This window comes from Bubalus bubalis, chromosome 14 (genome assembly GCF_019923935.1).
Source record: "Bubalus bubalis isolate 160015118507 breed Murrah chromosome 14, NDDB_SH_1, whole genome shotgun sequence".
NCBI classification, from domain to species: Eukaryota; Metazoa; Chordata; class Mammalia; order Artiodactyla; family Bovidae; genus Bubalus; species Bubalus bubalis.
This window is the reverse complement of record NC_059170.1, coordinates 9,135,754-9,206,872: the sequence shown is the minus strand read 5'-3', so window position 1 is coordinate 9,206,872 and position 71,119 is coordinate 9,135,754. Positions and strand designations below refer to the sequence as shown.

The 71,119-nt window shown below is 46.6% G+C and overlaps 2 protein-coding genes across 4 annotated transcripts; both read left to right on the top strand.

The window, feature by feature from the left end:
* Window positions 1-21,352: 21,352 nt before the first annotated feature.
* Window positions 21,353-54,825, top strand: LOC102392022 (pancreatic trypsin inhibitor-like). Of its 3 annotated transcripts, XM_025264728.3 has the most exons (4): window positions 21,353-21,524; window positions 32,978-33,169; window positions 43,332-43,478; window positions 54,431-54,825. In XM_025264728.3, exons 1-3 carry the CDS (start codon window positions 21,368-21,370, stop codon window positions 43,466-43,468), a joined length of 486 nt encoding a protein of 161 aa, XP_025120513.3. In that variant the 5' UTR covers window positions 21,353-21,367; the 3' UTR covers window positions 43,469-43,478; window positions 54,431-54,825. The 3 variants fall into 3 exon arrangements, with proteins under 3 accessions (XP_025120513.3, XP_044783525.2, XP_044783526.2); XM_044927590.2 differs by lacking the exon at window positions 43,332-43,478; XM_044927591.2 differs by lacking the exons at window positions 43,332-43,478; window positions 54,431-54,825 and adding an exon at window positions 33,605-33,946.
* A 2,000-nt stretch (window positions 54,826-56,825) lies between these two features.
* On the top strand, window positions 56,826-64,030 carry WFDC2 (WAP four-disulfide core domain 2). Its single transcript, XM_006043352.4, has 4 exons — window positions 56,826-57,025; window positions 57,635-57,778; window positions 60,704-60,856; window positions 63,880-64,030. Exons 1-3 carry the CDS (start codon window positions 56,950-56,952, stop codon window positions 60,853-60,855), a joined length of 372 nt encoding a protein of 123 aa, XP_006043414.2. The 5' UTR covers window positions 56,826-56,949; the 3' UTR covers window position 60,856; window positions 63,880-64,030.
* The last annotated feature ends 7,089 nt before the right edge of the window (window positions 64,031-71,119 follow it).

The window sequence follows — 71,119 nt, the reverse complement described above, 5'->3', positions numbered from 1 at the left end:
CAGGGGCCTGGTGACAAGTTGCTGGAGGGGTCCAGGTGAGCCTTGTTGTTCCCTGGGTGGATCCCAGGTCTCTTGAATAACATGAATGTCTTGCTCTGATGGGGTTCCTATGGTGGCTTCATTACTGAGTCATGATGCATTAAATCATTGGCCATTGGCAGTTGTTCAACCAACAGCTCTACTTTCCTCCCTGAGGTTGAGGGGGAGGGAAGGTGGATGGACGGCCATGGGGGAGGATAGGAATGAAAGATCCAACCCTCCTGTCAGACAGTGGTTTCCCCTGGCAACCAGAGCCCATTCTGGGGTTACTAAGGCCCTTCCAAAACCCCCTACTTCACACACCAGGAGGAGAAAGGAAGGGACATGATGTTCAACCGTCCACTTTTCTGGAGAGTCCCCTCCCCTGGGGTCACGTCCGGGGAGGGGGCTTCTTCTGTTAAAGAAAGGCCACCAGCCTTTGAGTGAACGCTGGCCATGTGCCAGGTTCTGTGTTAGCATTTTGCCTGCATGATTTTATTTAATCATCCTGTGAATCCTTTGAGGGAGGAATGGGAGCCTGGCAATGTCACTTAGCTGGAGGACTAGTTTCCTGGGGCTGTGATGGGACCCGAGGTGGAGAGGCTGGTTGTCACCTAAAGTGGTCAAGGCCAGCCTCCCAGAAGAGGTGATGTCTGAACTGAATTTGGAAGCATGAGTTGCATGCCATCAGTAGACAGAAGGGGGTGAACAGGAGCTTTGGTGCAAGACAAAGAGGTGGAGAGGAGAACAGAGATCCTACCTCCATCCATTTCCCAGGTTGGAGTCTATATTTCTTTCCAAGTAGTCTTTGAGCATCATGAGGAGATCTCAACTTGTTCCTCAAAGTCCACCCAACCCTGAATACAATGAACCTGGAAGTCCCCTCTGGACAGAGTAAGGGAGAGGGGATACTTGGGGCAACTATCTTATCTACATGAGAGCTCTGACACTAAAGCTTGACATTCCTGCCTCCTCCTGCTAGTCCCTGCTCCTGAGAGGAAGGCAGCCGCCTTTAGCATCTCTGAAAGAGACTCCTCGGGCCTGAGTGACATAGGTGAGTGGGTGTTTGGACAGAGGAGAAATTTCGTGTTGGAAAATAAATTGGAGAAAGCTACTGAATACCACTTCCCTGGTAGCTCAGAGGCAAAGAATCCATCTGCCAATGCAGGAAATGCAGATTCATTCCCTGGGTCAGGAAGATCCCCTGGAGAAGGAAACAGCAACCCACTCCAGTAGTTTTGCCTGGGAAACCTAATGGACAGAGGAGCCTGGCGGACTACAGCCCATGGGGTCTTAAAAAATCGGACAAGACTAAGGGACTGAACAATAACAAACTGAATAATCACTAAAATTTCATAGAAGACAGTCACTCAGCCTGTTTTTATACCTCCCCTCACAGGGACCTCATTTTCCCTCGGGCATCAGGTGCCAGCTCAGGCATTCATCGGTAAAACACTTGTACCATTTAACCGTAGCTGTTCCCTCCCCTAGGCTTTGGCTTTCCACGTTGTGGTCCATCTGCTCCCAAGAAACCTACCAACCAATTCTACGTCTTTGTCCTAAGAGATCCTACAGACAGTGGGAGATGGCAAGCAAGAAGTACGCCCCTCCCCTACAAAGTGTAACTCCGTATGCAAAATTTTGCTAAGTCCCCTCCACCAGCTTTCAGAATCTCAAGACTCAACTTGAGGGAACCCATCTATTTCACTACCCACAATTTATACTGTGGGGAGGCTTCATGAGGTGCTCGCTCACTGGGTTAAAGGAGACAGGATAGTGTAAGAAGGAGAGGGTGGTCAATAGGGTTGGAGCACCCAAGTCACCCTCCCACCTTCCCTCCCCAAGTTGGGCAAGAGCTGTGGCAGCAGGATGTGTGGAAATGTGAATAACGGACAGAGGATGGCTGAGAGGCAGGACAGGATGTACGTGGTGGTTGGGGGTCCAGGACTAGTGTAGCTATGTCCCAGGATGCACCATATTTCACTTTCATATTAGACCTTCCCAGCTGCAAGGCCTTGTGATAAATGCCTTGTTCAGAAGCTAGGGAGGCCCCAGGGGAGGTGCTGGTTCTCCCAAGTAGAGCCACTTTGACAAGGTTTCACGGTCCTGCCTCTGGGAAGATGTGGGATGAAGGGATCTTTGGAGGACAGAGTCTAACTACCTTATTACACATGAGGGAATTGAGGCAGAGGGAACTCAAAAATCATTGCAGTTAAATGAACGAGGACACAGATGGTGCTTCTTCTGTTACTCACTAGCTCATCATCCTGGACACATTTCTCAGCGTCTGAGTTTTGCTTTCTTTCATTATAAAATAAGGATAATGCTTATCTGCCGATGTTTACAGCCACAGACCTCTAGAAACACTCCCATTGCTAGTTGAATGAGTTGGGTTTATGACTCACTTCAGCAAGAACCAAGTCACCACCCTTACGAACCGCACGATGTCTCATTAAGAGGACGTTAAAAAGGACTTGTAGGACTGCCCTGGTGGTGCAGTGGATAAGAATCTGCCTGCCAATGCAGAAGACGCGGGTTCGATCCCTGGCCGGGAAGATTCCACGTGCTGCAGAGCAACTAAATCCATGTGCCAGAACTACTGAGCCTGCCCTCTAGAGCCCGGGAACCGCAACTACTGAAGCCTGCACACCGAGAGCCTGTGCTCTGCAATGAGAGAAGTCACCGCAAGGAGGAGCCGACGCACCGCATCCCCGCAACTGGAAAAGCCCTGTGCAAAGCAACAAAGACCCGATGCAGCCAAAAATCAATCAAACAATTAAAAAGAGTTTTAAAAGGACTGCTAGCATGCGGGCTTGTGTTAGGTGATTTGGGGGTGGGTGCAGCAAGTTGGCTGTGCTCTGGATGGATGGTGATAGGAAGTGGGCTGTTCTCTGGATATCTCAACGTTAACTCTGAAAAGGGAAGACTAGATAGAGGTTAGAACTGTATTTGGTAAAGAAGTAGCAGTCACTTAAGATAGAGGTATGCGAGGTCATTTTGGTGGTTTGTGTAATTTAGCTCATTTTGTCTGTGTCCAAACCTGGTTACAGAGTGTTCTATTTTTGTTTGGGTCCCTCCTAGACACAGAAGGGCTTTGTCTGCTGTTTAACGGCTTTCGAAATATTTATGTTCAACAAAGAACAAAAGGCCAACTGTGGTACCAGGTCAGCTCCTAAAAGTCAGAGGTTGCTTTCTCTTTCTTCATCATTCTCTTAGCATTATGGTAAAAATTTAAAAGACGTGATATTTGTAAAATACTTTGCTCAAGTGTTGGCAGAGTACCCCTCAATGAATGACAGTTCTGATAACAGTAATAATAATACTATTTGTGATAAGTCATTTAATTATTATTGATAATTATTCACTTATAACTGTTTAATGGGAAAGAACTTAGTGCTAATTTGAAGAGATTGGCTGTAGCAGCTCTGGATGATGCTGGTTGATCTTTGGAAAGTCCTTTCACTTCTCTGAGCCAAAGATTCTTTCTTTGCAATATAAGAAAGAAAATTTCTTCTGCCTTAAGAAACTCACGGGTTTGTTTATTTTTGAGGACTACATTGATTAGTGCTGAAGTGCTTAGCTGAAGTGCTTGAAGTGAAGTGAAGTCACTCAGTCGTGTCCAACTCGTAGCAACCCCATGGACTGCAGCCTACCAAGCTCCTCTGTCCATGGGATTTTCCAGGCAAGAGTACCGGAGTGGGTTGCCATTTCCTTCTCCAGGGGATCGAACCCGGGTCTCCCGCATTTTTACCGGGTCTTACTGGGGTTTTTTCTTTCTTTCTTTCTTTCTTTCTTTTTTTTTGCTGCTCCCTGAGGCTTGCAGGAACTTAGCTCCCCAAGCAGAGATCAAACCCACTCCTCTAGTGAAAGCAAGGAGTCAAGTCCTAACCACTGGACCACCAGGGAAATCTTGAGTTGGCACTGTCTTGATGCTTTGCCAAAAAATTTGTCTCCTAATCCATGTTGATTTTATGAGTTTATGAGGCTAAAAGTATTATGTCATATTATTAATGAAGAAACTGAAGATTAGAAGGATTACATAGTGTTGCCAAGGTCTTCCAGCTAGGAAATGGTGGGATTTGAACTCAAGACTCTCTGACTTCAAAGATTGCCCTCTAAAAGAGGTTTGAAAGCAATGTCATCAGAGACTCTGTAGATTCACAAGATGGGACTCAAGTTACATCACATATGGATGCTCCTTTTCATAGTTTTTTGGACTGAGATAATGTAGAAAAAAAATTTTTTTCTATGGCAAATTTGCTCGCATTTATAAGCCATGGAGGACCTTAACTATGAGCTAGAAGAGGATGAGGGCTGAGAAAAGACCATTGGATCTGTAAATGGGGAACTGGGTGATAACCCTCGTAAAGGCATAGAACCTCCCTTGTAGTGAGCAACAGAAGCTGAGTCTGGCTATTGAAAGCACAGAAGGAATTGTTGAGAATGGGGTGGGGATATAGTGGGTGGGCATCCATTCTCTCTTCCTGACTGTACCGTTAAGTGAAATCCTGTTGGAGTCTTTTGCTTGCGAGCAATACTGCTAACTGATCTAGTTTATCTTTTGGAACTGAAGAAGTTGAAGTGAAGTCGCTCAGTCATGTCCGACTCTTTGGAACTGAAGGGAATGTTAAAAAGGACCCAGCTTGGAAAGGAAGGAAGACAAGCCAGCACCAAGGCCTTTATAGGCCACCTCCAAATGAGCTCCATGCATCTGTGGGTTTTGTCATTCATTGGTCAAGATGAAAATTCTTGGTTTGGGGGTAGAGCAGGAACTCTGATTGACAAGTCCCTCAACCCCACCTGTCTTGGGTAGAGGAAGAGTCATTCCTCAAATCAGAGGTAGATTATTGTTATCAGTAAAAGGACAAATGGATGCAGAATAGTCAATACACTCAGAGAGATAGAGGTTTCTGAGGGAGAGGGGAGTTTGAATGGGTCCAAATTCCAAGTGAACAAAGCCCGGCTACTGCTAAGTCGCTTCGGTCGTGTCCGACTCTGTGTGATCCCATAGATGGCAGTCCACCAGGCTCCATCGTCCCTGGGATTCTCCAGGCAAGAACACTGGAGTGGGTTGCCATTTCCTTCTCCAATGCATGAAAGTGAAAAGTGAAAGTGAAAAGCTCAGTCATGTCCAGCTCTTAGCGACCCCATGGACTGAAGCCCACCAGGCTCCTCCATCCATGGGATTTTCCAGGCAAGAATACTGGAGCGGGGTGCCATTTGGTAAAAGACACTTTGATGTTCCTGATGTTTTCAAATCCTCAGTGTTCCCTTGATTACAGTCATCTTAGAGTGAGCTTGTCTGCAGCTGACTCATGTCACCTCCACTAAACAAAACGTTCTTTTCTATTTCCTTTCCTCCTTTTCTTCATGATAAATATGACTTTATACTTAAGTCACCTTCAAATTTTTGATACGTCATCTGAGAAGACTCTGGAACAGCAAAGAGATCAAACCAGTCAATCCTAAAGGAAATCAACCCTGAATATTCATTGGAAAGACTGAAGCTGAAGCTCCAAACTTTGGTCACCTGATGCGAAGAGCTGACTCATTGGAAAAGACCCTGATGCTGTGAAAGATTAAAAGCAAAAGGATAAGATGGTGGCAGAGGAGGAGATGGTTAGTCAGAATCACCAACTCGGTGGACATGAATCTGAGCAAACTCTGGGAGATAGTGAAGGACAGAGAAGCCTGGCATGCTGCAGTCCATGGGGTCTTAAAGAGTTGGATATGACTTAGTGACTGAACAACAGCTACACTAACCTCAGATTTGTGTGTGTGTGTGTGTGTGTGTGTGTGTGTGCATAATGTTGAAATAACTGGGAGCCTGTGACTTGCTTTGTCAAGGCCTTATTCTGATTTTTCTGCTGTGTTTCCTCGAGCAAGTCACTTTGCCTAGCTGAACTTCCTCAGTTTCTTCATCTGTAAAATGGGAAAAATAATTCCTGGTGTGTGTGTATGTGTGCTCATGTACGCGCTCAATCATGGCCAATTCTTTGCAGCCCCATAAACTGTAGCCTTCCAGGTTTCTCTGTCCATGGACTTTTCCAGGCAAGAATACTGGAATGGGTTGCTGTTTCATTCTGGGGATCTTCTCGACCCAGGGATCAAACCCCTCTCTTAGGTCTCCTGCATTGGCAGGCAGGTTCTTCACCTCTAGCACCACCTGGGGAGCCCAACACCTAAGGCCTAATGTTAAATAATGACAAGTTATCTTTTCACTGAACACTTACTCTGAGCCCACCCTGCAGGTCACCATTTTAAATGCCCTCCAAGTCAGGTGAGTAATGGGAATGGAAGTATTTGGAGTGGGGGTGGACAGTAAGGAATGGCAGGGATTATGGAAACTGGAGAGAACACTCCCCTCCCAAGAAGAGAGCAGCTCTCCTTAGCTTAGTTCATGGCTTTCAAAGTGTGGTCCCTTGAACAGCACCATCAACATCCCTGGAAACCCTTAGATGTGGATTCTCAGGTCTCTCCACTGTCCTACTGAATCAAAACTCTGGGGGCGGGATTCTTAAAATCTATGTTTTAATATGCCCTCTAAGTGATTTGATGCTGGCTGAGGTTTGAAACCCACTTCTCTAATGGACTCCGCCATAGGAGTTTGCATGACTGTGTTGCCAAACTGTTTGCTTTTTCCAACAGATGCTAGAAATTTACTTTTATATGAAATTTCCCAATCTTAAATATTGGCAACTATTTCAAATTTTTTTAATGTCCTATGTGGGCTAGTAGTACATTTTAGGCTGATTTCCAACGTTTGGTTTATGCTTTTCCATTTAATCCTTAAAATAAGGCCACAAAAGTTATTACGGTACCACTTTTAAGGAATAAAATGTGGGTTCAAAAAGTGAGGTGCCTCTCCATATCACATAGACAGGAAGTAGCCAATTCCTGATTTGGATCTGAGTGTATTTGGTTTTAAAGCTTCCGTCTTTTTATGCAGAAGCAAAAATATATGACTATATCTAGCACAGGGGCTTCCCAGATGGCTCAGAATCTGCTTGCCAGTACCGGAAATGCAGGAGATGTGGGTTCTATCCCTGGATCAAAAAGATCCCCTGAAGGAGGGCATGGCAACCCACTCCAGTATTCTTGCCTGAGAAATTCTATGGACAGAGGAGCCTGGTGGGCTACAGTCCACGGGGTCGCAAAGTCGGGCACGACTGAGCAACTGAGCATGTACATCTAACACAGAGCCTAAGGGCACAAAAAGCTAACTGGATTTTCCTACCTTTGACCATCTAATAAACTTTCTTCTCCAACCTTCTGCCCCACCCTATCCTCTTAACTAATCTACATTCCTATCAGAGAGAGTCAGTCCCCAGGAGAGCCCAAGAGGGCTGGAGAGGGGTGAGGCCGGGCAGTTTCCTGGCGTGGGCAAGCTGACGAGGTGCCAGAAGAAAGCTGTGGGCAGCAGTGCCCGAGGCTGAATGTCCAGCACGCAGCTGGATTCACAGGCTAAGACCAGTTGCCCGTCAACGTGTCTTCTGCGTGTCCGAGACTGGGTTCCAGGAGCCGCCCTGGGCTGAGCCCCTACCTGGCTCCAGCCTCATGGCTGCTAACTGTTCTGTGCTCAGAGTAAACAGCCCGGGCCCTTCCCAGCGAGGACCTGTCTCCAGTCCCCAGGCTGGACATGGGAAGTGGGGGAGGTATTCGCAGCCTCTTTTCCCCCGGCCATCTGTGGGGACAGTGGCTGGACATACTTCTGTCGTCAAGTCCTGCTCCTCTGTCATCCCCATGGCCACTGCTCTCCACCCCTTCCACCCTCTGGCAGCAAAGACCTCCTGGGGTTTACTGACCTCAGATTTGGATCAGGAGGGATGTTTGAAGGTACTTCTTGCTGGGTAACCGTGCTTTGGCATTTACCAGCCTGCATGTTAAACCTCGATGTCTACTCATCAGTCTCCTTACTAACAGCAGACATCATTTCCGGAGTACTCACAGCCACTGAGCCACAACCAGCCAGAGCCGAGGTACTTGTGTCAGTGTGTACCAAGCCCTGAAGGACACAGCTGTTCCACCCAGGGAACACCATTCGTGTTCTCATGGACTTCTTGTATTACCATCATCTTCCACAGATGACAAAAAGGCAGCACAGAAACGGAAAGTAATTCCTTCAAGTTCGCTCAGCTGGGAGGTGGAGGAGGTGGGGGTCACCCCAAGGCCAGTGTTGAGGGCCCCTTTAAATACTTTCTCTACACCAGCTGTGTGCCCTAGATGTGTCATGAAGAACGTACATTTATGATGGAAGGAGAAAGCAGGGGCTTGGAGGGACGGAGACCTGAGATCAAACCTTGTCTCTGCAACTTCGCTTGGGACTTGGGGAGCTGGGAGGGCCTCCTGCACTGTTCACCTGGCACACACTACTGGTGATGATAATACCCCTCTGTTCACACGTGTCTGGGACCACCCGTGGCATCATGAGACACTGAGCACAGTCAGAGTGAGTGAGCCTGCGTGTCTGAGCAGGGAAGAGAGGGAGGGAGACACACGTCCTGACGGCTCCAGACCTTAGCAGGTGTTCCACCTTCTCTGGCCTCGGTGTCTCGTGTCCAGTGGGTTCATGTGTAAATACGCTTTCCTGTGGCTCCTTCTGTGTGCTGTGTATCACTACACAACACGCCCACCACAAATCCCTAAAGCAAGATCCGGACTCTGACCTGCTGACCCAGAGTCCAGCCACCTCGTCTACAGTCTCCCCCAGTGGGTCCTGCCCTCCTCTCTCCTACCACAGTGGGCATCACAGGGAGACCCCTGGGTCTCGGAATGGGATCCCGGGAGTCCTAGATCTATCCCTTGGCCTCCTGCTGCCCTGCCCCCAGGGCCCAGGGGGAGGTGGGGAGAGGGGAGGGGACAAGGGTCCCAGTGCAGCAGGTTCAGCTGCCCCAAGCCTGGAAGCCGCTTAGATTCCTGGTTCCCTCTGGGGCCAGAGTGCCACCTGATCCCAGGGATTGTGAAATGACAGGAGGTGGCAGCAGCAGGCCCGGGTGCCTATTGAGCCCTCTACCTGAGCTGGCTCAGCCCCGCCCACACCCAGCCTCCAGTTCAGTTGCGACCCCACAGACTGCAGCACGCCAGGCCTCCCTGTCCATCACCAACTCCCGGAGTTCACTCAAACTCATGTCCATTGAGTCGGTGATGCCATCCAACCATCTCATCCTCTGTTGTTCCCTTCTCCTCCCACCTTCAATCTTTTCCAGCATCAGGGTCTTTTCAAATGAGCCAGTTTTTCACATCAGGTGGCCAAAGTATTGGAGTCCAGCCTCCAGGCACACATTAACCCTTCCCATCCAGAGGCACCTCAGTCCTGCACCCTAGGAGCGCTGTGCCTGCCTGCCGCTGCCCCCGAGTGCTGCTGCCAACCTCCCCCTCCTCTGGTCCCAGCTGAGTGGGGCCGGGAGAGGACTGTTGCCCAGAAGGGGTGGAACCAGGGGTGCCGTGCTGAAGACTCCTAGCCTGTCTGTCTTCAGAGAAGTGGAGATTCCTGGGGTGGAAATGGGGCGATCCATGCAGACAAAAATATGGAGATTCCCAGTGCTTAAAGGTGGTGCCCCTTAGGTTCAGGGTGTAGGATCTAATGTGCTAGAGTTGGGGAGACCACAGAAGACTGGCATTTGAGGGGAGCTCTGTGCAGAGGATGGAGACAGCGGCAGGACGGGAACTCTGGGCAACATGGGAAGTTCAACTATGCGGGGGCTGGGGAGGGGGTCCCTAGGCACTGGGGGCTCTGAAGCCAGGGTCTGGTCATTCCAGCCCTCCCGATGTTGAGGACCCTAGAGATGAGACCCTCTGAAGGCTGTAGAGGGCGCCAGTGTGTTAGACACTCCATTGTGTCCAGCTCTTTGCAACCCCATGGACTGTAGCCCACCAGGCTCCTCTGTGCAAGGGATTATGGAGGCAAGAATTCTGGAGAGGGTTGCCATTCCCTTCTCCAGGGGATCTTCCCTATCCAGAGATCGAACCTAAGTCTTCTGCATTGCAGGCAGATTCTTTACTGTCTGAGCCACCAGGGAAGCTCAGAGTCAGAGACTAAGATAACTTTGGAATTCAGATTTATGCCCCTAGTGATCTCGGAGAGGCAGCAGTGAGCAGTGGTGTGAATCGAGATCTTAATTTCCTGCCCAGGAATTGAACCTGGGTAGTCTAGATAAAAACCAGGAATCCTAGCCACCAGCAAGGGCTAGAGGCTAGAAACTATTTTTCCCTGGATCTTGGCCCCCAGTGAAAAATGCATTTATCAAGGAGGCAAAAACTGCAAATGCAGATACAAAATTTATTACTAGAGACACAGCACAATAACAAGTGGGAGAGCACACAGAGAAACAGTTTGTTGAGTTAAGATAGAAGCAAGGCAGAGATGCATACCCAGAGAGAAAGGGTGTGGGCGACCCCCCAGTGAGGAGGAGCGCAGTAAAGAGATGGTTAGGCCATTTATATAGGTCGGTTCTTCCGAGTCTTTGTTTATCTTTAGCCAATCATCTGGGGTTTTTTTTTTCCACACCTGACCTACCCTGGGACCCTCCCCTAGGTGCACACGCACCCCTCAGCCAAGATGGATCATAAAGTGAAGGCTTCTGGGAGGAGCAAGACTCATTATGGCCTGGTGCTATCCCCTGACTTCTGACCTCCAAGGAGTCTTTCTGCACGTGTAGAGTCTCCCTTGTCCCAAAAGAGCAGGGGGGGCAGTGGGTGAAGATCCCTTAATCTCTTACTCAAACATGGTTTTGCCTGTCTTTGTCCTTGTCGTAACTATTACCTTAAGGCGTTTACAAGAAGCAAAGACTGGCTGTTTATCCTGTTTCTGCTGTCACTTCCATTTCAGAGGGCAAACAGAAGGCTGATTGTAAATGCCTTACCTGGAGCCCAGCTATCTGTTGTCTCAAGAAAGGCTAACTGTTGTAAGTATCCGGCCTGAAGCCGACTTCTTCGTGCCCCATGAAATATAAACAGGAGGCCAGGTATAAATGTCTAACCTGGACCCCATCTTTTCCCTCCCTCTCTAGGACATCAGGCAGACATGCTCTGACTCTAGGACTCTGGTCCCCCACTGCCCGTCCACCTCCCAGGCAAAGGAGCAGAGAAATCAGGCATGCGCCCCACACTAGAGGGGGACCTAAACTCCACGCAGAAGTGCCTTTCCTATGGGAATGTGCCCACCACCTCAAGTGCAGCCCAGACTGCATGGTCTGCCAGGTGCCCCGTGGTAACCCCGGGGAAACTGCCTGGGAGGAGGTTGGGGCAGGGGCTGGGAAGTGGCTGGAGCTCCTGGTTGAAGAATGAAGGCTCTCCTGACCCAGGAACCCCTGGCCAGGTCAGGTCAGATGGAACCAGATCGGCTCTTCCTCCCACAGCCTGGAAGACAGAGGCATCTCTGAAGTGTAGCAGGGGAGAGAGCTTCAGTGTTCTGGAGCAAGATGCACTTCCAGGACACACCCTATGGGACGTCGTTCCCAGAGGTCAGGGGACCTCCCCGGCTAGCAGGAGCCGCAGACAGTCTCAGCGAGAGAGCTGGATCCCCAAGCCTGGGGTGAGCGTCCTTATCAGTGCCTTCCCCTTGGGGCCTCCCCCAGCCCTGGGGGTTACACTTGGGGGCACCTGGCCCGGCAAGATGCCCAGATTCCTCTGTCCAGATGGAAACAGACTTTACAGATTGAAGAGAGTGCCCAGCCCATCTTAAAGATGTGGAGTGAGCATCTGAGAGAGACAGATGTCCAAGGTCACACCGCCATTCCTGGCTGCATAGGAGTCCAAGCAAGGAGGTTCAGCTTTTGTCTGAGTGGTTTGAAGAAATCAAGACCTCTCCCCAAGCACCTCTCCCACTTCTGCCTCTTGAAAACGCTTCTCTTCCGCTCTCAGGAGTGAGTGAGAGAAAGTATGTGAAGCTCGGGTGTCATAAAAAGCACCTGCTCCACAGAGAAGCAGACTTAGAAAACAAACATGAACATGGCAGGTGGGGAGGAGAGGAAGGTGTGATGAATTGGGAGTCGCACAGACACATGTACACCTGCATGTCTAAATTCATAGCTAGCGGGAATCTGCTGTCTAGCACAGATAGCTCAGTTCAGTGCCCTGTGATGACCTAGAGGGGCGGGATCGGGGGTGGGGGTGGGGAGGGGAAACGTTCCAGAGGGGAGTGATATATGTATGCATATGGCTGAATCACTTGGCTGTACAGCAGAAACTAACCCAACATTGTAACGCACTATACTCCAATTTAAAACAAACAAACGAGTACCTGCTCAAGAGCTCAAGACTGTCCAGCAGGTCATGGGGGCTCCCATCAGAGCAGGAGGAGCCTTAAACAGTGTGGAATCCAAGCTCCTCACTATTCAGAGGGAAAAACTGAGGACTAGAAACTGGCATATGACTTGGGGTCCTAAGGTGTTATGATCACTGGTCTTTATCCAAATCCCGCCCCTGTGATTTTCCTTCTTTGTGATTTCTCTGAAAATGCCCACAGGGGCTGTGAAGGTGTGTAATCAGAGACCTCAGTCACTCATGAGCAGGGAGCGGGGAGGTGGAGAATGACCAGCCCATCAGGGGGCTTCTGGTCAGTGTAGGGGGGAGAGGAGGGCTCTAACTTGGGCCAGAGTGAGGAGGACCAGGAGAGGAGGACATAGGGAGAGAAAGATGGACAGACGAGAGAGGACGGGGGAGAAAGGAGGAGTCTCTATTGTTAGGAAGAGGCTCTGCTGCTCCTGGTCTCCGATGGCTAGACTAGGGCAGGAGGAGGGGCAGAGCCAGAGGGCTCCTGAACTGAAATCCTAGTTGTCTGATTTGCTGGTTGTGGGGTCTGAGCAAGTCACTTTACCTCTATGAGCCCGTACTTTCTCCTTAACACAATGGGATGAGAACCTAGCTTCTGTAGGACTGACTTGAAGCTAAATGAAATCATGCATGTGGAATGTCTCAGGAGAGAGCAGATCCTTCACTCACAGTGGCTTGTTGGTGAGTTACCTGTTCTCGAAGCCCTTCTGTCCTGGGGCAGCTCTGTATTGAGAGCTCCTGCCCTTCTCCAGGGAAAGGGTGTCTGTGCTGGAAGGCAGCCCCCCATGTCCTCTCAGCTCATCACCCAGCTCTGAGCCTGCTTGACGTTTGGCTGGACTTGCTCCTGGGGCTTCTGGGCACTGAGCCCAGCTCCCTCCTCCTTGAGCCTGAAGTGGAGCACAGGGTGTATCTCTGTGCTGTGTGTGCGTGAGTGGAAAATGCTTGTCTGTGCACAGATGAGTTAGAGGGGGGCTGGTGTTACATGACTGTAACTGGGAGTGAACATGTAGGAGTGACTGAAGGGATTGTGGGTGTGTCACCCCTCACACTTCCCCAATTGTTAACAGCCACCAATGCAGCAGAGTGCATATGCACGGATGCTGAAGCCAGATTCCTGGGTTCAAATCCTATCTCTACCTTGTATGACCTTTAACAAATTACTTACCCTTTTAATTCCTCAGTTTCCTCATCTGTTACGTGAGGAAATAATAACAGCTCCTCACCACCTATTTGGGACTATTGTGAGGATTCGATGAGTTAATACACATCAAGTACGTAAGATAAAGCCTGGTACATAGAAGGAGATAAGTGCTAACTACTGTCATTCTGTCGTTCAGTTCAGTTCGGTTCAGTCGCTCAGTCGTGTCCGACTCTTTGTGACCCCATGGACTGCAGCACGTTAGGCCTCCCTGTCCATCACCAACTCCAGGAGTTTACTCAAACTCATGTCCATTGAGTCAGTGATGCCATCCAAGCATCTCATCCTCTGTCATCCCCTTCTCCTCCCGCCTTCAATTTTTCCTAGCATCAGGGTCTTTTCTAATGAGTCAGTTCTTCGCATCAGGTGGCCAAAGTACTAGAGTTTCAGCTTCAGCATCAGTTCTTCCAATTAATATTCAAGACTTATTTCCTTTAGGATGGACTGGTTGGATCTCCTTGCAGTCCAAGGGACTCTCAAGAGTCTTCTCCAACACCACAGTTCAAAGCATCAATTCTTCGGCGCTCAGCTTTCTTTATAGTCCAACGCTCACATCCATACATTACCACTGGAAAAACCATAGCTTTGACTAGATGGACCTTTGTTGGCAAAGCAATGTCTCTGCTTTTTAATATGCTGTCTAGGTTGGTCATAACTTTCCTTCCAAGGAGTAAGTGTCTTTTTACTTCAAGGCTGCAGTCCCCATCTGCAGTGATTTTGGAGCCCCAAAAAATAGCCTGTCACTGTTTCCACTGTTTCCCCATCTACTTGCCATGAAGTGATGGGACTAGATGCCATGATCTTCATGATTCTGTTTTTACTTATTATTATTATTGCAAAGGACTTTGACTTCTCAGGGAGAAGGAATGTATGCCTGCTGCCTCCAATGCTTCCACAACAACCCTGATGTGGTCAGCGCTGATCTCATCTGACACCTGAAGATGTGGGGGCCCTGGGAGATTTCTGGCCCCAGGTCACAAAGTTAGGAAAAGTCATAACTGGTACCCAAACTGAGGTCCAATAATCTCAAAGCTGGAGAGACCAGAGGAGAGAAGTTTGTGGGTGATCTTCTTGCTCCCCTAAAATCCACTCAAATAGGCAGTTCTTCTGTTTGTGAATCCAGGTGAGGGGCAGTGGGAGATCATGCTGCGAAGTTCATCTCCCTGCTTCACCTCTGCCCGGATCCCTTACTCTTTTTTTCTGCCCAGAAATGCAAGGTTCTTGTTCCAAGTTGGATGTCACCTGCCCCCAGCTCAGCCTCTGCCTGGGTCAGTGCCAGATAAACAGCGTGGGTCTGGCCAGCTGAGAAGTTGCCATAGTGGTTGCAGGAAGGTGTCCTGTGTCACACCTGTCTTCTGAGGTAGGTGACATTGGGGTGGCGAGGTAGGGGCATTGATGTTCTGCAGACACCTGCAGGAGGCTGAAAAGGAAGACCTGAGCTAACACACTGCTTGCTGATCACCTACCTGTCCATTGATTTCCTTTCATCTGCTCAGCAGATATTCACTGAGTGTCTATCACATGCCATGCACTGTCCTGGGTGTTAGGATGCTCTGGGAGGGAGCATTTCAGACAAAAAAATTTCTCTCTGTGGAGTTTATATGCTCCTGGACAATAAACAGAGTAAAGCAAGTATATTCTGTAGATGTTAGAGGGAGATCGAGTTCTGAAGAAGAAAACAAAACAGAAAGGGTATAAGGAGTACTGGGGTGGAGACAGGGGCATGGAGCAGTCTTATAATTTCTACCTAGGACCATCAGTGAGAGCAACTCTGGGAAGGCAGCTTATGAACAAAGACTTGTGCAAATCCTGCAGGGAGCCATGAGGCCATCAGGGGAGAGAGTTACAGCCAGGGGAGACAGATGGTACAAAACTGGAGTGTTTCTGATGAGTTTCAGGAAAAACCAGAAGGCTGAGTTTCTTTTCTTTTTTAACTTTAAACTTTTTATTTTGTATTGGGTGTAGCTGATTAACAATGTTGTGGTAGTTTCAGGTGAACAGTGAAGGGACTCAGCCATATATTTATATGTATCCATTCTCCCCTAAAACCACCCTCCCATCCAGGCTGCCACATAATATTAAGCAGTTCCCTGTGAAAAGGCTGAATTTCTTTTCCCAGAACAACTGTGTATATGTCCACTGAATTCTGTCATGGAGTGTCGATGAAGTGGCCTAAATATTTTTCTCCCTTGGAGGTTACTTTTTTGTACTTGAATGACTAAAAACCTTTTTGCTTATCCTTAAGCTTCAGTAACTTAACAAGGCTATTTTGGTATCATTCTGCATCATTTTTTGTACTAGAACATGGAATGATTTTTCAGTCTATAGATTTTCAGGGTGGAGAGGTGGATTTTCTTGTATTACATCGTGAAATAAATTTTTTGTTCCTGGGAATTTCCCAGTGGTCCAGTGGTTAGAACTCTGAGCATTCATTGCCAAGGATGCGGGTTCAATCCCTGGTCAAGGAACTAAGATCCCACAAGCCACATGACATAGCAGAAAAAAAAAATCTGTTCCCATTGTCTTTTTTTCTATTCGAGACATCACTTATGTTAAATTATCTTCATTTGTGCTCCAGTAGTTGTTAAAAGTATGTCTTATGCCCTCAAGACAACACCTTCCTGTCCTGGGCTCATTCCTATGCCCTGCATTTCACAATCAACATAATTGCTGGGTCTCGGAGCACTCCCTTCCTCATCATTGAAGATTTCCCATGGTGAGTTTCTCCACTTCAAGGAAAGGACTTTCTTCAACTCTGAGGACACCTTCACCAACAACAATCAATGTGACTCCTCTTCTTGATCTGATGACATCTAACAATCCTAAGGTGGACTGATGTAACTATGGACATAATGTAACTTTTAATTTTGATTATGTTTTAATTTGGTTTAATGACTGTTTTGCCTTACATCTGTAACTGTAAAATGGGGTTTATTTCTGTCTGAAAGCTTTTAAGTTAAAAGTGGTTATCCAAGCTCCTAAGAGAGCCACAACCGCCTCCAACTATTACTTGGGGCCCCTGGATCAGAGACCCTCAATATGAGGGTTAGGAGAATATGATGCCTCAACAATCTAGGGACCATGCCCCTCAACAGCAGGAAGTAGTTATGGAATGAAAATGATGCCCCTTTCCCTTGGCAACATAATTCTCCTAAAAGAAAAAGGGGGAATGAGAGAGCCAATTCCTAGGCAGGTTGATAAGAAGTCTGGGGTCCCCAAGGAGGAGAAAGGGGTCTGGGGCTCTCAGAGCAGAGATAGGAATATGGAATTCTTGAGAAGGAGGAAAGGACAGACATCTTTTTTTTTCTCTACATTCCTTAGTCTTAGTCACATAAAACATTTTTTCTTTAAGCCTGAAACTGATGATTACACAACAAACAACTCAGTTTAAACTCTGTACTAAGGATTATATAACAACAATGTATCCGGCTTGAGGACAGTTTCTCCTTCCTGAAAACCTGGCTAATCCTGTTATCTTAAAATGTAAATTGTGGGAGTGGATCTAGTAAGATCTCTACAACCTTGAGACATTCTTTTGATTTATTGTAATAACCAATTTAAAAAGTATATAACTCCCTTGCTAACACTTGCAAGGGGGGCATTCTCCATCCACCTTCTGATGTCTAGTCAGAAGCTTTCTCTGTCTCTTTTCACTTGAATAAAACTCTGCTATACAAAAAAAAAAAAGTATGTCTTATGGAGTCAGAAAAATTTAATTTCCAGCTTTGCTAGTCACTATCTGTGTGAGCTCAGGCAAATTTTTGAACTTCTGTGGATACAGTTTCTCTTTGGGGGTAACAGTGGGAAAGTCAAAGTGTTAATTTCTCAGCCGTGTCCTACTCTTTGCGACCCCATGGACTGTAGCCCGCCAGGCTCCTCTGTCCATAGAATTCTCCAGGCAAGAATACTGGAGTGGGTTGCCATTTCCTTCTCCAGGGGGATCTTCCTGACCCAGAGATCGAACCCAGATCTCCTGCATTGCAGGTAGATTCTTTGCCGTCAGAGCCACCAGGGAAGCCCCAATAATGGTAACTACTTGTGTTTGGAATCCCCAGGACCATTCAGGTTTAGTTCATAAAAGGACTCACAGAACACTAACATGTTGTATTGATACTCAAGTTTCAAGTATCAATACTTGATATTGATCAATTATTGATCAAGTGGATCAAGCGTCCAGTCAACAAAGGGGGAAATGCAGACGGTGAAACTGGAGAAACGCAGCACAAGTTTCCAAATGTCTCCTCCCTGTCCGGATATCCAAGTAGCTCAAACGGTAAAGAATCTGCATGCAATCTGGGAGACCTGGGTTTGATCCCTGGATTAGGAAGATCCCCCGGAGAAAGGCATGACAATCCACTCTAGTATTCTTGCCTGGAGAATTCCATGGACAGAAGAACCCAGTGGACAACAGTTCATGGACTCGAACAGTCGGACACGACTGAGCAACTTTCACTTTCACTTTCCTCCTAGTCCAGTCACACAGAATCTGCTTGATTCCCTCAGCCCAACTCATCCAAGCTGTTGCCAACCAGGGAAGCTTACTCCTGTCTGAGAGTTTTGGGTTTTTTACTGTGGTCAGTCACATAGGCATATACCACGTACACGGCTGACCTCAGTCAGGGAAGCCCCAGACCCCTAGAGGGAAAGAGGCAATTCCCTTGTTTAAAACCATTAAAGGACTTCCCTGGTGGTCCAGTGGTTAAGAATCCATCTGCCAATGCAGGGGACATGGGTTCGATCCCTGCTCTGGGAAGATTCCACTTGCCAATGAGCAACTAAGCCGGTGTGCCTCAGCTACTGAGCCTGAGTGCTGCACTCACTGAAGTCCGTGCACCTAGAGCCTGTGCTCCACAACCAGAGAGACCACTCCACTGAGAAGCCCACACACCGCAAGAGCAGAAGGCCCTCATACAGCAACGAAGAACCAGTGCGGCCAAAAATAAATAAATAGAGCAAAATAAAATACCTCATTTTAAAAAATGATTGATGAACATAGAAACTCTATTGAACACTTCATAAAGTGGGTGGTCTCCATCCCGAAGGGTCCAGAGAACCTCAGAGGATTTACAGGACCAGAGTTAAGTTTTGGTTTGCTGACATGGCACCCCAGGCTGGCATGCTCATCTTTTTTTTTTTTTTTGTAAGATTTATTTATTTGGCTTCATTGGGTCTTAGTTGCTCCATGGCATGTAGGAGCTTGATGCTTTTGAACTGTGGTGTTGGAGAAGACTCTTGAGAGTCCCTTGGACAGCAAGGAGATCCAACCAGTCCATTCTGAAGGAGATCAGCCCTGGGATTTCTTTGGAAGGAATGATGCTAAAGCTGAAACTCCAGTACTTTGGCCACCTCATGCGAAGAGTTGACTCATTGGAAAAGACTCTGATGCTGGGAGGGATTGGGGGCAGGAGGAGAAGGGGACGACAGAGGATGAGATGGCTGGATGGCATCACTGACTCGATGGATGTGAGTCTGAGTGAACTCCAGGAGTTGGTGATGGACAGGGAGGCCTGGCGTGCTGCGATTCATGGGGTTGCAAAGAGTCGGACACAACTGAGCGACTGAACTGAACTGAGGGATCAAACTTACATCCCCAGCACTATAAGGTGGATTCTTAACCACTGGACCACCAGGGAAGTCCCTGGAGTGACTCATCTTGAGTCTAGATGTTTATCTCAACACAGGCCTGAGATCAGACCCAGACATTCTTACTGGGAGCTGGGTGTCCCATTGATGATCATAAGAGGAGGCCTGAATCTTTGATCATCTACCTCTTGGAGGCACAGAGCTAAACATTCTGTGTTCATTTGTCTCAAATGCATTCACAGCATCCCAAAGACATGGGCTGATTTGATAAATAATCACATTTTACAGATGAAAGCACTGAGGCCCAGGAACAACGGGTAATTCGCCAAACCTGGGTCCTCCTACTATTGTAGGGGAGGAAACCTTTCCCTGTTTCTCTTCTAGATTCCTTGGCTGGTGTGGTAATTTAATTGACATAAGACAGATGAACAGGAGAAAAACAAATTTCATACATACATCATCCCCAAAGACATGGGACCCAGAGATGGTCGGGCAATTGAGGCTTATATGCCACTCAGAGTGAAGGAGAAGGGAGTGAGGATTGGGGCTCAAAGGGGAGGAAGATAAATTCCAGGAAGATGAGAAAAGCGGATATTTGGTTAACAAATGATTACCATGCCATGCAGATAGATAAATGTTTCTGATACTAAAAGTTATCTTTGGGGTTAGTTCCCTTCCAGATAAAGGCCCTCTAACTAAATCTTTTAGGCAGTTAAGGGAGTAGTAATCAGCTTTTCCTGAGTCTTTTGGGTCTCAAATATCTTCAGTTCAAAATAACCCACACACCATGTGGCCTGTTTGCAGGGGAGTGCATAACCTGTTTCATCTCACTGTGAAACATGCAGTCATCACACCCTGGGATCCAACATCTCAGCTGAGTTTATCTCCAGCATAAAATAAGCATTGAGGTCTAAATGGAATATTGGTGGTGGTGGTTTAGTCTCTAAGTTGTGTCCGACTATTTCGACCCCATGGACTGTAGCCCGCCAAGCTCCTCTGTCCATGGGATTCTCCAGGCAGGAATACTGGAGTGGGTTGCTATTCCTTTTTCCAGGGTATCTTCCTGACCCAGGGATTGAACCCATGTCTCCTGCATTGCAGGCAGATTCTTTACTGAGTAAGCCACCAGGGAAGCACCAATGGAATATTACTCAGCCCTTAAAAAAAGAATGAAATAATGCCATTTGCAGCAACATGGATGGGCCTAAAAAGTGTCATAATGAGTAAAGAAAGTCAGAGAAGGAAAAATACTGTATGACATCCCCTATATGTGGACTCTAAAATGAAAGGATACAAACGAACTTACTTACAAAACAGAAACAGACGCACAGACTTGGAGCACAAGCTTACGGTTGTATGGGAAGGATGGGCGGAAGGACAGTTAGGGAGTTTGCGATGGACATGTACACACCACTATATTTAAGACGGATAACTAGCAAGGACCTACTGTATATTACATGGAACTCTGCTCAATATTGTGTAGCAGCCTGGATGGGAGGGGAGTTTGTGGGGAGAATGGATGCATATGTATATACAGCTGAAACTCTACACTGTCCACCTGAAACTATCACAACATTGTTTGTTGTACCCCAATCTAAAATAAAAAGTTAAAACAAAAACGAATTGATGTTTTCATCTTCCAAGGGTGTTTGCCACTGCTTTGAAGGTCCTGGCAATTCACTCGAATCTAGACCCAAGGGTCTCAATAGTAACTGGGTGGGGGGACATAGTCTTGTAGATACACACTTGTGCATGCTGCATGGTGTGGTGCCAGCACATGGAAATCTAATGGATCACTTCATCCTCAGGGAGTGGGGAGGGACTCGTGTTTATTTTTTGCAACAGAAGACAAATGCTTCCAGTGTGCAGGTTAAGGGGAGAGAATGTGGGCTTTTCTGAGAGTCAGCCCTTCCTGATCTTGGCTCCTCTTTCACATTCTCAAGATTCAGCTTTTCTCTGCCTGCTACGGCTCCTGCAGGCTGGCTTTCAAAGTGCGGTTCTGAGGACCATTTAATAGGAGAGGAAATGACCTGGGGACAGACCTGTAACAGGGAGCCTGTTAGGAATGCTGCTTCTCAGGCCTCACCTAGACCTGGGGAATCAGAATATGTATTTATTTCCACAAGACCCGCTGGGGGAGTGAAGTCTGAGAAGTGCTGTTACTGGGCATTGGGCCCCAGCAGGCAGATGCGGGAATAAGCCTGGTTAGGTGGGAAGCTCAAGCATGAAGAGGACTGACCCCAGCCCCTCCCCTTTCCCCACTTCCCTCCTCATCGCCTGATCCCACCCCTCAGCATGGGTGTGAAAAGCCCAGTCTGCCCCCAGCATCCTCAGGAGCCCTCCTGCAAGGCCACGAAGATGAGCCGTCTCTGCCTCTCTGCAGCCCTTCTGGTCCTCCTGGGCACCCTGGTGGCCGGTACCCCAGAGGGTGACGACAGCAACAAGGATGATGGTAAGTCCCAGCTCCTGTCTCCTCTTCAGACCGGGTGGGAGGGAAAAGGGGAGTCCTTGGAAGGGGCTGCAGAACAGGCATGGGGTGAGTGTTATCAACCCTCTCTGGATTTCTCCTGGGAAACTGGGCAGTTTTCACTCTAGGGACATTTCATGACTCTCAAAAAGAAAAGCATTATGTCTTCAGCTTAAAAAATTATCCTGCATAACTCTACCAGATCAGGTGCCCCATCTCTGAGACTCTCTATTCCTGGTCACTGCCTGTCACGCAACAAAAAGATCACTATTTGATCCTTGTCTGGGTTTATGGTCCAGGTCTCCTAAAACCCTTGGAATTTGCTGCCTTTTGTATGTTAAGGAAAGTGAAGTTGTTCAGTCATGTCTGACTCTTTGTGACCCCATGGACTGTAGCTTAACAGGCTGCTCCATCCATGGGATTTTCCAGGCAAGAATACTGGAGTGGGTTGCCATTTCCTTCTCCAGGAGATCTTCCCAATCCAAGGATCGAACCCAGGTCTCCCGTATTGTAGACAGACGCTTTACCCTCTGAGCCCTCAATAGCTTATGGGTGGGACTGGTCTCCAGGACATTCCATCAGGTGATCTGAGGATTAGAATTTTCTGCCCCCAGCTCCTCCGTGGGGAGGGGAGGGTACTGGGTTAGAAGTCAAGTCACCAGCAGCTAATGAGTCAATTCATTTGCCAACCCAGTAAATAAAAACCCCTAAACATGGGAATTGCAGAGCTTCCTGGATGGGAAACATTCAAGAGGGCTTTTCTCTAATAGCAGAGATCAGGCTTCTCACTGCGGTGGTTTCTCTTGTTGCAGAGCACAGGCTAGGGCACTCGGGCTTCAGAAGTTAGGGCACTTGGGCTCAGTAGCTGTGGCTCCTGGGCTCTAGAACGCAGGCTCAGTAGCCGTGCCGCATGGGCTTAGCTGCCTCGTGGCACGTGGAATCTTCCCAGGTAAGGGATCAAACCCTTGTCTCCTGCATTGGCAGGAGGGTTCTTTTACCACTCATCCACCAGGGAAGCTCCTGAGTTTTATCCTTTATTTTATCCTTTATCCAGTAAATAAAAGACTTTCCTGAGTTGTGTGAGTCGTTCTAGTCAATTATTGAAACTTGAGAGTGGAAGCCTCACAGCCCCTGAATTTCTAGCCAGTGGCTGAGAGGTCTGTGGGACCCCAGGGACATGTAGCTGGCATCTGAAGTGGGGCCGTCTTGTGAGGTTGAGCCCTCACCCTGTGGAGTCAGGGCTAACTCTGCAGATTTAGAGTCTGAAGTGAGTTGACTTAGGGGACACCGCATTGGTCTGGAGAATTGGTTGGTGTTGGAAGAGATACCCCATGTTTGATGTACAGAAGAAACCCAGACTCGTATATCCCTGGGCTTTGATGGCTGGAAGGAGGCTCAAGTACAGGTGAGTAAAAGTGGAGGGCAGTGTTCCCAGAAACTCTTACCAGTTACCTAGATTGTAACAATTCCCTGCTGACGGCAGGTGCTTTTACATGGGTGCTTTCATGTGGGTTGTAACAGGACTGTACATTGACCCGACCTTACCACTCACCTGCTCTGTGACCTGAGGTCATCACTTTGCTGCAGTTTCCTTACCTGTACAAGGGAAAACTACCAAACAAGTTCTTGCAATGAATTATCAATCATGAATATAGAGGTTTTTTTTTCACACTTCACACCTGATAATGTCCATTTTCCACCAACATGTCTTAGTCTGAAGAATTTTTGTCTACTTACCCCCAAGAAAAAAATATGTAGGGGTCAAATAATGATATTATTGGGCTTCCCAGTGGCTCAGCTGTAAATAATCCACCTGGAATATAGGAGACATGGAAATGTGGGTTTGATCCCTGGGTCAGGAAGATCCCCTAGAGGAGGAAATGGCAACCCACTCCAGTATTCTTGCCCAGAAAATTCCATGAACAGAAGAGCCTGGCAGGCTACAGTCCATGGGATGGCAAAGACTCGGATACGATTGAGTGTTTCAACAACAGTGATATTATTTCTCCATTATTATTGCAAAAATGCAACACTTCCATGACTTTGCTCATGGGGACAAGGTTATACTTCTCTCAGGCTGTTAGAAATTTGTGATGACTCAAGGCCCTTCCCTTTATTCCCATGTCTATTATTTTATCATCATCTCAGGATACGGAATGTTGGAGTAGATTCATAGTTTTCTAGATGTGCTGCTACCGAAGGTAAGTCCATGTGCCTGACTCACAGTGAGGCTAAGCAAACCGAGAAGTCTGAGTTTGGGGCCGAGAAAGGTTTATTGCAGGGCTATGCAAGGAGACTAGAGCGGCTCAGGCCTTAAAAACCCCTAACTCCCCCAGAGAGAAGCTTTTACATGCAAGATTCGGGGTGAAAGCTGTAGATGTGTGATTGTGTGACTTTCTTCTGCATGGTTGGTGTTCCAAGAACTTTGTGCTCAGCCAGAAGTTCCCTTCCTCCACCGGGGTGGGGAATTTAGTTGTCGCAAAGGAACTCAAAGATACTGATAAGTATATTCCTTCTAGAGGAGCCTGGACCCGACCGCGCCCTGCCCCATTGTGCACTATCGTTCATTGACTGCTTCTCCTTTGTTTCTGGTTCCCGTCCCTTCCTTGATTAGCAACTGCTTGAATCTTTGGTATTCCTTTAGTATTCCAGAAAGTCTAGGAGGCTGAAGCCTTTTTCCTGCAAATAAGAAACAAACTGGGGACATGGAAAGTCTTTCGTGCCCGGAAGCCCAGAACTCCATAAGCTCCTGCCCAGCTTCAGACATTTCACTAACAGGAATTTAATTCTATTCATTCTACTCAATGACTGCAGCCAGCAGAAGCATGAGGTGGGAGATTCATTCACTTGACAAATATTTATCAAGGCCCGGCAAACCATTGTTGTTGGTGTGAGGACACACCTATGAACAAAATGTAGCACAAGAACCAGTAGCAGTCTAGAAGAGAGACAGACAATTGAGTAGGTGAAATACTATGGCAGTTCATGACAAGTGTTTTGATTGTAGAGATTGATGGGGGAAAGGAATCCATGCTCTTTCTGCAGACCAGTTAACAAAACCCTCAGTGATAAGGAGGTGTTTGATAGGCAGCCAGGACCAGGGTGGCTGGAGCTGAGTTGGTGGAGCAGAGGGGAGAGGAAGGGGATAAGGCAGAGAGGCCATGGGGGAAGGTCGTGAGGTGCTTCCTAAGGTTTTACAAGAATCAGAATTTGACTCTGAGAGAGCTGGGGAGTCACTGAGATTCGGAGTGGTCACAGGAGCCACGGGTAGGACTCAAGTTAAGACTGCATCCCTGCGGCTGCAGTGCAGAGAGTGGCCTCTAGGGGGCGAAGGGCAGAGACCGGCCCAGTGAGAGCTGCTGCAGTGGTCGGTCCAGTGAGCCAGGACGGAGTGTGTAGCCCAGTTATTTCTTGGGTTGACTCCAGTTCCCTTGAATAACATGAATGGCTTGCCCATTTGAGGATAATTCTGTTCCTTAATTAAACAATTAAGCATCTTTGCTGTTTTCTGATACACAAATGCATTAGTATATGTTCCTTATACTAGAAAAACGGTCATTATAATAGTTTTATACATAAAACTTAGAAAATAAAAATATCAAGGGACTTCCCTGGTGGTCCAGTGGCTAAGGCTTCAACAGGGGGCATGAGTTCAACCTCTGGTCAAGGAACTAGATCCCATATGCTGCAAGTAGAGATCTTGAGTGCCTCAACAAAGACCTGGCACAGCCAAATAAATACAGTAGCGAGAAAAAGACAAATAAAATAAAAAGAAAAAAAAAGAAAAATAAATACAGTAGCGACGACATGGAAGCATCTTAGATGTCCATCAGCAGAGGAATGGATAAGGAAGTTGTGGTACATATACACAATGGAATATTACTCAGCTGTAAAAAGGAACAGGTACAAGTCAGTTCTAATGAAGTAGATGAACCTAGAGCCTTTATACAGAGTGAAGTCAGAAAGAGAAAGACAAATATCATATGTTAACACATATATGTGGAATCTAGAAAGACAGTGCTGATGATCCTATTTGTGGGGCAGCAAGGGTGACACAAACATAAAGAACAGACTTTTGGACACAGTGGGAGAAGGAGAGGGTGGGATGATGTGAGAGAAGAGTATTGAAACATACACATTACCGTATGTAAGCTAGATAGCCAGCGGGAGTATGACGTAAGATGCAGGGAACCCCAAGCCAGTAACAATCTAGAGGGGTGGGATGGGGAAGGAGGTGGGAAGGGGGTTCAAGAGGGAGGGGATATATGTATACCTATGGCCAAGTCATGTTGATATCTGGCAAAAATCACCACAATAGTATTAAGTAATTATCCTTTAATTAAAAAAAAATGTTAAGGGTAAATCAAGATTTCAAATCTTGCAACCCAAAGATTAGGGATAAATCCTTCTACTTTGAGATCTTAATGTACATGAACTCACAACCTTGTTCATCCAGAGATGAGGCGGGAACAATGCAGCATAAGGCAGAGCTTGGGGCTTGCCCAGTAGCTCAGTGGTAAAGACTCCACCTGCCAGTGCAGGAGATGTAAGAGACTCGGATTCAATCCCTGGGTTGGGAAGATCCCCTGGAGAAGGAAATGGATACCCACTCCAGTACTTTTGCCTGGAGAATCCCATGGACAGAGAGGAGACTGGCAGGCTATGGTCCATAGGATCGCAAAGAGTCAAACACAACTGAAGCGACTTAGCATCTCGCATCATCTAGGCAGAGCTACCCCACAGGTAGGGCTGCCCTCCGGAAGCACAGCCTTCCCTTTCCTCAACTCCTCAGCCTCCAGAGAGGACAGACTCCACCTCTGCCACAGGGCTGTGATTTGGGTGAGGTGAGTGAGGCACTCACTCAGCCCAGGATTGATAGATCATGCTATGCTATGCTATGCTAAGTCACTTCAGTCGTGTCCAACTCTGTGTGACCCCATAGACGGCAGCCTACCAGGCTCCCCTGTCCCTGGGATTCTCCAGGCAAGAACACTGGAGTGGGTTGCCATTTCCTTCTCCAATGCATGAAAGTGAAAAGTGAAAGTGAAGTCGCTCAGTCATGTCCGACTCTTAGCGACCCCATGGACTGCAGCCTACCAGGCTCCTCCGTCCCATGGGATTTTCCAGGCAAGAGTACTGGAGTGGGGTGCCATTGCCTTCTCCTGATAGATCATAATTGATTGCAATGTTGCTCTTGAGTCGATCAGTCTTGTCCAACTCTTTGTGACTCCATGGACTGTAGCCTACCAGGTTTCTCTGTTCATGGGGTTTTTTTCCCAGGCAAGAATACTCAAGTGGGTTGCCATTTCCTTCACCAAGGGATCTTCCCAACCCAGGAATCGAACCCTAGTCTCCTGCATTGCAGGCATATTTTTTACCACTGACCCAATATGAAAGTTTTAAATGAAAAGGAGGTGACCCTTCACTTGCTTGACCTGCCTCTTTTCTTCACCCCAACCCTGGTCCTGCTCAGCTGGGACCAAGAGTTTTACACTGAGACTTGAATACACCTCATTCCCAATTTCAAGTGAAATTGTTATCTTCTACCAGATATAACTTGCTATTTCAAAGAGGAAACTCTTCTTTTAAATAGAGAATTGCCATTCTTTAGGCTTTAAGAAAGCAACTTTCTAATTGATGCAAAGGTTTTCTCATAAATGAGAGCTTTCTCTCTTCTCTCTGGGCATTTATGTGATCCTTTTTAGTCTGAGTTTCACAGGCTTTTCTTTTTAGTGTTTATTGGATGGTTTATTTAAGGGATCAAGAAGTCTGTGGATGTATAAACATATTGAATAACTCAGAGACTTTTGAGTTCCCATCTTAAATGTCCATCAAGATAGTTTACATTTTGACAACTTATGTCTAAACTATATATTAATTTTCCTATTTCTGAACCAATACATATTTTAAAACATTGCGTAGAATAAGTATGAGTTCTTGATATGCTTGGGTGTTAAAATGAAGGTATTTACTTAATCTGAGGCTCCAAAAAAGAAGCATCATGTTTCCTAGTGTTGGGAAAACTGGCTGTGTTGGTGTCCAGGGTGGTCCCTGGGGACTTCTCTATTGTGTATCAATGCTGCTGCTGCTACTGCTAAGTCACTTCAGTCGTGTCTGACTCTGTGCGACCCAATGGATGGCAGCCCACCAGGCTCCCACCTCCCTCAGATTCTCCAGGCAAGAACACTGGAGTGGGTTGCCATTTCCTTCTCCAATGCATGAAAGTGAAAAGTGAAAATGAAGTCGCTCAGTCGTATCTGACTCTTCGAGACACCATGGACTGCAGCCTACCAGGCTCCTCCATCCATGGGATTTTCCAGGCAAGAGTACTGGAGTGGGGTGCCATTGCCTTAGGAGAAGTTTAAAGGGCTTTAATGGGCAATTGTGTCCACGAGTGATTTTTAGGTTGGATGCTGCCCTGGAAAATTAAATTAAATTTAATGAGCACATCTAACAATTACTGTAATAACTAGTGTTTATTGAGTATTGATTGATTACCAGTTACTTGACAGACATCATCGCTAATTCTCTCAACAAGTCCCTGAGGTTGGGGTTATTATGCTCATTTCGATGATGACGATGCTGTGGCTCAGAGTGGTTACTTGTCTCACCTCAGGTCACACAGCCAAAGAGTGGCTCCTCTAAGACTTTAAAGAATATAGTCTAGGGGCCTGCACTAGATGTTCCTTGAGACTTGGGTGTACTGGGATAGGAAGGGGTGGGAAAATGACTCTGAGGGGTGGGCAGTGAGAGGGCTGAGGATGGGGCTTTACCCAAAACCCAGATTTCTTCTAAGTTTTCCTTTGAAAGAAGGGATCTGTTGCTAAAAAGGAATTGACACCCAAATCCTCAAGGCAGGATGGAGTGCTTTTACTCCACAATACATACTCTTCAACCATTTTCTGATGTCAATAAATATTCTTGTACAGCATTACTTATAAAAATTGTGGTATATTTTATTTTAAATATGTCTTCTTTCATAATTGCAAAAGGAATACATGCTCACAGGAACTCGAGAGGATATAAAGATGTGTAAGGAAAGTTTTTAAGACTCCTCGTCTTGCTGTGTGTTTGTTTTCCCAAGCCATCAACCAATTGTCCAGTTCTCAGGAACACTGACTGGCTGTCTTTGCATCATACCAGTTCTGACGCTAGCAACCTGGAAATAGTGTCAGATTCCACCAGTTAATGACTGTGGCCCACAAGTCTCCTCCCATCTTCAGGCTCCAATTACAGGTCCAGCCTGTCACTCATGCTTCTACCAGCAGCCGTATATCAGAGTTTCCCACGAACTCCTGGAGTTAAGTGAGTTTGCTAGAGCAGCACAGACTTGGGGAAACATTTTACTTACAAGATTAACAGTTTATCAGGGCTTCCCTGGTAGCTCAGTGGTAAAGAATCTGCCTGCAATGCAGAAGCCCCAGGAGATGCAGGTTCGATCCCTGGATCTGGAAGATCCCCTGGAGGAGGGTTTGGCAACCCGCTCCAGTATTCTTGCATGGAGAACCCCATGGACAAAGGAACTGTGCAGGCTACACTCCATAGCGTCGCAAAGAGTCGAACACAACTGAAGCAACGTAGCACGCAGGCACGCACTGCTGCTGCTGCTGCTGCTAAGTCGCTTCAGTCGTGTCCAACTCTGTGCAACCCCATAGACGGCAGCCCACCAGGCCCCGCCGTCCCTGGGATTCTCCATGCACGCACTAGCTTCTCATAAAAGGATATAATTCAGGACAACCATATGGAAAGGTTGCACAAGGCAGGATATGGAGAAAGGGCACAGAGCTTCCATGCTATCTCGTTGCTCATATTCCCTGAACCTGCTCCTGTTTACCAACCTGGAAACTCTTCAGATGCAGTCCTTCTGTGTTTTTGCTGGAGGCTTCCTCATGCAGTCACGATGACTGTGTCATGACTCACATAATCTGTGGCTCAGACGGTAAAGCGTGGCTTTACCCTGATGGCTCAGATGGTAAAGTGTCTGCCTACAATGCGGGTAGACCCAGGTTCAATCCCTGGGTCAAGACCCCCTGGAGAAGGGAATGTCAACCCACGCCAGTACTCTTGCCTGGAAAATCCCATGGATGGAGGAGCCTGGCAGGCTACAGTCCAGGGGGTCACAAAGAGTCAGACACGACTGAGTAACTTGACTTACACTTTCCTCAGATAGTCATGATTGATTAAATCATGAACTATTCGGTTCAGTTCAGTTCAGTCACTCAGTCGTGTCCGACTCTTCGTGACCCCATGAATCGCAGCACGCCAGGCCTCCCTGTCCATCACCAACTCCCGGAGTTCACTCAGATTCATGTCCATCGAGTCAGTGATGCCATCCAGCCATCTCATCCTCTGTCGTCCCCTTCTCCTCCTGCCCTCAATCCCTCCCAGCATCAGAGTCTTTTCCAAGAATCAACTCTTCGCATGAGGTGGCCAAAGTACTGGAGTTTCAGCTTCAGCATCATTCCTTCCAAAGAAATCCCAGGGCTGATCTCCTTTAGAATGGACTGGTTGGATCTCCTTGCAGTCCAAGGGACTCTCAAGAGTCTTCTCCAACACCACAAGTTCAAAAGCATCAATTCTTCAGTGCTCAGCTTTCATCACAGTCCAACCCTCACATCCATACATGACCACTGGAAAAACCATAGCCTTGACTAGATGGACCTTTGTTGGCAAAGCAATGTCTCTGCTTTTTAATATGTTGTCTAGGTTGGTCATAACTTTCCTTCCAAGGAGTAAGCGTCTTTGAATTTCATGGCTACAGTCACCATCTGCAGTGATTTTGGAGCCCAGAAAAATAAAGTCTGACACTGTTTCCACTGTTTCCCCATCTATTTGCCATGAAGTGATGGGACCAGATGCCATGATCTTTGTTTTCTGAATGTTGAGCTTTAAGCCAACTTTTTTACTCTCCACTTTCACCTTCATCAAGAGGCTTTTTAGTTTCTCTTCACTTTCTGCCATAAGGGTGGTGTCATCTGCATATCTGAGGTTATTGATATTTCTCCCAGCAATCTTGATTCCAGCCTGTGCTTCTTCCAGCCCAGCGTTTCTCATGATGTACTCTGCATAGAAGTTAAATAAGCAGGATGACAGTATACAGCCTTGACGTACTCCTTTTCCTATTTGGAACCAGTCTGTTGTTCCATGTCCAACTCTAACTGTTGCTTCCTGACCTGCATATAGGTTTCTCAAGAGGCAGGTCAGGTGGTCTGGTATTCCCATCTCTTTCAGAATTTTCCACAGTTTATTGTGATCCACACAGTCAAAGGCTTTGGCATAGTCAATAAAGCAGAAATAGATGCTTTTCTGGAACTCTCTTGCTTTTTCCATGATCCAGCTGATGTTGGCAATTTGATCTCTGGTTCCTCTGCCTTTTCTAAAACCAGCTTGGACATCTGGAATTTCACGGTTCACGTATTGCTGAAGCCTGGCTTGGAGAATTTTGAGCATTACTTTACTAGCGTGTGAGATGAGTGCAATTGTGCGGTAGTTTGATCTTTCTTTGGCATTGCCTTTCTTTGGGATTGGAATGAAAACTGACCTTTTCCAGTCCTGTGGCCACTGCTGAGTTTTCCAAATTAGCTGGCATATTGAGTGCAGCACTTTCACAGCATCATCTTTCAAGATTTGAAATAGCTCAACTGGAATTCCATCACCTCCACTAGCTTTGTTTGTAGTGATGCTTTCTAAGGCCCACTTGACTTCACATTCCAGAATGTGGATGTCTGGCTCTAGGTGAGTGATCACACCATCGTGATTATCTGGGTCATGAAGCTCTTTTTTGTATAGTTCTTCTGTGTATTCCTGCCACCTCTTCTTAACATCTTCTGCTTCTGTTAGGTCCATACCATTTCTGTCCTTTATTGAGCCCATCTTCACATGAAATATTCCCTTGGTATCTCTAATTTTCTTGAAGAGATCTCTAGTCTTTCCCATTCTGTTGTTTTCCTCTATTTCTTTGCATTGATCGCTGAAGAAGGCTTTCTTATCTCTTCTTGCTATTCTTTAGAACTCTGCATTCAGATGCTTATATCTTTCCTTTTCTTTGCTTTTCGCTTCTGTCACCAGTCACATCCACAATTGGGTATTGTTTTTGCTTTGGCTCCATCCCTTCATTCTTTCTGGAGTTATTTCTCCACTGATCTCCAAAATGGCTGTCTGAGGAGGCCTTACAAATAGCTGTGAAAAGAAGAGAAGCTAAAGACGGTAAGATGGTAGGTGTTGCAAGAGGGCATCAGAGGGCAGACACACTGAAACCATAATCACAGAAAACTAGTCAATCTAATCATACTAAGACCAAAGCCTTGTCTAACTCAATGAAACTAAGCCATGAACTATTGGTGACTGATAAACTTCCACCCATTCTCTTCTCCCTGGAGGTGGGAGCTTTAGAGGGTCAAGCTGACAGTTCAACAATCTGATCAGGCACTTGGTTCCCGTGGCAGCCAGTTCCCATCCTTGGGTTACCAGGGAGCTTTCCAAAGTCACCCTCTTCACATTACTGAAGACACCTTTATCGCTCTCCTCATTTAGAAAATTCCCAGGGTTTAAGGAGCTTTATGCTAGGATGGAACTAACACCAAATATATATTTCTAATTACATTATAAATCACAACATCACACCCCCTCAAAATTCTAGTATTCCCATCTCCATGAGATAGCCAAAGTTAATACACTATAGGACTTCCATGGTGGTCCCATGGTTAAGAATCTGCCTGTCCAATGAGGGGACATGGGTTTGATCCCTGGTCCGAGAGGATTTCACATGCTGTGGGGCAACTAGTCCCATGGGCCACAACTCCTGAGTCCATGCAACTAGAGAGTAACCCCCTCTCACCACAACTAGAGAAAACCCATTTGCAGTGAAAAAGACTCAGAGCAGCCAATTAACTAATTAAAATTAAAAACATTTTTAAAAATATACCATATGTTTTTCCATTCCTTTCTCCATTACAGCATGATACTTTCCCACTTTTTTTAAATACTGGAAACTTTCAACCTTACTCAAAAGTACAGAAAATAGTATAATTAAACCTTATGTACCCACTGTTCACTTTCAGCAATTATCAACATATGGAGAATATTGTTTATGTTTGACCTTTTTTCCCCCAGGATTTTAAAAAGCTAATCTAAGGCATCATGCAAATAAATCTTCATATAAACCTTCATGAATAAATCTTCATATAAACCTTCATGAAGGGTATATGGGGTTTTTTTTAATACCATCACCATGTCATCTTCACACCTAAAAGAATTAATAATAATGCCTCAGAATGCAGGTCCTCAAGTGGAGGCTTCACAGTTCAGGCTTTCCTCACCACCGCTACGGCCACCCCACCATTCTCTGTTTCAAGACACGGGGCTCCATTTGCTGACCTTGTAGCCGAGCTGTGATGGCCATCCTCGTAACTGACCCATTGTCCCTCCCAACCCCTCAGGTCTGCGCCCTGCCTTCTGTCTGCAGCCTCCATACACCGGTCCCTGCAGGGCCATGTTCACCAGGTACTTCTACAACGCCGTGTCCGGACTATGCCAGACCTTTACTTACGGCGGATGCAGAAGGAAGCCGAACAACTTCCTGAGTGAGAAGGAGTGTATCAGCACCTGTGGTGGCCGCAACAGAGCCCAGGGTAAGGCGGGGGCAGGGCAGGGTGGGAGGGGAAGGGCTGGGGAGAGAGGCGGAGCTCAGGAGCCACACACCAGTCACTCCTGCCCGGTGCCTTTCCTCCTCGCTGCTGGCCAGGAGAAGTGGCCGCAGTGTCCTGTGAAACCACACACTGAGTGAGTTCTCCAGGGGCCAACTTTCCAGAAGGTCACCCCTAGAATCACCTTCCAGGTAATCTAAGCCACTTTCAGGCTCCTCTTTCTCGGACGCCGAGTCAGCCACCCTGCCCAGCGGGTCCACCATGCTCCTGAGCAAACAGCTTTTCTCTTCCTGGTCATCCTGGTGTCAGGAGTACCGCGCTCGCTCCTTTCTGGGGTTGTCAAGATTCTGTCAGGTGTAGGCTGTCAAGGTCATGGGCTTCAGTGATGACAGTCAACAAGTTCCTTCTTTCTTCTTACAGAGAGTCTGGCAACTGTGCTCCCTGAGACGCTGAAGTCCTAGGAGGCCCCACGGGACTGTGGCTGCTTCTGAGCTATTTGAGCCTCCTTTGCTTCCTTCTCAAGCCTACCCTCCTCAGCAGAACCCTGCCTCTCTCTTCACTGCAACCTCACCCTCACCCCCCTCCCCAATATCACTGCTCTCCTTGGAGGGGCAGTGTGGGAATTTCTGGTCCAGCCCTGAGCATCACTGGTGGTAGAAGTCTTTTCAGTAAAGAAGCCCTCTTGCCCCACAGTGATGTTACGTATTTGTTTGTGGCTTCAACCTCTGGCCTTATATATAATAAATTAATTTTCTAATTAAACTAACAGGAGTGGATTCTGTTGTCTGCAACCAAGAACAGTAACCCGTTGGGTCCATGAAAACGGTGGTCCTTCTCACTGTTCAGCGGTGTGGAAGGCACCACTTCTTTTTCTGTCCTCAGACTGGGCCCCACCAGGTTTAGGAACCATTCTAGCCCCATCTACCTCTTAATGGCCACCCCAAGCAACACAAAAAACTGGGGAACAGATACCATGCCGTGAAAGCATTTGTTTACTTTTTGGACCAGATCAGTCTGGGGACTGGTCATCCTCCTGGACTCTTGGGAGGAGAAAGGAAGGTGGGTGAGGCTCACTTCTCCACTTGCTCAAGGAAACCCCTCCCCTGAGGAACTGTGGCAGGGTGGGGACTTTTATTTCTTCTAAAGAAAAGCATCCACCCACTTAGCAGCTGCCAGGTGCCAGGCTCTGTGCTTAGCATTTTTTTTGGCATTATTTCACTTAATCATTTGAGAATCCTTTGAGGATAAAATGGGGGTATGCAGATGTCAGCTGGCTGGTGGGTTTGTTTCCTGGAGTTCCTATAACAAAGCACTATGAACTGAGTGGTTTATTTATTAATATTTATTTAGCCACACCGTGCAGCTTTCAGGATCTTAATTCCCCGACCAGGGGGTCAAACTATGTCCCCTGCAGCTGAAGCCTGGAGTCCTAACCACTGGACAGCCAAGAAATTCCCTGAAAACCAAATATTTATTCTCTCTCACTTCTGGAAGCTAGAAGTCTGAGATCAAGGAGTCAGCAGAGCCATGCTTCCTTGGAAGGCCCTGATCCATTCCAGGTCTCTCTCTCAGCTCCTGGAAGGCCTGGCTTGCTGCAGCATGAGTCCAGTCTTTGCATGGCATTATCCCTATCTGTCACCTAATCTGCCCTTTTTGTCAGGACACCAGTCATACTGGATTTGGGCCCATCCTAATGAACACTTAATCCCCACACTAGAGACCCTATTACCAAACAAGCTCACATTCTGAGTTGCTGGGGGTTAGGACTCCAACATCTCTTTATTGGTAGGGACACAGCAGCAGAACCCTAACCATGACAGCCTAACTGACTGTCCCAAAGCTTTTGTCCTTTGCAAGGAGAGACAGTTAAGAGCCCAACTCCCCAGCCAGTCTGTAAAGATCCAGAGCCTGGGTTTGTTATAATTTGGGGTTCCCAAGAAGCAAAGGGAATATAGTTTATTGGGTATGAGAAAGGGCAGGAAAGGTGGCCAACGAACATGGAGGAGCAAGCCTACTGGCACTGTTAGTGATGCCCTCCATCCCATGGGGGAGGGGCCAGGTGGGGTACAACGCCTTCCTTGTAGTTGCCTCCCCCAAGAGGTTAAAGGGCAGTTACCAACTCCCTGTCACTCAGTGACTGGGGACTTCTGACTCCCTCGGTGCACAGGCTTCTTGTGTGGCCCCAAGAAATCCTTCAGGCAAAGAGCTGCAGATACTGGCAGTTGAAAGCCAGCCAGCAACACCCAAGGTAGTAGTAGTCGGCAGGCACACTTCTACCAAACTATGTGGCTTTGAATAATTAATTTATTTAACATCTCTGCACTTGTCTTCTTCCTACCTGGGGTTGTTGTGAGGAAAGTGAATTAGGACGTGCTGAGCCCTAAGATCAGAGAGCCTGGCATGTACTTAGTGCAATGTAAACACCTGTTAGGATAATTATTGACTAAATTATATGGGCAAAAAAACAAGAGAGTTGCAGAAAAACATCTATTTCTGCTTTATTGACTATGCCAAAGCCTTTGACTGTGTGGATCACAATAAACTGTGGAAAATTCTGAAAGAGATGGGAATACCAGACCACCTGACCTGCCTCTTCAGAAACCTATATGCAGGTCAGGAAGCAACAGTTAGAGTTGGACATGGAAGAAGAGACTGGTTCCAAATAGGAAAAGGAGTACAGTCAAGGCTGTATACTGTCACCCTGTTTATTTAACTTATACGCAGAGTACATCATGAGAAATGCTGGGCTGGAAGAAGCACAAGCTGGAATCAAGACTGCTGGGAGAAATATCAATAACCTCAGATATGCAGATGACACCACCCTTATGGCAGAAAGTGAAGAAGAACTAAAAAGCCTCTCGATGAAAGTGAAAGAGGGGAGTAAAAAAGTTGGCTTAAAGCTCAACATTCAGAAAACGAAGATCATGGCATCCGGTCCCATCACTTCATGGCAAATAGATGGGGAAACAGTGGAAACAGTGTCAGACTTTATTTTTCTGGGACTCCAAAATCACTGCAGATGGTGATTGCAGCCATGAAATTCAAAGACACTTACTCCTTGGAAGGAAAGTTATGACCAACCTAGACAACATATTAAAAAGCAGAGACATTGCTTTGCCAACAAAGGTCCATCTAGTCAAGGCTATGGTTTTTCCAGTGGTCATGTATGGATGTGAGAGCTGGACTATAAGGAAAGCTGAATGCCGAAGAATTGATGCTTTTGAACTGTGGTGTTGGAGAAGACTCTTGAGAGTCCCTTGGACTGCAAGGAGATCCAACCAGTAAATGCTAAAGGAAATCAGTCCTGAATATTCATTGGAAGGACTGCTGCTAAAGCTGAAACTCCAATACTTTGGTCACCTGATGTGAAGAGCTGACTCATAGGAAAAGATCCTCATGCTAGGAAAGATTGAGGGCAGGAGGAGAAGGGGACGACAGAGGATGAGATGGTTGGATGGCATCATTGACTCGATGTACATGGGTTTGGGTGGACTCCAGTTGGTGATGGACAGGGAGGCTTGGCGTGCTGCGGTCAATGGGGTCGCAAAGAGTCGGATACAACTGAGCAACTGAACTGAACTGAACCACTGGAAAAGAAATGGCTCCGACCTCACCTAGGAGTATTCATGTTGGAAGGCATGTGGAAATGAAGCTGATTCAGAGTCCGTATTTCATACGTGAGGAATTTAGAGCCAAAGAAAGGGGAATATCTTGCCTGGTGACACCCAGCTAACAACTATGAGACATTATAATAGACTAAACTCAGGCAACATCACTCATCCTTTCAATCATTCATCACTCTATCTTTCATTTAGTGCTTGTTCTGTGATAGGAAGCAGGGAAACAGTAATGACCAAGACAGTAGCTTCTAAATGAGAGTACATGATTACTCTCATTCACACCAGTAAATATTTTGAGTATGTATTTGTGCGTATACTCATATGCACATTGTTGTACTAGTATTCACACTTGAAGTAGTCAATAATATATATTTAATAAAGAATAGGCTAGAGAAAGGGCTTTCCTGGTAGCTCAGCTGGTAAAGAATCCGCCTGCAATGCAGAAGACCCCAGTTCAATTCCTGGGTCAGAAAGATCCCCTGGAGAAGGAATAAGCTACCCACTCCAGCATTCATGGGCTTCCCTGGTGGCTAAGATGGTAAAGAATCCACCTGCAATGTGGGAGACCTGGGTTTAATCCCTAGGTTGGGAAGATCCCCTAGAGGAGGGCATGGCAACCCACTCCAGTATTCTTACCTAGAGAATCCCCACCGACAAAGGAGCCTGGCAGGCTATAGTCCATGGTGTTGCAAAGAGTCAGACACAACTGAGTGACTAAGCACAGCACAGCACAGGCTAGAGAAAAATAAGCAGAAGTTTGTAGATGCTTTCTCCTGTCCCGCCGTGCACCCCACTTTGGACACCTCTAGACCAGGACTGGCTTTACCTGCAAAGAACTCCCTACCCAGCCTGGAAGGCAGACATAATTTCAGAAACATGAATGCTGTGAGAGCTGAAGAGGAACCGTAGCTGTCACCTGAAGAGGTCAAGGCCAGCCTCCCAGAAGAGGCAAGATTTGAGCTGAGTGTGGAAGGGTGAACTGGATTCTACCAGGTGGAGAGAAGAGGGAAGACAAAGACATGGAGCTGAGCGCCAAGATTCAACTTACATCCAGTTCCCAAGTTGGAGTCTATATCAGTTTCCATGTAGCCTTTGAGCATCACAAGGGAGACCCCAACCTGTTCATCAAAGTCCACTCAACCCTGAATACAGACGGATCTGGGAGTCCCCTCAGAAGAGACAGAGGAAGAGGAAATACCTAGATGTGAGAGAAACACCTCATCTGTGTGAGAGCCCTTGTCCCAAAGTTTGAGTTACCAGCTTCCTCCTGCTAATCCCTGCTCCTGAGGGAGTGAGGCAGCCGCCTTTAGCGTCTCTAAGAAACAGACCCATCAGAGTTGAGTGACATAGGTGAGTGGATGTTGGAATGAAGGATTTGGTGGTGGATACAAAATTGAAGAAGTCATCTTAAAAATTAAATGGTGGGATATTTAGCTGTCAGATACTCAACCAGCCTCAGTTTTTATACCTCCTTCTACAGGGAGCACACTTCCTTGGGCAGCAGGTGCCAGCTGGCAGCTTTCATCCGTACAAAGTCTTTTGTCCTAATGAACCAGTAAGATTCCCCCTCCCGTCTGGCCCTGACTTTCACATTGGTCCTTACTCTGCTCCTAAGAAACCTATGGACCAATTCCGCTGTCTTTGTCCTAAGACATTCCTAGAGACACTGGGAGATGGCAATCAGGGAAGTACCCCCATCTCTCCCAAAGTTTCTTTTAGGTTCTCTTGCAACATTTGCTAAGTCCCCTCTGCCAGCTTTCAGATTCTCAGGCCTCAAAGATGTGGACATCCCTTTGGTTCAGCTTCCAACAGTTTATGCAGAGGCTGATAGGATGGTTGCCACCCTCAGGAGGTACCCCCTTCACTGAATTGGAAGAGGGAAGTTGGTGTAAGAATAAGAGAATGGTCAGCACCCAGGTCACTCTCCTGTTTTGCTTTCCCTAGTAGGTCAAGAGCAATGATAATCAGAGACTGTGAGCTAAATGAGGGTGACTGAGAGGAGAGGGTAGGAGACTTCCCTGGTGGCCCAGTGGTTAAGAATCTGCCTTCCAATGCAGGGGACCTGGATTCCATCCCTAATCAGGGAACTAAGATACCATATGCCGCAGGGCAACTGAGCCTGAGCCTCACCGTACAGAGCATGCCACAACTGAGACCCAATGCAGCCAAAAATAAATAATAAATATTATTTAAAAAGAGGAAGGGGTAGGACGTAGATGGAGGCAGGACTCCAAGGCTCATGGAGGTATTGCCCAGGACACATCATACTTCAGGTTCATTATTTGATCTTCTCAGCTGCATAGCATTATGGGAATATGTTCAGAACCCACTGTCCCCAGTCAAAGGGAGAGCCCTGCTCTCCCAGGTAGAACCATTTTGACATTTTTCACGCCCCTGTCTCTGAGAAAACGTATGATGGATGGATCTTCGGAGAGCAGAGCTTAACTGCCTCACTACAGATGAAGTAACTGAGGCATCGAGGCTCTAAATACTACAGATAATTAAATAAAGGAAAAGAGAGAACAAGACCCTTCCATCTTGGGTGGCCCCACACAGCATGGCTCATAGCTTCATTATGTTACACAAGGCTGTGATCCATGTGATCCTTTTGGTTAGTCTTCTGTGATTCTCTTACTCACTACCTTATAGTCTGGGACTATCCCTCAAATCTCTGAGTTTTACTTTCTTTAATTATAAAATAAGGATAATGCTTGTACTTGTTCATGTTTTCAGCCATAGACCACTAGAAGCACTCCTGTTCCTAGCTGAACAAGTTGGGTTTATTACTCACAGCAGCACCTCACAGAACACCTCCCTTGAGGAACGATGTGGCTTTCCAATAAGATGTTAGAAAGAACTTTACAGGATGTGGTATGGTTAGCTTCAGGATTGAGAAGCTGGCTTTGCTCTGAACTGGATGCTGTTGGGAAGTGAGCAGTTCTCTAATTGACTGTCTTAATCTTTAAGAAGGGAAGACTAGATAGAGCTTAGAGCTGTACTTGGTAACGCAGCATTAGCACCACTCATTTTAGGCAGGATAACGGGATAATTTAGCTTGTTTTGCCTGTGTTCAAACTCGACTACAGCGTGTCCTGTCATTGTGTTGATGCATCATGAACACAAAAGGGTCTTGTCTGACGTGAAAATTCTGTGAAATACTTATCTTCAGCAAGAGAACATAAAGCCAACTGTGAGTGCCAAGTCGGCTTTCAGACTTCAGGGGCTGCTTTTCTCTTTCTCATAACTTCTCATAGAATTAAGATGAGAATTAAGGATACGATATTAGTAAAATGCTTGGATAAGTGCCTGGCAGAGTACCCCTCAATGAATGGCAGCTCCAATAAGAGTAATAGAAATACTATTAAGAAATACTATTAATAAAGAAGTTGTGTGTGTGCCTACTCACTCAGTCGTGTCCGACTTTTTGTGACACCATGTACTGTATGTCACCAGGCTCCTCTGTCCATGGGATTCTCCAGGCCAGAATACTGGAGTTGGTTGCCACTTCCTCCTGCAGGGAATTCTCCTGACCCAGAGATCAAACCTGAGTCTCCTGCGGCTCCTGCATTGGCATGTGGATTCCTTACCACTGAGCCATCTGAGAAGCCCAATAGATAAGTTATTTAATTATAATTAATAAATATTAATTCATAGCAGTATGATGGAAAAGTACTTGGCTCTAAATAGAAGAGACTGACTTCAGTAGCTCTGGGTATTGCTGTATGACCTTGGACAAGTCCCTTCACCATTCTGAACCACAGTTTCTTTCTATGAAAAATAGGGTGATTGCACCTGCCTTAGGAAATCCATTCCTCTGACTTGCCTGGGAGTCTAGTGGCTGGGACTGCACAGTCCCAGTATAGGGGGCCCAAGTTCGATCCCTGGTCAGGGAACTAAATCCCACATGCCCAACCAAGAGTTCACATGCCAAAATTAAAGATCTTGCATGCCTCAAGAAAGACTGAAGATCCCACATGGTGCAACTAAGACCTGGTGTAGCCAAATAAATAAATAATTTTTTTTAATAGAAGGAGAAAGAAATCCTCTCCTTTGGGTATTTTTGAGGACTAACAGATTACAATGCTGAAGTGCTTTGAACACCACAGACCAAAACAAGTTGGCTAGAAACACATAGAGTTTTGGGCTTCCCTGGTGGCTCGGTGGTAAAGAATCCACCTCCCAATGGAGAAGACACAGGTTCAATCCCTGGGTCAGGAAGATCCCCAGGAGAAGGAGACGGCAACCCAGTGCAGTATTCTTGCCTGGGAAATCTCATGGACGGAGGAGCCTGGTGGGCTACAGTCCACGGGGCCACAGAGAGTCGGACACAACTTAGCAACTAAACAACAATATCTAGTTTTAGGGGTTTTTAGGCTCCTGACTGCTTTTTAAGTGTGCTATCAACTGCATTAAAGAAAGGAACAAAGAGCATTTTTCTTTGGTACCGTCACCTTCTAGAAGTCCACTATCAGGAATTTCCCCATTGTTTAAGGAATGTCAAAGTCCCCTTCCAAATTTGTTCCATTCTTCTTCACACTGAATCTAATTCCCTCTGGCTTCTGTAATAGGTCTCACCCATATCCACTCTCATGCCCATCCCATGCAAAAATATTTGACCCTCTGGTCTCTCAAAAATATAGGGAGAGGGAGAGGGTGGGAAGATTTGGGAGAATGGCATTGAAACATGTAAAATATCATGTATGAAACGAGTTGCCAGTCCAGGTTCGATGCATGATACTGGATGCTTGGGGCTGGTGCACTGGGACGACCCAGAGGGAGGGAATGGCGAGGGAGGAGGGAGGAAGGTTCAGGATGGGGAACACATGTATACCTGTGGCAGATTCATTGTGATATTTGGCAAAACTAATACAATTATGTAAAGTTTAAAAATAAAATAAAATTAAAAAAAAATATAGGGAGAAACTTTTGACTTTCTGCTGGTTCTCCTTTCAATTAAAGCTCCAAGGAACCAGCCATTAGGAACTGTTCTTTAAGGAAGGCACTCTCTGCCCACAGTGGCTGCCTCCTGGATCCAAACAAACCCTCTCTACTATTAGGAGGGAAAATTCAACTCTTTGGGTACGTGTGTGTGTGTGTGTGTGTGTGCATAAAGTGGGTTTATAAGTCAGCAGTTAATATGAATAATTATTTAAAAAAATATTTACTCAGCTGTGATGTACACAGGAAAGACATGGTCTCTGCTCTGTTATAGTCCATTTTCTAGCAGAAAATTCCGTGAGATATTGAACAAGTGATTACTAAGGAATACAATGCACAGGGTGTGACGGAGATTTCATAGGGGAATGGAGGTGATGGGAGTTGGATGGAGGGATGCCCTGAGGAAGTGAACTTTCAGTTGAGACCTGACAGATGAGCTAGAGTCCCTGAGCAGAAGGTGGGGAAAGGGTTCTCGGCAGATGAAAAAGCAAAAGATGGAGGAGGAGGTATGTGAGAATGAGTGCGAGGATGGGACGAGGTAGCACTGGGCATAGAAGTGGGAGCCAGACTTGAGGAAACTTGTGAGATGAGTTAAGAGTTTGGGGCTTTATCTGAGGTCAGAAGAAGGACCTGTTCAGCTTAGAAGAAACTGGCAGAGGATGGAAAGAAGGGTGGCAGGGGAGGTGGGCACCAAGGCAGGGGAGTCACGATGAAACCATACAACCCAGGCTGGGACTTGAACCATGGTCTTTTAACTGAGGTCACACACCTGTTCTGGGACCTTAATGAAGCTCAGCTTCTTTAAGTCTCATTGCATGAAGAATTCACTGAGAGACAAAGTGATTAAGAAGCGAATTTATTTATTTAGACAGATATACATTCCATAGACAGAATGTGGTCCGTATCAGCAGATGAGAATGGTCTTGGAAGAAACACACTCCACTGACACAGGGTGGGCCATCTCAGATGAGGGGCCCAAAATATGGGATGGTTGCTCTTCGTGGGCTGGGTAATTTCATAGGCTAACAAGTGGAAGGATTATTCCAACTATTTTGGGGAAAGGGTGGAGATATCCAGAAATTGGGAGAAGGCAATCGCACCCCACTCCAGTACTGTTGCCTGGAAAATCCCATGGATGGAGGAGCCTGGTAGGCTGCAGTCCATGGGGTCACTAAGAGTCGGACACGACTGAGCGACTTCACTTTCACTTTCCACTTTCATGCATTGGAGAAGGAAATGACAACCCACTCCAGTGTTCTTGCCTGGAGAATCCCAGGGACAGGGGAGCCTGGTAGGCTGCAGTCCATGGGGCCGCACAGAGTCGGACACAAGTGAAGCGACTTAGCTGTAGCAGTAGCAGTAGCAGTATCCACTTTTTGACCTATGATGGTTGGCCTCAGAACTGTCGCGGGGCTGTGTCATTTAGCTAATGTGTTACAACGAGCATACAGTGAGGCTCAAGGTCTACTGGAAGTAGAATCTTCTGCCATGATTGTCCTAGTTGATTCTAACTGGTTTTTGTCATGGCTATGTCATTCTTTCAAAATGACATATGGCTATGTCATTCTGCCCCTTTCCTCGTGTTTCAGTGACAACTGTCCAGAGTGGAGATGGGAGTGGCCTGGATGCAGCAGAGAGCAGTGACTACAGAGGAGACAGCAAGGAGGGACAACCAACAGGCTTTTCTAGGAGACTGCTCGGAGTGAGGAAAGGGAAGAAGCATTGAAAGCAGTCAGGTACCTGGGAGAAGGGAGGGGGAGCGAGTCTGGGGGAAGGACAAAGAGTTCATCTTGGTCAATGTTGAGTCCATGGCACCTGTAGAACATTCATGGGAAGATATTGAGTAGACATTGATTCATCCAACCACTTGATCAGAAAATGCTGGTTAGGGATAGAATACAGGGTGATCAAAAGCTCAGACCAGACCCGATGACTTCAACCTCTGGCTCTGCCAACTTTCTAGCTGTGCAGTCAGCTCACTTCTGTCATCATCTGATCCTCTGCACAGTGGGAGCCATAACAGAACCTACTTCTTTGGTCAATAGTGACACCAAGGGGATGAATCTTTGTAAAGACCTTACAACAGCGCCTGCACCCAGGAAGGAATAACCACGTCCTATCTCAGTGCCTGCTATGTGTGCCAGGCACTGTCCTAGGCTCTGGATCACAGCAGAGAACAGCTCACAGCTCCCTGCCCTGCCAGAACTGACATTGTAGCTGGTGGATACAGTCAGTGATGATGAACAAGATACATTTCACAAAGAGATCACTGTCAGGCAGAAAATCATGCAGAATCAGGGCAAAGCAAATCACAGCAATTTTAGGCAGATGGTACTAAATATGGAAGGAAGGGTGAGTGGAAAGGCCCCAGGGCAGGAACAAGCTCCCTGAAGTGGGGAACAGAAAGGTCTGTGCAGCAAGGGAAACTATGGGAGAAGTAGGCGGGGATTTGCTCAGAGGTGATGTTAGGGCATCTAGGTTGTAATTCCAGGTGCAGTGGGAAGCCTCAAGAAGACGTGAAGCAGGGAAATATCATGGTCTGATTTCATTTTTAAAAGGTCACTAGCCAACAAGAGAAAATGTAACACACCAAGAATAGAGAGAGGGGGAATTCCCTGGCAGTCCAGTGTAGGACTTCATGTTTCTAATGCAGGGGGGCACAGCTTCCATCCCTGGTCAGGGGTCTAAGATCCCACAAGCCACACGATGTGGCAAAAAAAAAAAAAAAAAAAAAGTGAAGAGAGGTCCATGCTGGAGATGGAGATCTGAGATTATTCACCTAATGGAAAATGGTGTTAGGAGGAGTGGTTATATGGACCCGGGAGGGTGCGCAATCACAGTAATACGGAGAATACGGCTCTGCTCTTGCCTTCCCACGTGACCCTGGAGGCGGGTCCACTTACAAGGGAGGGTGGTGCCTGGTACCATGTAATGATGGAGATGAATAACAACCACTGCAAAAGTCTGCTTTAGATGGATTCTCCTCCCTTACACAATTCTACGAAGCAGCCACACGAATTCCTGGAGTGCACGCTGGCTGTGTGTGCATTCTGCCCCTGCCTGTCCTGTGTTGTGCAAGTCAGCCTCAGTTTCCTCCTCTATAACGTGGGCGTGATGAAATCTCCCCTCTCCTGACTGTACAGAGGATGAGATTAGATAAACCCTGGGAAGGATGTTGAAAGGAGAAAGAAGAAGGTTCTTTCTTTCATATTTCTTTCCTTTTTTTTCTTTCAACTACTTTACATACTGGATTATGTTTCTTTTAAGTCTGTGTTTTGATATATGCTCTTTATTGACTAATTATCAGGTTTCATTGAAATTATACGTCAGTTTTCTAGAATTTCAAGTTTGATTCTTACTTGCTGCTAAGTCACTTCAGTCGTGTCCGACTCTGTGCGACCCCATAGACGGCAGCCCACCAGGCTCCATCCCTGGGATTCTTACTTAGTTTTACTCTTAAAGTGCTGAACATTTATTAACGGTCTCCATCCAAAGAGCATGTAGATAGCTTGACACTGACAGATTTCTCACATATACATTTAATGGCTATTTTTAGGAAAGAATTTGTTGCCACCCATAACATCAAGTTTCTTTCTTGGGAAGGAAGAAAGAGAAAAGGCTGTTGGGCAGGTATCTGGGAGTGTCTGTTACAGCTTCTCTCCCTGAGGCAGAGAAATTAAATGTAACACCTGACTTTTCCAGGCAGAGACAAAATACCTTCAGGCCCCATGAACTGTCGAGGGTGCAGGCGCAAAGTGTCTTTGGTCCAGGACTGACCTGTCAGAGCACAAAGGTAGACAACATCCCTGGAGTCGCTGGGATGAAGCAGGGCCAGGTAGACAGAGCTCAGAGTATCTACAGGGCATTTTGACAACAGCCCTTGGACAACATTTTGACATTAATCAAAAAATGTTTGACAACCACATTTTGACATTAATCACATGTGAGCTCTATCTTGGTTGCTTTTAAAAAAAATTATATCCTAATCCAAGTTAACTTTATGAGGCTAGAAATACTATTTTGTGTTATAAATGAAGAAACTGAAGCTTGGAAGGATTAAATAATGTTGCCAAGGTCACCTAGCTAGGAAATGATGGAGCTGGGATTAACCTCTTCTCCAGGGTCACATAATCAATAATGGCAGGAGTGCGATTTGAACTCAAGATTCTCTGACTTCAAAGACTGCCCTCTAAAAGAAGTTTGAAAGCTGTGAGGCTAAAGCCTTGGAGGTTCACAAGACAGGACTCAAAGTTCTCAAATAAGGAAGCTCTGCTGTTCATAATTTTTTCAATTAGATGATATAGAAACAAATTTTTTTTATAATGAATTTGGTTTGCATTTATGCCATGAAGACCTTACCTGTGAGTTAGAGGAGGATGAGGGCTGACCAACCTAGACAGCATATTAAAAATCAGAGACATTACTTTGCCAACAAAGGCCCGTCTAGTCAAAGCTATGGTTTTTCCCGTGGTCATGTATGGATGTGAGAGTTGGACTATAAAGAAAGCTGAGCATTGAAGAATTGATGCTTTTGAACTGTGGTGTTGGAGAAGACTCTTGAGAGTCCCTTGGACTGCAAGGAGATTCAACCAGTACATCCTAAAGGAGATCAGTCCTGAACATTTATTGGAAGGACTGATGCTGAAGTTGAAACTCCAATACTTTAGCCACCTGATGTGAAGAACTGACTTATTTGAAAAGATCCTGATGCTGGGAAAGATTGAAGGTGGGAGGAAAAGGGGACAACAGAGGATGAGATGGTTGGATGGCATCACCAACTTAAAGGACATGGGTTTGAGTAAACTCCAGGAGTTGGTGATGGACAGGGAGGCCTGGCATGCTGCAATCCATGGGGTCGCAAAAGAGTCGGACGTGACTGAGCGACAACTGAACTGGACTGAGGCCTGAAAAAAGGCCATTGGATTTGGAAATGAGGAACTTGCTGGTGACCAGTAAAGGCATCAAATCTCCCTGGTTGTGAGCAACAGAAACTGACTCTGGCTACTGGAAGAAGAGAAGGAATTGGTGAGAATGGTGTGGGGATGTAGAGGGCATCTATTCTCTCTTCCTGACTGTACCCTTAAGTTACATCCCATTGGATTCTTCGGCTGGCAACCAACAGCACTAGCTGATGTAATTCAGTCTTGGAACTGAAGGAAATGCTAAAAAGAATTCTGCTTGGAAAGGATGGGAAACAAGAGAATCAAGGTCTTCTCAGGCTGTTTTTGAATGAATACCATACATTTTCAGGATTTTTGTCATTCATTAAGAAGTGAAAGTGTTAGTCACTCAGTCATGTCTGATTCTTTGTGACAGTGGGGACTGTAGGCCACCAGGCTCCTCTGTCCATAGAATTCTCCAGGCGATGAACATTGGGGTACACATGTCTCTTTCCCTTCTGGTTTCCTCGGTGTGTATGCCCAGCAGTGGGATTGCTGGGTCATAAGGCAGTTCTATTTCCAGTTTTTTAAGTTATCTCCACACTGTTCTCCATAGTGGCTGTACTAGTTTGCATTCCCACCAACAGTGTAAGAGGGTTCCCTTTTTTCCACACCCTCTCCAGCATTTATTGCTTGTAGACTTTTGGATCACAGCCATTCTCACTGGCGTGAAATGATACCTCATAGTGGTTTTGATTTGCATTTCTCTGATAATGAGTGATGTTGAGCACCTTTTCGTGTGTTTATTAGCCATCTGTATGTCTTCTTTGGATAAATGTCTATTTAGAAATTTTTATAATAGCCAGGACATGGAAGCAACCTAGATGAATGGATAAGAAAGCTGTGGTACAGTGAGGAAACGCCACAATAAAGAGAACTCCACAAACTGCCAGAATACAGAAAGGACACCCCAAACTCAGCAATTTAAACAAGATGAAGAGACAGAGGAATAGCCAGCAGATAAAGGAACAGGATAAATGCCCACCAAACCAAACAAAAGAGGAAGAGATAGGGAATCTACCTGATAAAGAATTCCAAATAATGATAGTGAAATTGATCCAAAATCTTGAAATTAAAATGGAATCACAGATAAATAGCCTGGAGGCAAGGATTGAGAAGATGCAAGAAAGGTTTAACAAGGACTTAGAAGAAATAAAAAAGAGTCAATATATAATGAATAATGCAATAAGTGAAACTAAAAACACTCTGGAGGCAACAAATAGTAGAATAACAGAGGCAGAAGATAGGATTAGTGAATTAGAAGATAGAATGGTAGAAATAAATGAATCAGAGAGGATAAAAGAAAAACGAATTAAAAGAAATGAGGACAATCTCAGAGACCTCCAGGACAATATTAAACGCTACAACATTCGAATCATAGGGGTCCCAGAAGAAGAAGACAAAAAGAAAGACCATGAGAAAATACTTGAGGAGATAATAGTTGAAAACTTCCCTAAAATGGGGAAGGAAATAATCACCCAAGTCCAAGAAACCCAGAGAGTCCCTAACAGGATAAACCCAAGGCGAAACACCCCAAGACACATATTAATCAAATTAACAAAGATCAAACACAAAGAACAAATATTAAAAGCAGCAAGGGAAAAACAACAAATAACACACAAGGGAATACCCATAAGGATAACAGCTGATCTTTCAATAGAAACTCTTCAAGCCAGGACGGAATGGCAAGACATACTTAAAATGATGAAAGAAAATAACCTACAGCCCAGATTATTGTACCCAGCAAGGATCTCATTCAAGTATGAAGGAGAAATCAAAAGCTTTTCAGACAAGCAAAAGCTGAGAGAATTCTGCACCACCAAACCAGCTCTCCAACAAATACTAAAGGATATTCTCTAGACAGGAAACACAAAAAGGGTGTATAAATTCGAACCCAAAACAATAAAGTAAATGGCAACGGGATCATACTTATCAGTAATTACCTTAAACGTAAATGGGTTGAATGCCCCAACCAAAAGACAAAGACTGGCTGAATGGATACAAAAACAAGACCCCTACATATGTTGTCTACAAGAGACCCACCTCAAAACAGGGGACACATACAGACTGAAAGTGAAGGGCTGGAAAAAGATTTTCCATGCAAATAGGGACCAAAAGAAAGCAGGAGTAGCAATACTCATATCAGATAAAATAGACTTTAAAACAAAGACTGTGAAAAGAGACAAAGATGGTCACTACATAATGATCAAAGGATCAATCCAAGAAGAAGATATAACAATTATAAATATATATGCACCCAACATGGGAGCACCGCAGTATGTAAGACAAATGCTAACAAGTATGAAAGGAGAAATTAACAATAACACAATAATAGAGGGAGACTTTAATACCCCACTCACACCTATGGATAGATCAACTAAACAGAAAATTAACAAGGAAACACAAACTTGAAACGATACAATAGACCAGTTAGACCTAATTGATATCTATAGGACATTTCATCCCAAAACAATGAATTTCACCTTCTTCTCAAGCGCACATGGAACCTTCTCCAGGATAGATCACATCCTGGGCCATAAAGCTAGCCTTGGTAAATTCAAAAAAATAGAAATCATTCCAAGCATCTTTTCTGACCACAATGCAGTAAGATTAGATCTCAATTACAGGAGAAAAACTATTAAAAATTCCAACATATGGAGGCTGAACAACACGCTGCTGAATAACCAACAAATCACAGAAGAAATCAAAAAAGAAATCAAAATTTGCATAGAAACGAATGAAAATGAAAACACAACAACCCAAAACCTGTGGGACACGGTAAAAGCAGTCCTAAGGGGAAAGTTCATAGCAATACAGGCACACCTCAAGAAACAAGAAAAAAGTCAAATAAATAACCTAACTCTACACCTAAAGCAACTAGAAAAGGAAGAAATGAAGAACCCCAGGGTTAGTAGAAGGAAAGAAATCTTAAAACTTAGAGCAGAAATAAATGCAAAAGAAACAAAAGAGATCATAGCAAAAATCAACAAAACCAAAAGCTGGTTTTTTGAAAGGATAAATAAAATTGACAAACCATTAGCCAGACTCATCAAGAAACAAAGGGAGAAAAATCAAATCAATAAAATTAGAAATGAAAATGGAGAGATCACAACAGACAATACAGAAATACAAAGGATCATAAGAGAGTACTATCAACAATTATATGCCAATAAAATGGACAACATGGAAGAAATGGACAAATTCTTAGAAAAGTACAACTTTCCAAAACTCGATCAGGAAGAAATAGAAAATCTTAACAGACCCATCACAAGCACGGAAATTGAAACTGTAATCAAAAATCTTCCAGCAAACAAAAGCCCAGATCCAGACTGTTTCACAGCTGAATTCTACCAAAAATTTAGAGAAGAGCTAACACCTATCCTGCTCAAACTCTTCCAGAAAATTGCAGAGGATGGTAAACTTCCAAACTCATTCTATGAGGCCACCATCACCCTAATACCAAAACCTGACAAAGATCCCACAAAAAAAGAAAACTACAGGCCAATATCACTGATGAACATAGATGCAAAAATCCTTAACAAAATTCTAGCAATCAGAATCCAACAACACATTAAAAAGATCATACACCATGACCAAGTGGGCTTTATCCCAAGGTTGCAAGGATTCTTCAATATCCGCAAATCAATCAATGTAATACACCACATTAACAAATTGAAAAATAAAAACCATATGATTATCTCAATAGATGCAGAGAAAGCCTTTGACAAAATTCAACATCCATTTATGATAAAAAAAACTCTCCAGAAAGCAGGAATAGAAGGAACATGCCTCAACATAATAAAAGCTATATATGACAAACCCACAGCAAACATTATCCTCAATGGTGAAAAATTGAAAGCATTTCCTCTAAAGTCAGGAACAAGACAAGGGTGCCCACTTTCACCATTACTATTCAACATAGTTTTGGAAGTTTTGGCCACAGCAATCAGAGCAGAAAAAGAAATAAAAGGAATCCAAATTGGAAAAGAAGAAGTAAAACTCTCACTATTTGCAGATGACATGATCCTCTACATAGAAAACCCTAAAGACTCCACCAGAAAATTACTAGAACTAATCAATGACTATAGTAAAGTTGCAGGATATAAAATCAACACCCAGAAATCCCTTGCATTCCTATACACTAATAATGAGAAAACAGAAAGAGAAATTAAGGAAACAATTCCATTCACCATTGCAACGGAAAGAATAAAATACTTAGGAATATATCTACCTAAAGAAACTAAAGACCTATATATAGAAAACTATAAAACACTGGTGAAAGAAATCAAAGAGGACACTAACAGATGGAGAAATATACCATGTTCATGGATTGGAAGAATCAATATAGTGAAAATGAGTATACTACCCAAAGCAATCTATAGATTCAATGCAATCCCTATCTAGCTACCAACAGCATTCTTCACAGAGCTAGAACAAATAATTTCACAATTTGTATGGAAATACAAAAAACCTCGAATAGCCAAAGCGATCTGGAGAAAGAAGAATGGAACTGGAGGAATCAACCTACCTGACTTCAGGCTCTACTACAAAGCCACAGTTATCAAGACAGTATGGTACTGGCACAAAGACAGAAATATAGATCAATGGAACAAAATAGAAAGCCCAGAGATAAATCCACGCACATATGGACACCTTATCTTCGACAAAGGAGGCAAGAATATCCAATGGAGAAAAGACAATCTCTTTAACAAGTGGTGCTGGGAACTCTGGTCAACCACTTGTAAAGAATGAAACTAGAACACTTTCTAACACCATACACAAAAATAAACTCAAAATGGATTAAAGATCTAAACGTAAGACCAGAAACTATAAAACTCCTAGAGGAGAACATAGGCAAAACACTCTCTGACATACATCACAGCAGGATCCTCTATGACCCACCTCCCAGAATATTGGAAATAAAAGCAAAAATAAACAAATGGGACCTAATTAACCTTAAAAGCTTCTGCACATCAAAGGAAACTATTAGCAAGGTGAAAAGACAGCCTTCAGAATGGGAGAAGATAATAGCAAATGAAGCAACTGACAAACAACTAATCTCGAGAATATACAAGCAACTCCTACAGCTCAACTCCAGAAAAATAAATGACCCAATCAAAAAATGGGCCAAAGAACTAAATAGACATTTCTCCAAAGAAGACATACAGATGGCTAACAAACACATGAAAAGATGCTCAACATCACTCATTATCAGAGAAATGCAAATCAAAACAACTATGAGGTACCATTTCACACCAGTCAGAATGGCTGCGATCCAAAAGTCTACAAGTAATAAATGCTGGAGAGGGTGTGGAGAAAAGGGAACCCTCTTACACTGTTGGTGGGAATGCAAACTAGTACAGCCACTCTGGAGAACAGTGTGGAGATTCCTTAAAAAACTGGTAATAGAACTGCCTTATGATCCAGCAATCCCACTGCTGGGCATACACACTGAGGAAACCAGAAGGGAAAGAGACACGTGTACCCCAATGTTCATCGCAGCACTGTTTATAATAGCCAGGACATGGAAGCAACCTAGATGTCCATCAGCAGATGAATGGATAAGAAAGCTGTGGTACATATACACAATGGAGTATTACTCAGCCATTAAAAAGAATACATTTGAATCAGTTCTAATGAGGTGGATGAAACTGGAGCCTATTATACAGAGTGAAGTAAGCCAGAAAGAAAAACACCAATACAGTATACTAATGCATATATATGGAATTTAGAAAGATGGTAACAATAACCCTGTATACGAGACAGCAAAATAGACACTGATGTATAGAACAGTCTTTTGGACTCTGTGGGAGAGGGAGAGGGTGGGATGATTTGGGAGAATGGCATTGAAACATGTATAATATCATATATGAAATGAGTCGCCAGTCCAGGTTCGATGCATGATACTGGATGCTTGGGGCTGGTGCACTGGGATGACTCAGAGGGATGGTATGGGGAGGGAGGAGGGAGGAGGGTTCAGGATGGGGAACACGTGTATACCTGTGGTGGATTCATGTTGATATATGGCAAAACCAATACAATATTCTAAAGTTAAAAAATAAAACAAAATTAAAAAAAAAAAAGAATTCTCCAGGCAAGAATACTGGAGTGGGTAGCCAGTCCCTTCTGCAGGGGATCTTCCTGACACAGGGATAGAGCAAGTGTCTCCAGCATTGCAGGCAGATTCTTTACCCTCTTAACCACCAGGGAAGCATTCATTGGTCAACATTAAAATTCCAAGGAGAGCATCTGTTTGGCCACTCTTGGTCTGGGGGTAAAATCAAGAACTCTGATTGGTAAGCCCCTCAACCTGCCTGGCCCACCTGGGGTGGAAGAAGGATCGTTCCCTCAAACAAAGATCAGGCTACCTTTTTTTAAATTATTTATTTCTTTGTTTATTTTTGGTTGCTCTAGGTCTTGGTTGCTGCTCTCAGTCTTTCTCTAGTTGCGGTGAGATGGGGTTACTCTTCGTTGCATTGCACAGGCTTCCCATCACAGGCCTCTCTTGTTGTGAGGCACAGGCTCAGTAATTGTGGTTCACAGGCCCTAGTACAGGAAGGCTTCAGTAGCCCCATGGCATGTGGAATCTTCCCGGACCAGGGATGGAACCCATGACCCCTTCATTGGCAGGCAGATTCTTATCCACTGTACCACCAGGCAAGTCCAAAATCAGGCTAGTGTTATCAGTAAAAGGACAAAGGGATGCTAGGTGACAAAACAGCAAAGTAGCCAATACACTCAGAAAGAGAGGTTTCCTGAGTTAGGAAGTTTGAATGGGTCCAAGAGGACAAAGAGCCATTGTATGGTTAAAGGTACCCTTTTCCTTCCTGGGAATTTCTCAGATATCTAACGTTCATTTGTTTACAGTCATCTTATAGTGGGCAAGTCTGCAGCTGACTCATATCACCACCCATTTCAACCTTGTTAAATAAAAACAAGCTACCTTTTCCCGAACACTTACGATGAGCTCACCCAACAAGCCACAGTTTTAAATGCCCTCCAGGCCAGGTGAGTAATGAGGACAGAGGTATTTGAGGTTGGGGTGGAGGCAAGAGGACAGTAATGAATGCTGGGGATTATGGAAACTGGAGAGAACACTCCCCTCCCGGGAAGAGAGCAGCCCCCCTTAGCTTAGTCCAGTGTGGTCCCTTGAACGGCACCACCAGCATCCCTGGAAACCCTTAGATGCAGATTCTCAGACTTCTCCCCAGTCCTACTGATTCAAAACCCTGGAGGTAGAGATCTTAAATCTGTGTTTGAACAAGTGGTTCTACGTGATCCTGATGCTTGCTCAGGTTTGAGGTCCAGTGTTCTAGTCGATGGTTGCCACTGTGTTCCCAGATCATTTCCTTTTACTGAAAGATATTAGAATTTTACTTTTATGTGAAATTCCTCACTCTTAAATTTGACGACTAATTCAAACTCTTAAAAGGTACTGTGTGGGCTCACGATATAATATTCTATCCAGATTTGCAACCTCTGGTTTATGCTGTTGATACAGAGCAGGGCCCTGTGGGGCTCCTGGGCACAAGGCCTTTCTGTGTCTTGCATTTCTTTGATTATAGAAAACAGCCTTCATTCAGCCTCCATGACCTTCCCTGAGGTCCAATCAGCAGATTCAAGCAATTGTTAGTTAGGGAAGGAAGGGGATAGGAGACAAGGGAGAAATAGTCAAGAACAGCCTTGGGGCAAGGTTCTGCTTCCCCATTAACAGATACATACAACAATATTTTTGTGCTATTTCGCAGGTATTGAAACCCCTTCCAGGTGGGAGAAGTTAAGGATTAATGATGGTAATCTGCCCACAAGCATGTAGACCCCAGACCCATTGGACCTACCTGCAGGTTGATGATGCTGACTCCTACTATGTCACCACCAACCCATCAGAAGACTATCAATGAGCTGATCATGTCCTCTTTGCACAATCACTGTAAAACTTCTCACTATCTTCTCCAAGTTGGGACACATGCTTTTGAGGGTGTTCGATTGCTGTGGCGCCGTTTGCCTGGCAAAGTAACAAAGCTGTTCTTTTCTGCTTCGCCCAAAACTCTGTTTCCAAGAATCAACTCGGCACCAGTATACAAAGAAGCTGAATTTTGGACCTTAGTTTTCCCTTTGACTCTTAATATAATCCTACAAAACACTTCTTGTGATATGTTCCACCTTCCTTCTTTTGCCCTCACTCTGCAGTTTGTAGGATCTTAGTTCCTCAACCGGGGATTGAACCTGGGCCCTCAGCAGTGAAAGCATGGAGTCCTAACCATTGGACAGCCAGGGAATTCCTTCAAGGATACCCGTTTCAAGGAATAAGAAGACATAGGTCCAAAAAGTGAGGTGCTGTTGTAAGTCACATAGGAAGTAGCCAACCCCTGATTTGGATCTGAGTGTATTTGGTTTTAAAGCCTCTGCCCTTTTTATATTGTATGTAGAAGCAAACTGTATGAACGCACCCAGTACACAAGCTGGCATCACAAAAGCTAAACATCTTTGGCATGCCATGGGCCGTGGACCTATGGAGCTTTCTCCTCTATTTGTGTGCCCCACCCCATCCCGCTCACCTCAGGCTAATCCCCATTCCTGTCAAGAGAGTCAGTCCCCAGGAGAACCCAAGAGGGCTGGAGAGGGGTGAGGCCGGGCAGTTTCCTGGCGTGGGCAAGCTGACGAGGTGCCAGAAGAAAGCTGTGGGCAGCAGTGCCCGAGGCTGAATGTCCAGCAGGCAGCTGGATTCACAGGCTAAGACCAGTTGCCCGTCAACGTGTCCTCTGCATGTCCTAGACTAAGTTCCAGGAGCAGCCCTGGGCTGAGCCCCTACCTGGCTCCAGCCTCATGGCTGCTAACTGTTCTGTGCTCAGAGTAAACAGCCCGGGCCCCTCCCAGCGAGGACCTGTCTCCAGTCCCCAGGCTGGACAAGGGAAGTGGGGGAAGTATTCGCAGCCTCTTTTCCCCGGGCCATCTGTGGGGACGGTGGCTGGACATACTTCTATCATCAAGTCCTGCTCCTCTGTCACCCCCATGGCCACTGCTCTCCACCCCTTCCACCCTCTGGCAGCAAAGACCTCCTGGGGTTTACTGACCTCAGATTTGAATCAGGAGGGATGTTTGAAGATACTTCTTGCCAGGTAACCATGCTTTGGCATTTACCAGCCTGCATGTTAAACCTCGATGTCTACTCATCAGTCTCCTTACTAACAGGAGACACCATCTCAGCCCATTTACAGATCTCTGGAGATGACAACTTGGCAGCTCAGAACAGAGAAGAGATTCATTCAAGGTCCCGCAGCTAGAAGTGGGAGAGACGGGAGTCAAACCAGACTCTGTCACCCGAAGGCCAATGTTGAGAGCTCCTTTAATTACTTTCTCTACAGCAACTGTGTGCCCTAGATGTGTCACGAAAACATACATTTATGATGGACGGGGAAAAAAACAGACTTGGAGAGATGGAGACCTGGGATCAAACCTTGTCTCTGCAACTTCGCTTGGGACTTGGGGACCTGGGAGGGCCTCCTGCACCATTCATCTGGCACACACTACTGGCGATGATAATATCCCTCTGTTCATATGTGTCTGGGACCACCCGTCACATCATGAGACACTGAGCACAATCAGAGTGAGTGAGCCTGCGTGTCTGCACGGGGAAGAGAGAGGGAGAAACACACGTCCTTATGACTCCAGACCTTAGCAGGTGTTTCACCTTCTCTGGCCTCGGTGTCTCGTGTCCAGTGGGTTCATGTGTAAATACGCTTTCCTGTGGCTCCTTCTGTGTGCTGTGTATCACTACACAACACGCCCACCATGAATCCCTAAAGTGAGATCCAGACTCTGACCTGCTGACCCCGAGTCCAGCCACTTCGTCTACAGTCTCCCCCAGTGGGTCCTGCCCTCCTCTCTCCTACCACAGTGGGCATCACAGGGAGACCCCTGGGTCTCGGAATGGGATCCAGGGAGTCCTAGATCTAGCCCTTGGCTGCCTGCTGCCCTGCCCCCAGGGCCCAGAGGGAGGTGGGGAGGGGGAGGGGACAAGGGTCCGGGTGAGACCAGCTGCACCCGGCCAGGAAGCCGCTTAGGTTCCTGGTTCCCATTGGGGCCAGAGTGACACCTGATCCTGGGAGATTGTGAAATGACAGGAGGTGGCAGTCGGCCCGCCTGCCTTGTGTGCTGAGCCCTCTACCCGCAAGCGTTCAGCCCCGCCCCTACCCCACGCCCCCCAGGAACCCAGTTAAATCTTCCTGGCGGCGCCTCATTCCCGCACCCCGCCCTGGCGAGCACCATGCCTGCCTGCCGCCTGGGTCCGCTCCTCGCCGCCCTCCTCCTTGGCCTGCTCCTGGGCCTCCCCCCGGTCACAGGTGAGTGGGGCGGGGAAAGGCTGGGTGCCCAGAGGGGCCGAACCAGGAGCGAAGGAACGGAGCCGGGCAGGAGTTTAGCCTCTCTGCGCAGTGAGGATTCCCCAGGGCGGAAGTGGGGAGTCCCCTGCAGACTAAAATGTGGGGATCCCTGGTGCTCTGAAGGAGGTAGCCCTTGAGCTTCAGATGTGTGGTCCAGTGTGCTGGAGGTGCGCAGAGACCACTAAAGACTGACCCTTATGCCTGGGATGGGGCGGGGGTTGGGGGGCAGCGGGGGAGGGGGGGGGAGGTTCTTTGCTGATGTTGGAGATGCAATGGCCAGTGGCGGGGACCCTCTGCCGGGACATTGGAAGCTCCTAGACGCTCAGTCGGGCTGGGGTCTCCTAAAAATTGAAGGCTCAGAGGCCAAGGGTTTGGTCCCTCCTGTCCTCCCAAGGTATTGGAGGACCCCGTCCCTGGAAGTGGGGCTCTCTGAAGACTGTTAGGGCGGGGCCTAGGAACTGAGACTCAGAATTCCGGTGGGGGTGGGGATTGAGATTGGGGGCCATCGGACACGAGGTGGGCATCCTCTGAGAGCGGGCCCGGGTCCCCCACTACCCGTCCACCTCCCAGGCTCAGTCGCACTGAAGCCGGGTGAGTGTCCCGAGCTGGAGGGTGACGCGAACTGCACGAAGGCGTGCGTCTTGGATGAGGACTGTGATGACAACCTCAAGTGCTGCGAGGCCGGCTGCGCCACCGTCTGCCAGATGCCTAATGGTAACCTGGGGGACCCTCGCGGGCCGGGGCGTGGCAGCGGGGGTGCGGGAGAAGGGAGCGCCCCGTTCCGGGCACACCAGCGCTACCGACCCGGGGGTCCAGGACCAGGTGGAGGTGGCTGGAACCGGATCAGCCCGTGCTCTCCCTCCCGCGACCCCGGGGAGACCGAGGCGTCGCTGACATGCCGCCGAGGGGAAGGGAGGTCCCCCACTCCCAGCCGGATTCATCGCTCTGGTGCATGACGGACTTCCGGGACGCACCGCGGGGACGTGGTTCCGGACCATTGTTCCCTGAGATCTGGGCGCCAGGGTCGAAGCTTCCTCCTGGCGGGGGTTTAGCCTCGGGGCAGCTCTGGGCTGTCCAATGGGCTGGGTCCCGAGGTCTTGGACTCGCTCCCCTGCCAGAACCCCTTTCCTGTGGCTTCCCCGGCCCTGGGGGAAGGCTTTGGGATGCCTACTGGTCCGGACTCCCCAAATTCCTCTGTCCAGATGGAGGCTTTCCAGGTTTAGGAGAGCACTCCACCCATCTTAAAGATGTGATACAAAAGAGAGAAAGGTTCTTGTCCAAGGTCACACTGCCATCCCTGGCTGGACAGGATTCATAACACAGGGGGTCCCTTTTTTGTCTGAGTGGCTTGAAGAAAGTCAGGACCCCATCCTGAGCAGCCCTCCCCCTTCCTCCTCTTAACACCCTCTCTTCTGCTCTGAAGACTGAGTGACAGAGAGTGTGTGAAGCTTCCCCTTCATAGAAAGCACTTGCTGGAGCTCAAGACTGTCCAGCAGGTCCTAGGGACTCCTACCTGAGCAGGAAGGGGTCTTAAACAGCTTGGACTCTGAGCATCTTGTTTTTCAGAGGGAAAAACTGAGGACTAGAAGCCAGGATATGACCTGATCCCACCGTATTGGGATCGCTTGTCTTTACCCAGAGAAAAAGTCCCTATGATGCTCCCTCCCTGTGATTTCTCTGAAGATGCCTGCAGGGAGGCCTGTAATCAGAGACCTCAGTCAGAGCAGGTGGTGGGAGCCGGAGGGGGGAACAGCCTGTCAAGGGGGCTTGTGGATCTGGGGATCTCTACTGCTACAGCTAAGTCACTTCAGTCGTGTCTGACTCTGTGCCACCCCACAGACGGCAGCCCACCAGGCTCCCCCGTCCCTGGGATTCTCCAGGCAAGAACACTGGAGTGGGTTGCCATTTCCTTCTCCAATGCATGAAAGTGAAAAGTGAAAGTGAAGTCACTTAGTCATATCCAACTCTTAGCGACCCCATGGACTGCAGCCTACCAGGCTCCTCCGTCCATGGGATTTTCCAGGCAAGAGTACTCTAACCTGGACCAAAGTGAGGAAAACCAGGAGAGGAGGACATTGGGAGAGAAAGACACAGATGAGAGGAGAGTGGGGAGAAAAGAGGAGTTTCTGCTTGGGGGAGTCTCTGCTGCTCCCTGGTCTCGGATAGACTGAGGCAGGAAGAGGGGCAGGGACAGAGCGTCTCCTGGATTAGAATCCTCGTTGTACCATCTGCAGGTTTGTGTCCTGAGCAAGTGGCTTCACTTCTCTGAGCCTCTGCTTTCTCCTTGACACAATGGGATGAGAATCTCAGATGTTGTAGGACTGACACGAGGCTAAATGAAATGGTACACGTGAGACGTCTCAGCAGAGAGTAGATCCTCCACTCACAGTGGCTTGTTTGGTGAGTTACTGGCTATTGATGCCCTTCTGTCCTGGAGCAGCTCGGAAAGGGTGTCTGTGCAGGAAGGCAGCCCCCCGTGTCCTCTCAGCTCATCCAGCTCTGAGCCTGCTTAACGTTTGGCTGGACTTGCTCCTCGGGCTTCTGGGCACTGAGCCCAGCTCCCTCCTCCCTGAGCCTGGAGTGGAGCACAGGTTGTGTGTGTGTGTGTGTGTCTGTGGACATTGAAAGGCTGGGCTCAGGTCTTGGTTTTACTTCTGATCAGCAGTGTGATGTTGGGTGATGCCTTCACCTCTCTGGGTTTCATTCTCCTCTGCTGTAATAAGAATACAGTAGAAATATCCCCTACAGAAGAGAGGTTTGATGTGAAAACTAAAGGACAAAATGGATTTGCACTAAGGACTTGTTAATTGGCACATCTCTGTGGTTTTGTGTATGTGTGTGTGTGTATGCAATAGTGGAAGAATGCTTCTCTGGGTGTTAGAGTGAGAGCGTAGAGGGGACCTTGGTTCCACCTGGTTGTAACTAGGAGTGAGTATACGGGAGTGAAGGCCTTGTGGGTGCATCACCCTGACATGGGCGCTATGCTTTATTGCTTACAAAGCAACACAATGCATGGTGCACAGACCTGAAGCCAGTTTCCTGGGTTCAAATCCTGTCTCTACCCTGTTTGACTTAAAGCAAATTATTTAACTTTTTGACTCAATTTCCTCATCTGCAACATGAGAAAATAGTTACAGCTCCTTGTCCCAGGTTCTAGGATTATCCCGAGGATTAGATGAGTTAATAAATGTCGCAAGCTTCGGATAATGCCTGCTACTTAGAAGGAACTAAGTGTTAACAGCTGCCTTTACTCATCATCATTATTACTGCTACAAAGGACGTTGACTTCTCAGGGAGAAGTCTGTTGCCTCCATTGCTTCCATAACAACCCTGTGGTGTGGTCAACACTGATCTCATCTGACACCTGAAGACACAGGTCTCTGGGGGATTTCCCTCCTGAGGCCACAAAGTTAGGAGAAGGCAGAGCTGGGACTCAAACTGGAGTGCAGTGATCTCAAAACCCCTGGGAGGAGAGAACAGGAGGAAGAGAGTTTGCAGACGACCATCCAAGCCCCCTGAGATTCGCTCAGGCAAGCAGCTGTCTTATTTGTGAATCCAGGTGGGCAGACATGCTGTGGAGACGTGTGCAGCCGCCTGCCTGAGCTCTGCTCACCACTTCTTACTCCTTTTCTCACCCAGATAAGCCGGGCTCATGCCCTAATGTGGATATCGCCTTCCCCCAGCTTGGCCTCTGCCGGGACCAGTGCCAGGTGGACAGCCAGTGTCCTGACGCATTGAAATGCTGCATCAATGGTTGCGGGAGGGTGTCCTGTGTCACCCCTGTCTTCTGAGGTAGGTGCCCTGTGGTGGGGGGAGGGATACATTGATACCCAGATATGACAACCTCTGCAGGAGGCTGAAAAGGAGCCCTTGAGCTAACACAGTGCTATTCGCTTATCCATCCTTTGATTTGTTCTCATCTGCTCAACAGATAGTCACTGAGCATCTATCACAGGCGGTTCACTGCTCTAGGTCTGGGATGCTCCATGAGGAAACAAACCCAACAAAAATTTCTCTCTGATGGGTTTTATATACTGTGCATTCATGCGTCCTAAGTCGTTTCAGTCGTGTCCGACTCTGCGACTCTATGGACCTGAGCCCACCAGGCTCCTCTGTCCATGGGATTCTCCAGACACACCTACTGGAGTGGGTAGCTGTGCCCTCCTCCAGAGGATCTTCCCAACCCAGGGATCGAACCTGCATCTCTTATGTCTCCTGTGATGGCAGGGGAGTTCTTTACCAGTAGTGCCACCTGTAGATGCTAGTGAATGATAAATCAAATAAAAAGGCAAGTATACCCTGTAAAAGGGCTTCCCTGGTAGCTCAGTTGGTATAGAACCTGCAGGAGACTGGGGTTTAATCCCTGGTTGGGAAGATCCTCTTGAGAAGGAAATGGCAAACCACTCAAGTATACTTGCCTGGAAAAATCCCATGGACAGAGGAGCCTGGTGGTCTGCAGTCCATGGGGTTGCAAAGAGTCAGGCACGACTGAGCGACTAACACCTTCATTCAACACTTTCATTCCCTGTAAAATGTTAGCAGGAAATAAGTGACCTGGAGAAAAAGAAAACAGAAGGAGAATTCGGAGTAGGGATGGGGAGCAGCAGGGAGTTGTGTTGCAGTGTTATCACAAGACCTTCCAAAAGGCAGCATTTGAACAAACTTGTTGGAGATGATGGAGGGAACTGGGAGCTTTCAGAGAGCCTGTTATGACCAGTGGGGGCAGCGGATATAAAGCAGTAGAACCCCTGGTGTGTTTCAGGAAAAGCCTGAAGTCTGGAGCCTATGATCAAAAAGAGGGCAATAGAGGAGAGGGTCAGAGAGGCATTTTATTTATTTATGGCTGCACTGGGTCTTCACTGCTATGCACAGGCTTTCTCTGGTTGCAGCAAGCTGGGGCTACTCTGTGTTGCGTTGCACGGGTTTCTCGTTGTGGTGGCTTCCATAGTTGCAGAGCCCAGGCTCTAGGCAAGTGGGCTTCCGTAATTGCAGCACGCAGGCTCAGTAGGTGTAGCACATGGTCTTAGTTGCTCTGCAGCATGTGGAATCTTCCTGGACCAGGGATCGGACCCAGGTCCCCTGTATTGGCAGGCAGATTCTTAACCACTGGACCACCAGGAAAGTCCAGGACTTTGGTCTTGACCCAGAGATGTTGGGCCCTTGGAAATGGACATGCTCTTGAATTTAAAAGGATTGCTCCGGCTGCTGTGTGGAGACCCTAGAGGCAGCAGTAGCAGAAGCAGGGAGACCAACTAGGAGGTTCCTACAAGAGGCCAGGTGGGAGGTGATGGACCAGGTGACCTAAGAGGCTGGGTTTGCGACATACATGAAGGTGGATGGGACAATATTTGCTGATTATTTGGGCTGTGAGATTTACTCCTTTTCCCCTTCACTTGTGCACTTACTCTGTGACCAACAGGGCTACATTCACCTGCTTTGAGTGGTTCTCATGCCTAAAGATAAGATCGTGGAGCCTCTTTTTCCCCACAGATAATTAAAAATAAAACAATGTTAAGTCTTAAAGCAAGCATAAGAAAGTAAAGAAAGGGACTTCCCTGGTGGTCCCATGGCTAAGAGTCTGAGCTCCCAATGCAGGAGGCCTGGGTTTGATCCCTGGTCAAGGAAATAGATCCCACACGCTGCAACTCAGACCCAGTGCAGCCAAATGAATAAATACATAAAGATTTAAAAAAAAAAAAAGGAAAGAAAGAGAAACAAAACCCAAAGCACATGCATCTTCAGCCCATTGAGGGATCCAGCACTGTGCCATGTGCTGGGACAGAAGTTGACGGCTGCCCTTCCTTACTGAGTTTGCAGCCAGGTGGCCGAGGCAGACAGTTGGACAGACACTCCCAATGCCTATAATCAGTGCGGCAGTGGAGGGCAGGGCTGGGTGTGGTAAGAACACAGGAGGAAATCTCACCCAGGTGACGGTGGGGGAAGGAGGGAGCAGGGTTCTGAGCCAGTCCTGAAGGATGAGTGAAAGGTCAGTAGTCTGTTGAAGTACAGTGGTAGGGAAGCTGTTCCGGATGGAGGGAATGGGACCAAGCAAGCCCCCGGAAGGACCCCCTGGTTGTAATTTAATTGCTAATCGTGCGCTGCTGTTGATAAGCTCTCAGTCAACAGACTGGCAGGTCAGTGATGTAACCTATTGCCCAGATGTGAAGACTGAGACCCAGACAGAGGGGAAGACATGCCCAAGGACCCATGGTTGCCAATTCAGGGCCTGAAAGGGAAGCATGGTCTCGCCAGGGCCCAGAGCTCTCCAGTGATGCCAGCTGCCTCTTGTCTCCATGTGTGCCAACAGCATGGGCTGGCATTGCAGTCAGGAAGACCTAGGTTCAGATTTCAGCTCTGACAATTAACTAGCCTTTTTCACCTCCCTGAACTGCAAATATTTTGCTTATAAAATGGGATAAATAAGATCTTTTTAATCAGTTAACTTAGCTTAACCGAAGGAATGGGGGCATAGTGCAATTTCCTAGTGGTGGAAGGATTCTTAGGGAGATAAATGACAGTGACCCCTCATGAATGATCACAGTGGTCAGTAGGGACCATGGTATACCCAGGTGTATCCTGGGATGGTCAGAGCAAAAGAAGTGAGTCTAGGACCTTCAGAAAAATGCCTGCAGAGCCCCAGGGCCTCGAGAAAGTGAGACTTTGCTGGGGGGCAGGGGGTAGGAAGGTAGCAGGGTGGGGGCGGTGGAATGTGATGGAGTGGGAGGAGCTTTGGATCAGAATTTAGGCTGCAAGCACTCTTGTCTAGTGTCCCGGGTATTGTTGTTGATGGTATTATTATGATTTTCTTCCTCCAGCTCCAGCCTGTGGACTGAGGGAGCAGCAGTGTCTGCCTGGCCCTGTCTGGCTGCAGCCCAGCTGCCCTCCTCCCTTCCTGGCCTCTTCCCTCCCTCCTGAGCTGACCACAGCTGCTTCTTTTTCCAACCAATAAAGTGACTGCTTCCAGCACTGGCGGGCCTGTGGCCTCTGTTCTTATAATTCAGGCACATTCCATTCCTGCCTGCAACCTCGGGCTGCGGAGGTGGGAGTGGGCGTGGCCACCAGATCGTCCAGGCAGAGTCCGAGAAGAGATGAGCTGTGACACGGTGACACAGTGAAGGTAACTCAAGGCTCTGTGTGCCGAGGCCCTTCCCCAGTTAATCCGCCCACCAGCCCTGTGCAGTTGCAGGTTATTCTCTCAGGGTGATGGAGAAGAGAACTGGGGCTCAGAGAGATGCTGGAATCCTTCCAGAGCTGCTGGGAGTTCTGACAACAGCAGCAGGTACTGTGTGCCTGACATGGGGCTGGGAGATTCACTTGTAAGATCTCCTGAATCCCCCAAATAGCCCTCAGATTGTGATAAGGTCTTCCTTGGTGGCTCAATGGTAAAGAATCTCGCTGCAGTGCAGGAGACCTGGGTTAGATCCCTCATCTGGGAAGATCCCACATGCCATGGAGCAACTAAGCTCCTGGGTCTCAACTATTGAGCCAGTGTTACAGACGGGTCTCAGCCAAGTTACTTGCTTGAGGCCACACAGAAAGAAGGTAACAAAGTCAGGGTGCTTTGTTGTAGGTTTTGGTTTTTGTTTTAATCAAGCTGTTATTTTGTAGAAATAACACTTACATGGATCACAATTCAAAAGGTAAAAAACAGGATATACAATGTATGTACCACATCTTCTTTAAAATAAATAGCCAGGCTTCCCTGGTGGCAAAGAATCTGCCTGCCAGTGCAGGAGACCAGGGTTGGATTCCACATGCCTCAGAGCAAATAACATAGCCCAGCTATGGCCTAGATGGCCGGGATGGGGGGAGAGGGAAGTGATATATAAAAAGATATAAACATACATACAGCTGATTGTACAGGAGAAACTAACTCAACATTCTAAAGCAATTATGCTCCAAAAAAAGAACCGAATACCCAATGAAACATCGTTCACCCTTGACACTCTTCCTCCACCCCCAGCCACTTTGTTCTATTTTTCTTTGAGAATTCCTTTTTGAAAAAATCTTTATTTGTTACCGTATTGCTTCTGTTTTATGATTTGGTTTTCTGGCAGCAACATGTGGGATCTTCGTTCCCCAACCAGGGACAGAACCCACACCTTCTGCATTGGAAAGCAAAATTTTGGCCAGTGGAACAACAGACAAGTCCCTGCTCGGTGTTTCCTGTGGAGACCGTGAATGCTATCAGTTTCTTGTATCTTCTTTCCAAGCTAGAGCTCAAGCTTACTCCCTCTATCCCATACCCTTCTCTTTGTTCCCTCCTCTCTATCCCTTCTTTCTATATGTATTTATTTGTTCTCTCCATCGCCTGGCTCCCAGGGCCAGAATCCTGGTAAACTGCCAGCCTTCCAGAGTGCAGGGCAGGGGCTCTTCGTGCACTGACCTCCCATCTACAACAACAGGCTGCCTTGCTTTGTCTCTAAACCCCACCTCCAGTCTAGAGGGCTCTGTACAGTAAAACTGATGCAAAAACAAATGTCTGCTCTTCAGTAAAGTGCAGGTTGGGGTTGGTGGGATAATAGCTATATTTGAGGGAGCCAGAGCTTAAAAGTGAAGTTCTGAAGCCAGACCACAGGCCTGCCTGAGGAACAGCGTAAGCAGAGGTATTGCTCATGTGGGGAATACTTTTTGAGCTCTTACTATATGTTCTGTTCTAGGTGGGGCGGATTTGGGATCAAGGAGGTGTGTGGTGTACGCGTGTGTGCATGTGTGTGTGTAGGGGGGAAGAACAGTCAATAAATGAATGAAACAAGGCATATATAACATATCAGGTGGTAGCAAGATGTTAGCAAACTATAAAGATGAGTAAGATGACTAATGGGTCCAGGGGATGGGGGAGAGAAGGGGGCAGTTGCTTTGCAGAGAGTATTCAGGGAAGGTCTTTCCTAAGGTGTCATTCAAGCCATAAGCTGAGTGAAGGACAGGAGCCATGTGAAATCCATGGAAAGAGCTGTCCAGACCGAGGACATTTCTAGTGCTGAGAACCTGAGGTCAGAGTGTGCTCTGGGTGCTTAAGGATCATGGCTGGAGTGGTGAGGGGTCAGGAGTACCAGGGGAGATAGTCAGAGAGGTATGTGGGCACAGATTACAGAGGGCCCTGTGGTCACTACAAGGACTTTGCCTCTTATTCTGAGGAATTTAGGAGCCCTGGTGGGGGTTTGAGCAGAAGGATGACTTTATCTTCCATTTGAAAAAGATCCTTCTGGCTAGTCTGTGGGACTTTCCTGGTGGTCCAGTGGTTAAGAATCCTCCTGCCATGCAAGGGACACATGTTCCGTCCCTAGTCTGGGAAGATCGCACATGTCATGGAGCAAGTGAGCCCACATGCCACAACTACAGAGCCCCCACTCTAGAGTCCAGGCACCTTGAAGAAAAGCCCCCTTCAATGAGAGGCCCAGCACAGCCAAAATTAAATTTAAGAATCAACTCTGGGGCGATGTGGAAGCAGAGAGAGCAGTTAGGCGACCCAACAGGACATGGAAGAAATGACTTTTTTTTTTTGCCTCTTCATCTACTAATATGTATGAGACCTCTAAACTGTCAGCCTGAATGCTCTGGGAGCTAGGGCTGTACCAGCCATGGTGGCTCCTATGACTCCTGTGTGGCTCCGCGTGTCCTGTCTGTTGATGGGGCTTTGGGAAATTAGCTCACGAAATAATCACATTGCAAACACAACAAATATTCCCCTTCCTGCCCCATGACCACGTTTACCCAGTTGATCAAAAGTGAGGGGGTGAGGAAAACAAAAATAGAGATGGCTGAGGACATTGTTAGTCTTCCATTCACAGGGGCAATCTGCTGAGTATCGGGTTTCTTTAGCTATTAAAGATGGTACTTGGGAGGACCTGCAGTGCCCCCTTCAGTCACAGAAAAGCATAGCATTTGAAGGTCCTGCCTTCTGGACCCAGAGGTCTCTGTGTGTTCCCCTACAAATAGGATATCAACCCCACAGAAGCCCAGCACCCAGCCAAACCAAGCCTACTGGGGTGAGCTTATTATATAAAAGATGGAACCCCCTAGAGCTACTGTACCACCCCCCTCATTATTTGCAAGCTTCACATCTTGAACAGCCCTCTGGAGATTTTTCACCAGATGAACGATCCAAAGCCTGTGATTTATTATGGGCTACGATTAGGTTTAGGGTTATGGTTAGAATCTTGGCACCACCAGGGGAACAGACTATGGAAGGCAGCTGCCCTTTTCAGTCAGTCTGAAAACAACAACCCCTCTCTGATGGAAGGCTGGCTCACTCTGCAGGCCGAGCTCCAAGTGGCCTGGATGGTGCCCACAGGACCCTCCTTTAACCAACCTCCAGGTAGCAATATACACAGACACGCTGGGTTGAATTTTCTACATTGGTTCACTCATTATCTCTGTTGGTGGGCTGGAGACTCTAGTTTGAAATAGATAAAGCTCTCAACATACTAATGTACAAGTTAGGCATGTTCGTGCTTATCTGAGGGTTAGTTCTCCATTGGTCTCGTCTGGTTCAGCTGTGGTATACTTGTAAGGTCATTTTGTTATTTCTATGCTGCTTTTTGTTTGTTTGTTTTGGCCATGCCATGCATTCCCAGACCAGGGGTTGAACCCAGGCCCTCAGCAGTCAAAGCTCAGAATCCTAACCCCTGGACCACCAGGGAATTCCCTGATCTCTTGATCTTATGTATTATGGCTTTATTCTCTAGTTTGGGTTTATTGCTTGAGACAACTAGCACCCAGATATCACATTCTGCATTTCCTTTCCACTTTTATCCTAGTTCAGAGGATAAAAGTCATCCCTAGTGGGTTTCTGTCATTTCTCTGGAGGTCCTTTGATAGTGGGTGGAGGCTTTCACGCTTGAGGTTTTTTTCATGATTTTTTCTGGGCTCCCTCCTCACAGCTCTTGATTTTATTGTCTGCAGTTTGAAAAGAGTTTGAAAAATGAGAATTCCCAGCTGTGGGTTGCCTCTTCTTTGATCAGCATTGCTTCTCCCTTCCTCCTTCATTTCCTTCCTTCTTTCCTTTCTTCCATACTTCAAAGATGACAAGAATCATAGGACTGACTGAGAGCTTAAAACTTTACCTCTGAAAAATAAATCCCAGGCCCCTCCTTTCCTCCACAGTGTAATTTTTACAAAACGAATCAATAGGTACTTGTAGAGTATTTACTCTGTACACACATCACCTCTCTTGGCTGGGTGCAGAAATGTGTAACACAACATCCCAGCTTTCAAGAGCCCACAAAATATAAACATCAGAAGGTAGAAGCAGGCAGGCCCAGAATATCCTTGTATAGTCCGTATGGAGAGGTCAGGGAATTTTATGCGATGGAGAGGTAAGCAAGGACTGGGTTGATCACACAGTAAAGCTCAACTTTAATGAAAGCGAACAGGTTAAGAATATGGGTTCCAGGGACTTCGCTGGTGGTCCCGTGGTTAAGACTCCGTGCTTCCAATGCAGGGGGTGCAGTTTCAATCCCTGGTTGAGGAACTACAATCTGACATGCTGCATGGTTGTAGCAAAAAAAAAAGAATATGGGCCCTAGAGTCCCACCTCAATTCAAACACCAGCTTTACTCCTTGTCAGTTTGCTGTTTGGATCAAGTCATTTATATTTCTGACTTTCAGCTTCCTTATTTGTAAGATATAGATATTAATAGAATCTTCCTCTTTGGGCTGTTGGGAATATTAAAGGAGAGCGTATATGTAAAGCACTTAACTTGGTTCCTGGCATATCATAAGTGTTTCATAAGTGGCAATTATGAAAATTTTAATAGACGGTATTATGTATCGAAAGCTTTTAAAATGCATGTTCTCTGACCCAGAGGGTCCCCTTCTTATAATCTATCCTAACTAAATAGTCAGAAATGCTCACAGTGATTTATTATCCTTGTGAAGTGAAGTGTAGCATTACTCAATTTTCTTAATATTTATTTATGTATTTGGCTGCATCGGATCTTCGTTGCATCATGCAGAATCTTTCATGACGGTGTGTGGACTCTCTGGCTGTGGCACGTGCTCTCAGTTGCTCGGAGGCGTGTGGTCTTAGTTTCCTGACCAGGAATTTAGCCCAAGTCCCCTGCATAGCAAGGTGAATTCTTAACCACTGGACCACCAGAGAAGTCCATACAGCATTACTTATTATATTGAGAAATCGTAAACTCTCTTAATATTTAATCAAAGAAGTTTGCTTAAATAAATTATCATCCAGCCATACCAAGAAAGCTCTACCCCTTTGAATGGTTCTGTTGAAGAATATTTAACGATATAGGAAAATTTTCACCTGATACTGTTAACTGATAAAAGCACATTATAAATCTGTATTAATGTACGCTCCTGAATTGTTCTCTTTCATTCTTCCCAGGAAGTTTTTTTAAGGCTTGTGGAGCTTGTTCATTTGAAAGATTTTCCTCCAGCATATGTGGATTAAGAAATTCAGCAAGATCTCAACACTGCACCAAGAGTGCTGTTTCCAGTGCCTCTGTAGCTCATCTGGCACTCACTGGTCTTCTGGTAGTTTCTTCTTTTTGATAGTTTCTGTGTATCTTTTCATCTAAACAACTTTTAAATCACAACAGTTCTCATCACCCAGACTTGGTGATATAAGGCCTCTTGGATATTTGTACTCACAGGAACCAGGCACTGGGAGTCTTCAACTTTTCACCTGTGAACAAATATCAGAGAAGAATGAGGGAGAGGAAGGAGACTCAAGAACTGAGTCTTTTTAAATTTTATTTTATTATACATTTATTTTTGGCCACATGGATTGCGGGATCTTAGTTCCTGAACCAGGGATCGCACCTGTGTCCCCTACAGTGGAAGCGTGAAGTCCTAATCTCTGGACCACCAGAAAATTCCCAAGAACTGAGTCTTTAAGCGGTCACTGCTGTGTGGGAAGAAGGTTCTCCGGTGTTCTTGCCTGGAGAATCCCAGGGACAGGGGAGCCTGGTGGGCTTCCGTCTATGGGGTCGCACAGAGTCGGACACGACTGAAGCGACTTAGCAGCAGCTGTGTGACTCTGGCCAAGCTCCTCCTCCTTGTGGCAGTCAGACTGCTCAGGTGGTCCAGTGATCCTCACTTCCTAGGATTCATGCTCTTGTGTAATCACTGCCTTGATGTGGGCAGGACTTAGTGACCTGTTTCTAAGGAGCAGTGCAGTGTCACTTCCGAGATTAAGTTACAAACAACTGGAACTTCTATCTTGCCAGCACTTGTTCTGGTTTTTCCCACTGCTTGCTCTGATGAAGCCCATTGTCATGTTTGTGAGCTGCCCCCTGGAGAGGCCCAATTGTCAAGGGCTGAAGGTGGCCCCTGGCCAACAGCCTTTGAAGAACTGCGTCCTTCCAATGGCCAGGTGAGTGAGCTTGGAAGTGGATCCTTCCCCAGTTGAACTTCAGATGGCAGAGCAGCTTCAGTCAGTCATTGACACCTAGACTGCATCCTTGTAAAAAAACCTAAGCTCAGGAGACAGTATTTCAAGTAACCCTGAGAGAACTGCTCTGAGGAGGCAGGGGGATGAGTCAGGTTATATAGAAGTTTGCAGCAAAGGGCAGGTAGTCTGAACATCAAAAGTACTTTTGTGAAGTAAAGAAAATCAGATATCCCAAGTTAAGGAATTCAGCACGTTTGTATGGGAAGATGCAAGAGTCTGAACTCACAGAATCATTCATTCATTTGCATCTCAGCTATGTGGGGCCAGCATCATGTATTTTTTACATCTTGAATTCCTCAGGGTTTACCGTAGGAAGTGGCTACAGCCTAATGGCTGCTGAATTGCAAGTGTTCCTCTCCTTCCTGGGTGCCCTTAGGGCTCAGGATTTTGCATCTGGAGGGCTGGGATGGCTGAGGATTGTGACAACCTTGTTTACTGATATGGCAGGAAATTTTCCATTTCTCAGTTGTTGTGGTGCATGCCTTGTTCCCAGGCATGTGGAATCTTCCCCAAACAGGGATGGAACCTATGTCTCCTGCATTGGCAGGTGGAGTCTTATCCACTGTTCCCCAGGGAAGTCCTCAGCGAGTTTCCTTAAGATGATTATTTTGCAATCTTTGACAGGCAGATTGTAGATCTGC

Coding starts and splice junctions, on each gene's coding strand:
- WFDC2 (XM_006043352.4), top strand. CDS start 56,950: ATGCCTGCCTGCCGCCTGGGTCCGCTCCTCGCCGCCCTCCTCCTTGGC. Junction 57,026..57,634: donor GGGCCTCCCCCCGGTCACAG/GTGAGTGGGGCG, acceptor TCCACCTCCCAG/GCTCAGTCGCACTGAAGCCG. Junction 57,779..60,703: donor CGTCTGCCAGATGCCTAATG/GTAACCTGGGGG, acceptor TTTCTCACCCAG/ATAAGCCGGGCTCATGCCCT.
- LOC102392022 (XM_025264728.3), top strand. CDS start 21,368: ATGGGTGTGAAAAGCCCAGTCTGCCCCCAGCATCCTCAGGAGCCCTCC. Junction 21,525..32,977: donor CGACAGCAACAAGGATGATG/GTAAGTCCCAGC, acceptor CCAACCCCTCAG/GTCTGCGCCCTGCCTTCTGT. Junction 33,170..43,331: donor TGGCCGCAACAGAGCCCAGG/GTAAGGCGGGGG, acceptor CTCGTGTTTCAG/TGACAACTGTCCAGAGTGGA.